The following is a 71,932-nucleotide window of genomic DNA, read 5'->3' as shown; positions in this document are numbered from 1 at the left end:
GGTCTAAGAGGAAATATTAATTTATGATACCAATTTCGAGTGCCACCGTCATATGTCTATACAAATACTTTTACCTATTTGCTTAATAAAATGATCAAACCTACACATCAAGAAATATGCTAATTAATATAAGATTATTAAAAGCATCTTATCTCTAAGCATTTCATCTCCCATACAAATAAAGAAATAATCCATATATATATATATATATATATATATATATATATACCTTTACTTTTGATACTGGCCTCTGGTTTGAAATGAGAATTCTCTACTTTCACATGGTGTGATAGAGATTTTATATATATTATTTTCGAATTTAATATCTCGTATTTGAAAAATCACTTGCTCATTAACTAATTCGTGTTAGTTTCCTATATTTTTTTTGCCTTTCATTCTCTTTTTCACAAATTTATTATCCTATCTTATAAATTATTGTAGTGATTATCTTTAGTATCATAAGCAAAACATGTATATATATATATATATATCAGCTTAAACAAAGTTTTCTTTTTTGGTATCAATGTCCGTGAAAAAAACAACTTAAAAATTTATTTATATGTTATTATTTGTTTTTTTTTTTAGAATTTATTTTATTATAAAATCAAACTAATAAAAAGTATTGCTTTAAATATAAATAACTCGGAACCTGAAAAAAAGTAACCAATAAAAAAAAATATTGCTGATAAAAGTTATCAACACACTCAAAAAATTTGCGTATAATATATTGATACAAAATCATTGAAATTGACTATAGAAGCAGATTTGATTCTAAAGTGGGGACAATTATCTTTAGCATAGTTATAGAATTTTTCGAACCAACAATAAAATTATCTTTATACCATTAATACATTATAGATTTGAGCTACAATAAATATAGAAACAATTATTAATATTTATATTAAAATATATTATCTACAATAAGATGCAATGTTTCTTTGTAAGCTGCTAATATTTGATGCTTTATACATCGAATTGTTATAATTGTACAAATTTTATTTTATAATCATATAACAAGAAGTTTTCCGTCTTTTTTTCCTATTTAATGGGGCAATGTGAAAAGAATCCATAATATAGAGATTAATTAGCTCTAATACTCCCTCTGTCCACTTTTATTTGTCAAGTTGCGCTTTTCGAAAGTCAATTTGACTAATTTTTAAAGTTAAATTAGATTACGTTAATTCGATATTTTTTTTTAAAAAAATAGATATTCAAAAACTATACGAAAAGTACTATAAGTTGCAATTTTTTGCATATTAATATGATGAAAATATACATCGTAAAATATTGGTCAAAGTTCTTATTATTTGACTCTAAAAAAGGAAACCATGACAATTAATTATGGACGGAGGGAGTATTAAATATTAATAATACTTAGTACTTATAGTAGGTGCAGGAAACAAGGCATGCATCTTGCTTTTCGTTCAATTCTCCGCATATGTACCAAAAATATCTATAATGAAATAATTAAGATTTCTCGACTCTTCATCAAAAATTTCGAATTTGATTTCAGAAATAAAAAATCTTTTGGTAGAAAGTGTTTAGTATTTCCCTTAATTAATGAACGTATCTAGTGTAAGTTCAAGAGCAAACTAGTAATTTTGACTTTTTTACTTTTTATTTTAAGTATAAAGTTTAAGCTTTAACAATAAAAAAATTCTTCGATATGAAGCTAACACAAATTCAAAATAATCTGAAAGAAAGGTAGTTTGTTGTTTTATGGGTAGCAATTACTAGCAACATTATGTTGGAAGTCTAGTTTTGCTTTTGGACAGGGATTATTCTTTGGATATTCTAATCCATTTTGTAATGAAATTAGTGTCATTATTTGACTCTAAATTAATTCTCTCCATAATTCATGGAGAGGCGCAAGTGATTCATTCCAACTTTTTTAGCTGAAATATTATATTGTATGTATAAAGTATGGAAATGAAATTCATGTAGTCCACATACTTTTCATAATTTTCGTGTGTTTTCTTATGAAGAGAAGTGTGTCAAACTTTGAAAGTGGTGAAATAAACGTATTTTTCTATCTTTAATTCAGATGTCAGAGTTCACCATATGAATTAACTAATCAAACTGTAAACTAAATATCTTCGAAGTCAAACATACTTTCTTGTTCTAGGTAAAATCTTTGTATTTGGACAAGAACTCAAATGCCATCTTGAATTAAAATAGAGTGTTTGACCATTCCAATATAATTCAAAGTCTTATTTGCCTAGTCAAATGGTCTTCTCTATTTCCATTTATTTGTTTGCTTTAAAAGAAGAAAAATCATTTTCTAACTTTTGATTTGGATAAGTTTCAATTCAAGTCCTATAAATTTTAGTAAAAGTTTAGTTCTTGGTCCAAAGAACCCAATGTCCAGTTGATAAAATGGACCTGAGTTGTCATTTTACACCCCCAAACTTCCGTTAAATGCACTTTTATCCCTCTTAGTCAAATAAACCTTTTTCACATGTTTAAATATAGGATTTGGAAGATTAGAGAAGAATATTTATTGCCCAACTACCCAAATGTGTGTCTTGTAAGAGCAAATCTAATTATTTGTAATCTTATTTTCTTAGTATATACTTCATATTTTTCTTTAAGCGGTTATCAACTTATACGCATTTCAACTATTTTATCATAAACACGGGGGAGTGATTTATTAATTATTTATTGTGAGAAAGTGAGAGTGGAAAAATCTGAATCATTTCCGTTAACGAAAAGGATACATATGAACTAAATTATTAACGGAGGTCAAATTTGGACCATTTTAGACTATGAAAGTGAGTTTAATCAAGTGAATGTTGTTGAAAAAACTCAAAAACAATGGCAGAAACGAAAATGGATAGTTCAAACTTCAGGAAGACATATTTGAAGTCCGTCCTCGATAAATCAAACTTCAAACATGTATATCGGAAGTTTGGTCTTGATAAGCCAATCTTTTAATGCGTATGTTAGAAATTTACTTCGACAAGCAATATGTCAAACTTCAAATGTGAATTTTGCAACTTTTGTCTGAAGTCATAGCCCAGCAATTGGATCCAGTCAAAGCCCAATGAAATATTGATACACTAAGGCCCATTGGGTTATCACTAATCATACCCAGACAGGCCCAATAGGCTACTTGAAATAATATCACATTATTTTTCATCAATTTCTTCGTAATTATTCGTTTCATATTTCCTTACAATTAAAAAAAGAAGTGATCAACAACAACGAGTCCGCACCTTAGTCCCAAACATGTTGGGGGTAGGCTATATGAATCCTCACGGACGATGTTATTACTAGACATATTTTGACATATTGATCAAATTATTTGTCAATCAATTCAAAATAAATATAACACTATTCTATGTGCCAAAGGTTATATTGTGCTAAATGAATTATTAGTTCCAGGATCTTGGTTATGTTCAAAAAGAAATATTTCAATTTTCCCGATAGAGAAATAGAAACATATACGTGTATCGCGTGTGAAATACGTCTACAACAAGTTCTGTATAAGTTCTTAGCTTTGACATTTAGTGTACCCTAGGCGAATTCAGAAATTTTGACCTTAAGGGTGTTCAAAATTACTTTTAAAGGTCATGGTATATATCTATGAAAAATAGCATTTGACCTACATACATGGTGTGTTCAACTGACCACTCTTCGACATACATATAGCTTCCTCCTGCTACATGACACGAATTCAAATTAGTCAACCAATTGATTTCCGAAAAAAATATATAATGTCTTCTATGCAACATAGAGAAGCAAAAAGAAGTTAAAAAAAGATATGAATGTATTGGAACTAAGAAATGTAGTAAACTTACATTAATCAACATCAAGAGCAAGTGTGTCAGATACTTCAAAAGCTATGCATTTTTGGAAGATCCTATACAGATGTGACAATATTTTGGAGAGTCCGAGCAATATACAGTTGTGCATGAAATTAATCTCAGAGAAAAGTGAACTGCTTAAAGTAAACAACAATGTACAATGACAGTGAAAAAAGTGTTGAGGCTTCACTTACTGCATTGCCTCTCAAGCTAGCAATGGCTCCCAACAACTGCACTTGGCGTTGTATACTGCAACAACAGCACGAACGTATACATATGATCACCCTCGAGAAGAAAATTCATCCAATCAGCCAACGTAACGACTCCAATCCCCAACAGAGGAAGCACGAAAAGCCTAGCTATCGAGTGTTCTGTTTCTTTGTCCTTAAAGCCTAGCCACTCTGCTTCAACTAAAAGAGGCATACTAACCTCCTCCTCCTCGTCCTCCTTTTCATCGACAACCTTATAGTATCTCCATCATATGATTAACGAGTATATAAACAAGAATCACCGCGATGCATTAGGCAAAAGAAACATAAGCAACTCTATTCCTTTTACAATTAGGTTGATCCATACTATGAGCAAACTATAGCTAAGGGAAGATTGCTCGTGTTATCAAACGCGGTCATGATGATAATCAATCGAGTAAATTCTTGAGGGGACGACATATAATCACTACTAAAACACCTAAAACAAAGCCTATAATCGTACTTAACAACACGTTAACAAGTATAAACCACCAATGCACGAAATTATCAAGTGTAATCGATTGTCCCAAGTGAGTGAAGATCAAACATGGCAAGAAAAGTGCAAAGACAAGTTTGCTAAGAAGTTTGAAAGTTTCTTTTGGGACAATTTGTGCTTTTTTTGTGAGCAAGAACTAATCAAAAAATTGCTAGTGAAAGAAATTTAAGCAATGGGAGTAGAGTATTGTTATTAACTACCTCACTCAATAATCTAAACATCTTTTTCTTCTCGGTAGAGAGTGCTTTCCTAATTAGAGGGCCCTACACGACACAAATTCAGATTAGTTAGAAAGTGAATTTCCCAATATTATTATATTGAGCTTGTTGGAATTAAAAAAAAAGCTATAAATTTTGATTTCTTCTTTGGAAGAGAGTGCTTTTCTCTTTAGTGAACCCTACACGACACAAATTCAGATTAGTCAGAAAGTGAATTTTCCAATATTATTGAGGTTGTTGGAATCAAGAAAAACTATAAACTTTGATAAACTTAAAGCAACTTGTTTTCACCAGGTTGTTCGGACTCTTTAAAAAATATTGACGCATTCGATGCACACGTCAACAAAGTGTCGTAAGCAACATAGTTTACAAGACTATATTACCAATATCAAATTCAACAATTTGGTATTAGTAAAACATAATACAATATCAAGACTAATAAATATTTGGAAGTGTCATGTTTATAGCATAATTTATGGATTATTAATGAAAATAAATCACCAAGAAACAGGGTAAACTATAATCATTATCATAAGATCAATTAAAATAGTAATATGGAATCTGAGAAATCACATAAAAAAGATTATTTATATTAGTTTATGCATACGTAAAAAGTTGCCAGATATTGTTATCCCTTATCAGTTATCACATAGGACTCGGAAGTGTGAGAAAAAAAATTATTATTCTTATTAAAATAAGTGTAATTTTTCTATGATCTAATAAAAAGCCACTAGACGCTCTATCTAGTGATAAATTTGCACCAAAAAGGTGTAATTTTTCTATGCATCTACTAAACACAAAAAAAAATATATGAAAAATCACTTATTTTCTCCCAAATAATATTTTTAGTTGTATTATATGTCGATACATCTCATCCAAAGTTGCATTCAACTCCACTTTTCATGTGAAAATTTCATGGAGTATCTTATATAGTTATCGCTATTTGATATGTATTCATTTCCTTAATATAGTTTTGCAAATCTCTATCCATTTCGGAGTAACTTCAGACATGAGATGTTTGAACGTTATTTTGACAAGGTCTAATTTCAGAGAAAAATGTCTGAGATTTAGAAAAAAATAACTTAATTCAATCACATGGATGCAATCATATAAAAATGGTTGAACTTCAACCATTTAGGTTTGAATTTCGGCCGTATAAAATCTAATTTCAAACAACAACTCATATCTAAAGTTATTCTTAAATTGGTAGACTGACATTTTTTTATGCACTACGAATATGACTTAAATATTAGTGTCCCAAAATCGAGTATCTGTGCACTTTGGACCCATAGTTTGCCATATCTAACCCGTCAAATTTGCGGCCCATTTTTAACTCAAGCCCAATAGTTTTATTACCCCCAATTTGTTTGCTTAATGGCCCAATTGATTTAAGAAGAACAGATGCCAATAAGCCCAGCTTGAACCTTGTGGGTTATATCAAGTAAGCCCAACTTTAAACATATTACCAACTGCGCGAATGAACCTAAGATGTCTTGTAACCTGTCTTATTTTTACGATTATAAATTTAGATCTTTATGAAGGGTTATTTATAAAAAAATTCTGTGGCTTGATAATGTAAGAACTTTTTTCAAATTCGTCGATATATTTAAGTTAAATTCAAATGTTAGTAAAGTCTTCATCAATCCTCAAACGGATATAATTAATATACACTATTTATATTTAGCATGTTACTTGGCTTATTTATCGAATTACTAACGGCACATTCAATGGACAATACATGTAGTTATCATTTAGACGACTTGATTCTGGAAAAAAATTATTTTATAAAGTCATTGTATATCACTCAATTCATTCTAATTTATGTGATACTATTTGATTAGACGTAGAATTTTGTTTTTGAAAAAAGACTTTCGAATATTTGATCTTAAAGGATGATATTCTTTTTGGAATGAATGGAAGGAGTAGTTTGAACTAGTTAGGAACTAACTAGATAGTTGAGGACCATATAATTCTTCTCTGACCATGCATCTATCTCAAACTCCAAAAGCAACTAAAATTTGTCCTTTTTTTTATCAGGAAAACTACATTATAGTATCCCAAGATATTTATATTTTTTATGTTAGATATTGTAAGGCTTTTTTTTTTTTCAAAAGTAATTTTGATGTTTAGATGACTCAAAGGTTGTTGTATTTTTCTTAGGATTCCCCTGATGTGTAGGACAAGAAAGTACCCCTTTCAAACACAATAGGCAGTATGACTTGTCATTTCAATCTGTCAACTCATCCATTTTGCACCATAACTTCACATAATTTCCATCTCCTTATTTTCTTCTTTGATCCCTTTTTTAAGGTGAAATATGCATTCTTATATTACTCATCATAAACTTACTATATAGTTGATGGATCATATGTTGTTTTTTTCCCCATTGATACTTGTGTCTTCATTTGATCTTTTCTTTTGGAATTTCCTCTATTAACCTTAGTAGGGTAGTTTCAACATGATTTTGGAAATAGATTCTTTATATATGTTTACAAGATAGAGTAAGATTGCATACCCACACTTTCCTTTTTATATTTAACTTGTGAAATTATACTGAATGTATTGTGTAACAATCCAATTTATTAGTGATATTGTCCACTCTGAGTATAGGTCAGCACGACTTTAAAACACGTCATTGTAGTGTGTAAGGTTGCTTATTTATATATCCAACATCTCAATCATGTTTTGTCGATGTAGAACTTCTTATCTTAAGCTAGGGTGTCATATACACCCTCTCTTATGGACTTAGTGTTCTCGATGAGGTTTGCCCCACCGCATGACCCACATCAACAAAACTGACACAAGAGTGACTCTGATATCATTTGTAATATCTAAGACTGCTAGTGATATTGTCCGCTTTCTGTCTAGACCCACACGACTTCAAAACATATCATTAGTATGTAAGACCTACTTAATTATACTCCCAACATCTCTCCTGTGTTTTACTGATGTGAGACTTCTAATCTTAAGCTAAGATGTCACGTATTGTTACTGTACTATACTATACAATAACATGGTCCCAGTTGTTCATTTTTTTTTACATAGTTCCCTACTTTAAATCAGGTATGAGCCACTGGAAATGAAAAAAAACTCTTATTGAGAGTATCACTTTCAAAAATGGTTCCTACAATGCGTGAATCAAAATATACTCGAATTTCATTACTAATATCGAATATCAAATAGAAAAAAGAAATTTCCTCTGAAGGAAGAAAAGAAAATCAACTTTCACTTTATGACTTGTGACCAAGACATTAATTACTGTACTATACTATAAATTGTGACTAATTTGATTTTATATTATATGTCCTCGTCTCTAAGTTTATGATATGAAATTATGAATATTGTGATATTTGAGGGCTGGCTCATAAAGGTGGGTCTAGCAAAAAGTTGACAAACTTCTTGATTGATAATTTTTTTAAAAAGGGTTTATGTAACACTTTAAATTAATCTCATATCGAAAAAAATATATTACTATATAAAAGGCATAACACAAATTTATATGCTACATACATTTTTGAGTTTGATCATGGCATAGCCCAAGGATTGAAGTCATGAAGAGATACGAGTTACAAATTTCAAGTCCGATCATTACGTGTGAAATTTTTTTTTATAGGAAGAACTCACTCTTTTAATTAATCTTATATAACATGAATTTAAATTAGATATATCCCCAATATAATACAAAAACATCGAGTAATTAGAAATAGAAGGAGTCATCACAACCACTTATACCTATAATTTGACAACAAATTTCAGCAAATTTGTACTTCTTTTTAATTTCTTGAAGTTTACGTTAAAATAAAGTTATTTTTAGATGGATTGAATATCTCCGTTCATAATCAAGAATTTGAATTTTAACTCCGAAAATTGAGAATTTATCAAGAGCATCATTTTAATGGAGTATGTCCGACATAAATTCAAATTAATCGGATCAGAAAACTCCAAATACTAAATGATTATTTAAAAAAAAACAGAGAAAAAATATGTACTTATTTTGAATTGCATCATGTGGTTGGGGAGAAAAGCTAAATAGGATATTTTTACCATTTGCTTTTTTATTCCTATGGAACTACAGTCTACACACAAAGATCTGTCCTATTTTCTCTCAATTATTTTTGGTAAATCAATTTTATATTTTACCCTTTAATTTATATATTTAAAGTAATTTCACAAGTGGTACACATATTTTATCCCTAGTGATGACTTCTTTTGTTTCTTAGTCACTATTTTCGACAGATCTTCTACTAAAAAAAACTATATCAAAGTAGTTTGGATTTTTTTATAGAAAAGTCATGAAAAAAATACTAAAGGAACATGACAAATATTTTTTTTAAAAAAAAACAATAACTACAACAATATAAATATTATTATAATGAAAGTACAATCAATAACATATAGTAATAAAAATTGACGATTAAGATAAGAGTATTGTTATAAGTACTAGTATGAAAGTATAAGTGAGACAATACTCATCTATTCGAATATGTAACCTTCATATATAGTCTCTTATCTAATGGCATACCCTCGATAAGCTGAAACTATACCATGTCCTGCCTAATCATATCTCTCTGATACTTCTTTAGTTATCCTAAAATCATCCATAACCAACCTCTTACAACTGTACATTGAAGCATTTGTACATTTCTTTTTACATGTTTAAATCATCTTAATTTTTATTTTTATTTTATTTTATTTTTTTGTATCTTGTCATTCATCAAAATCACTCCCACCTCATCCCAAATATATATTGTTGTGCCCAAAATTACTTTTTTTACCACACACCTGTTTGATTTGATGTATAACGAGTGTACGAGATCTTTTGTTTTTTTGACTATTCTCACATACATAAATTGTCAACTTGTACAATATTGATAAATGTAATGTCGTATCAGACATAGTTAAGTATACCAATTGTATTTTGTGAGTAAAAAAAAAAAACTTTAATTATGCTTTTTTAGAAATATTTTGAATTATCAGTTATTATGACTATTATACTTTTATATAATTTTTTACTGTGTAATTAGTTTTTTGGAAGAAATTTTTTTTAAGAACATAGGTTTGAATTTTTACATTGACCTTGGTACTCCCCATTTTGCCACATAAAATGGAACGATGAGAATACTATGATATTATATATAGAGAAGATTATGCTATCATTAGTCAGTACAAGTTAACCTATACTTTTTATGATTATTTATAAAAAAATCACCTCTAATTATTTTATACATAACTTATAATTTATTTGTATGGCTTCGTACACTGCTCTAAATCTACACTTAGATTTTTCATGTTCCCAATTTCCCTCTTTATATATTTCTCTCTTTCTTTTAACTTGCCATTCTCACACACACACTTCACTCATAAATTAAAAGTATATATAATATAGCAAAATTTAAAATTTAATTTTTCTAGTGTTATTTTATGTCCCATGCATGTTTTCTTCTTCTTTTTGTAGTTTCAAGTATGACTTCATGTTATTATTATTTTTGCATTTAATTAAAAATTTCTTCTTCTATTTAGGGCATATGGAGAAAATAAGGAGCTCTCTCCGGTCCAGTCCGAGGCAGTCGAAGGTTAAAAACACAGCTGACGACTCGTTGATTCTCAAGCACGTCAACAAACATTTTTAGAAATTGACGTGTTTGAGATTCAACGATGCGTGAGCTATGTTTAGCTAGCGTTGTCACGTCTTGGACTGAAGGGAGCTCCCTATTATATATCCACTACGCCTTAATTTTTCATGCATTAGCAAAATAATGTGCCAATATATAGTTTGAATGTATGTAAGCTATCTATATAATTTAACATGTTATAATAAATTATGTGTGTTATAATTAAACACTTAGGTATTACTATATTAAAGATTACTTAATTAGTTAATTTGATGATGTAAGAATATTATACACTGTCAGTATATAGAACTTCCATTCGATTTCTTCTTTCAATTTTTATTTCCTTATAGATTGAAAGATGCAACCTTAAACTTACCTTGTAGTAGTTTTTTTTTTCTCTATGTGATATTTTCATATATTTCTGAGCCAATTTCTTGATTTTATTTACTTTGTGTTTAATTCATTAATTGGTTTCACAAATCAATTATACTGAATTCATTTATTTGCAGCAGGTTGTGTATAGTGACGGAAAAATTTCATAGCTAAACAACAAATCTCATCCTAATTTCATTTAGTTACATATTAGCGATGGATTATAAAAAAAATTTCATGTAGCTGGGAGCTATTTAGCTATGAATTATCAAGAATGACGCATAGCAAGAGACTGCCTCAGAAGCAAAGAGAGGCAAAATAATAGAATTGATACATTGACATTTTCTTCCAATTTCGTATCCTAACTCAGGACAAATTATCTCTAGATGGCAAAGTAAAAAGTCGAATTGATCTGCACGAAGTGGCATGATATGAATTCAAATTAGTCGATTGGCCCCAAATTGAATATTGAACATCGTGTGAGAACTTAAAAAATTGTTGAATTTGGTATATGGCACAAGTAGGGTTTTTGGAGAAAGGTGGATGAATTCTCTACATGATTAATTGTTCTTGAAATGTGTAAGATGGATAGTTATGATCTTATTAATTATTCTTGTAATTATGTGGTTAATTAATGTTACTAATGCTCTGCTTTATGGAATGGAATATCTTATTATCTTATTTCTTGAAACCTAAGTTTTTAATCGTAGAAAAAAGCTATTCTAAATTAATTAATTAAATTTTATTTAGTGGTTATCCCCTACCCCATTTATTTTATCATTTCAGAATCCCCAATTTAATAAATATAGAGATGGATATATACTCGATCTATATGTCTCTCTTTCCCCGAGCTCCCCTTCTCTCTTTTGAATTAAATATTCGTAAGTTTAAATTTTTAAATGAGACAGTTACACGTTTTTTACTTGTAACAAAAGGTAGATATATGTTACTCCTATAATATCTACCCTTATTTATCAATGATTGACAGTAAAAAAGAAGGCTAAGTTCAAAATTTAAAAGAATAAAAAGAAATAAAACTAAAAATCATAAAATAATTTTTTTTTAAAAAGTACAAATCCTGAATCCATGGCTGGGAACTCTTGATTTATGCAAGTTTTACTTTATTGGATATCAATGGCTAGGGCAATATTTGAAAAACATGTAACTCTGAAAATTTTCTATTTTTATGATTGCAAATAAGTACTATATTGTCTTTTCCTTGGGAAAGAGAATTAGGTGAGGCACGGAATAGTGGAACCAAGTTCAAAATATAAAGAAGTAAACACACGAAAAATAATTTAAAAAAAAACAAAAGAATTCAATATCTTCTATACATACATATAAAATAATTTTAATCTTATATATACATACAATACAATAAAAAAATTTTACCGAAAAGGATTCGAATGGACTCCCTGCTCCCCACTTGTCTACTCCGATAGGTATTAAGCTTTAATTTATTTGGACTTTTCTAAACGAATCTAACTTCATCACATTCCAATATAAATATCAAACATTGAACAATTTTTTTTTAGAAAAAACAACAAAGAACCAATATGCATAAATCCAGACACTCTATTGAACAAAGAATGAAAAGAATAAAAACCTTTTATTTATTCTTGTGTTATAAATATATAATATTGTACATACCAAAAGAAAATCTTTAAAATATTATTCTACGAATGACTAAAACATATGCAACAAGAAAAGTTAGGGTCAATCCCATATATAAGTGGGATCGATAGAAATGTTTTTGAGAATAAAATCGCAAAGCTAGTCCTAGCTATTGAATCAAATCAAAGCAGACAATACTTTAGCCGTTACAAAAAATATAGTATCAAGCTAAAATTCCCTTGGTTAACTCAATCAAATGAAACAAGATCACAATAGTTGAAATGGGTACACTTAATCCAATAAGTGCAGCCATGCCCAAAACCAAACTAGGTCTTGTATCCATTAATTGAGATTGCAACAATCCCAATGCTTGACAAATATTTGCATCGTAATTAGCGTATATACTCTTTTCCCAATCCATCCAATCAGATGGAGGCTCGTAATTTCTTTCGATCATTTTCATCTCATGTATTCTCTTACGTAAAATAATTAAGTTCTCATCTACATTACGACCATTGTAATAGTTTCGATCTTGAGCTTCTCTCCCCATTGCCAACGTCGTTGTCCTCGAATTTCGTGATGATGATGATGATTTTCGTCTTGATGAAAATGGAGAAGATGAAAGAAAAGAAGTTGTTGTTGCCATTATTTAGAGTGATTAATTTTGAGAATTGTATAAATATTGAAAAATGAGATTTGGGTTATAATAGGCTTTGGGTGTTTGTATTTATAGATGTTGGAGACATAGGGTAATGTTAATTAATGTATTAATTTAAAAGTATTAAGCCAAAAAATGATTTAAGGAAAACCGTGTTATATTAACTGTCATCACCGATAATAAATAGAAAAATAGTTTAGATTATATCATTTGTCAAGTAGACATGGTCAATATATGATTTAGTCTTGCAACTTGCAACTTGCAACTTGCAAATATAATGAATATTAATTGGCAGCGGGCCGAGTATTTTCACTAAAAGAATTCAAAATATATTTAAAAAATATACTTACTACTTCTATCTATTTATTTGCTTCATAAAAAGTGTCTCCTTTTATATATGAGAACGAATCAATTTTAAATTTTCAATTCTAGGAGGTTACTCTTACATGGTATTTTTAACATTTCTTATTCTAATGTATATGATATCTTTTGCTTTTTTTAAAATTGTTAATTCGTGTTATTTATTGTACTTTTGATGTAGTTTCTGAATATGTAAATTATTTTTCAAAATTCTTAAGATTATATGTCTAAATTTACGGTGGAAAAAGTACTATAAATTTCAATGTTAAACAAATTTTAGTGCATAAATTCAACTAGTCATTCAGGTAATATGGTTTGACTTTTGTGCAGGTCGGTTCTTTTTTTAATATTTAGTTCTCTGTATCTTCCCATTTTATTTTCCAGGTAGGGTTGGACGTTTTAATGTAAAACATCTATTAAACAATAAATTGAAAAACTATTCATTTGTTTATTTTTGAAAATGAAATCAGAAAGTAGTTGGAAAGACCAGATCACCAGGGTTTTTAATTTCTATACTATATAGTATTATTATTTTATTGGCTGACGCAAAACTGAGATGGAAATAACTTTAAAAGAATATTAATCCAAAGAAAGCGACTATAGATCAAACCTATCCAATTTTTATAGTACGATGATTGGCTATTCACGACTTAGCTATACCTCTTCAAGGAACAAAATGTTGAATTGAATTATACCAATCGCTACTTGAACTGAACAATTTACGTCTCATGAGCTAATTTTTTAAATGAAATTAAGTTCAAAATTTATTTTCTTATCGACCTATCGTAATGGATGTTGAACTCCATGTTATAGTTGACTATTGAAATCCTGCAATAATTATTTCAGTTTTAAGACGTGCTTACCCAAACCTAGAAGACGTTGACTAACTTTTGTCAATGAATTAATTAATAGAATTCATTTTAAAGTACAAATTCGATATGATTCTGGTCAACTATTCAGTTTTGATATCTGCAATTTATCATTCTTGTTTCTGTTTTTCTTTATTATTATTATTATTATTATTTCTGATGTTATTATAACAAAGTGATTATAATAATGTAACCAAACACAAACTACTACCACTCTAAAATTCTCTTTATTGACAACTAGATCATAGTTTTGGGTGCAACGACAATCCTAAATAACCTTTTCTGAATCAACAAAGAGGATATGGAAAGACATTATACCAACCATACCTGGTGTAATCCCACGGGTGGAGTCTAATAACGATTAAAACCATACATTTCAAGGATGAAAATGCCATTTGACACGACCTACTAAACTCGTCATGGAAATTATTTGATTCCAATGATCCAATCAACAGTGAGTTTTTTTTTTGGTTATGAAAATAGGCCAAAAAGTTCAAACTTTACATTAGAGTTCAGATCATAGTTACCACACTTCACGATTATTCGGAAGTCGAGACGATCTTCATGGAGTTTCTAATGCTTTTGACCCCTAAAGATAACAGGAAGGAGATGAAATTTACTGCATATTAGTAGAATTAGCTCAATAGCTCACATAAGAAAGACCTCCCTTTACTGCACAAGCATCTCCTTTTGATTAGCACCTGTAGGAGATAAATCAATAAAAAAGTCGCATATCTTTGTTATCAACATCATCCATTTTTCCCAAGCAATTTACAAGCCGTCAAGGGTAAACAGATCAAGTGGATCAGCAGGAGAAGATTCCTGCTGCTTGTCGGGTTTACCTTCATCTGAGGGCGGAGATTCAAGTTGTTGAATTGGTTCAGGCAAATCATCATCCTTTACGGGCTGAAGCTTTGCTTCTTCCTCTGGCTCTTCTTCGATATCTTTGAGACGTGGTGGAGGTTCAAGCCGTTGATACTTGGGCTTATTTTTCTCCAGGAGAAGATACGTTGTGTAATACCAAAACATGAGAATTCTACTTTGAGCAGTAATGGTATCACCTATTCGGCTGCCTCCAAATGATAGCCGCTCGAGTACCTGTAGAAGCGAAATTCAAGATGTTGCCATACAAGGATGAAAACAATTTGATTCACTGCCAATGCTTGGATTTTGATCAGCAAGCATAAAATGAAGGGAGAGAGGATATGGTGAATCCAATCTTGAAGTTCGGACAGTGAGAAAAAAATATTCTTGCAATGGAATCACCTCCCGAAGATCCAAAGAGGGGGCAGTATTCCACTTTTTGAAATGTGAAGCTCTTTTAGTGTTGTCTACTACAGATTTTAGGTATGTATTGACTTCAACTCTCCAGGTTGCCAGTTATCTATGTTTACTATCACCTTGGTTTAGCACTAATCTAAATTAATAACACTCTAAATTGAACATAGAAGCTAGTTTAGGTTAGAAGTTGGCCAGGTGTCAAACTGATGCATGACGCTGAAGAACAACAAAAGGAAGAAAACAACCAAAACAATACGTTTCTGAGTAAAGAAAAAAAATGGAAAAAACAAAACCATGGCTGCAGTATTGCCATTTATAAACAATGTGTTCATCATGTTAACCTTAGTATTTGTGCCTATCAGTCATACACTAGTCCTTAAATGGTCATGCTAATACTCAGACGTGAAAGGTTCACGAGCCATCTAGAGCTAACCTGAGTTCTCTCTGCACCAAAGCCTCCTAAGGTTTCAATACACCGACATGATTTTCTGGGTAAATTAGAGAAGCTTTTGCCATCTAATTGGAAGTTTTAGTTCAATGATCTAACAATTGATGTCCATACATAAAAATTTCTACAAAAGATAGTAGAGCAATTCAAAGGAGAATCTTATGAAGTAAAAAGGAGTCCTCTGTCTTCACTCACCTGTTCACCAGACTGTACGTCAAATGTTTTTTGATGCTCAAATTGAAGGCCACTAAATTCATTGATGCTAAGCCCCTGAAACGCCCTGAAAGTAACAAGAAATTCACCAACTATTGAAGCCCTTGGATAGAAAGACTAGTAGACTCAAGGAATGGCCCAGTACTCTGGCATATGAAGGGACATTTAGTACCATCTTATAAGCGAAACTCGAGGAATCCACCGAAAAATAATTGGTGTGTTGTCTGAATTGACATAGGAGCCTCCAAAGACAATAAAAACTGTCATAAGAGAGGGACCTAATGCTAATGCAGCTTCAGTCGTTGGAACCATAGCTCCCACAGTCAAGCCCATAGCAGATGCAGCAAAAGACTCCACTGTCACAATTCCGCAGAACTTCCCAAATCTACAAACCAAAGCAGAACGGTTTCAGCACTCAATGTGGAGTGTATTCTAATTTCCAACCTTGTGTCTCATTTTATTGAAATACCAGTTACCAAAAGCTACAGATAGCATCTGTCACTGGAGGGGGGAAAAGTCACGGGACCACTAAAATTCGGAAAGTGAATGCAAGAAACAACGAATGAATGCCATAGTGCAAAAAATTGACTGCGAAGACCCTTTTCTCAATAAAGGCACAGTAAGACTTCAGAGTAAATACCTTCGTTGAACCTGGCAAATATGAGCGCAGCAAGGTGATTGGTGAAGAAGCTTATATGACATCTTTACTGATGGTTATGAAGTCATTAATTTGATGCACAGAAAGTTAATGAAAGAAGGAATATATGCATACATGTGTTCCCATTTCAATTGCTTTGTTCAAGAAAGATTTTGACAATCCATAAAACATTAACCACAGCCCTTTTTTCGTAAAAAAAATAGATGAACTGATTATGACTGAGATGATTATATCCTTTGCTGCTATTCAACCTAGAAAAATTACTTGAATGTGGATATTTCTAATAAAGATATTAAAAGTTGTCTTTCTGAATGCCAAGTTTTTTCTGAGCTTGATTTGATGTATTTATTGAGGTATTGTAGCTTAAGACCTTCTCTGTCTTCTCCTAAGTATTAGTCACAGGAAAATGCATTGACATGCAGTTTCCCCATACTTTACTCAAAGCAGCCTCAGAGATCAGCTAGTAACTTAGATCTTTTCATCTTAGGATCTTTTTTGTAATTACTTAAAAGCACCCATGATCCACCGAGTTCTAAATCTTGCATCACTGGCCCTGAGAATTTCTCGGTCATCAAAAAAAGAATTTCTTAAAGCAGGGAGACCTCTGTCCTTGAGAAAAACATGCTTGAAATCGGGGAGATCACATGAAATAGCCTTAATATCTTCACTCTAATCAGCAACGCATATATGTGTACAACTCATAAACAGTGGTAAACTCACCTAGAAATGGTAGGATGAAGTCGAGCCATTGGGTATAGGATGCCACCAAAGAGTAGAGGAAATGCTGCTCCAACAGGAATCTCAGCAATCAACTTGGAAAGCAAATATGGTCCCAGAGCATAAGACCCTTTTGCACGCTCTCTATCAACAATTGCTCGTTCCTTGGGAAAGACACCAACTGTTTTTGTGAGAGCAGCCATAGCAGTGTTTATTGCAGCAACCTACGCATGAACACATGCAAATTGGAAGGTTATTGATTAGGAACCCCATTGCCTCATCAATTTGGCACTTGTACTTTCATGTTTGATGTTTTTTAATCGCTGGAAGTATGGCATCTTCTCCCAATTTTGGTTACTTGCCCACAGATTATTAGCTGAGCAATTGGTTAAACTTTAAAGAATAAGAAAATTCTGCTTTTGAGCACAGAAAACTCGAGGAAAAGAACAGTTACTCTTCCTATTCATGCACAATCAAGAGTACATGTTGACGCTACATTAATCTTATTGACAGGACCTGATAGAATATACTGGCATTTCAAACCTGAAGTAATCCCATCCTGTCTTGTATTGACGTTTGTGATCTGCCCATCCTCCAGAATATAGAACCAAATATCAAAGCTGAAGCAATTGACATCCTTGCCCGAACTTTGTTTGTTGGTCCATCACGAGAAGCCTATTCATCAATTTAATTGATCTCAATTATAATAGATCCAAAATCAAAAAAATGCAAAATTGCTCAAGTATCACTTTCTTTTTCTTTTTTGCATAAGAAACGGATTGAAGGAAGTCCTCAATCTGGAGAAAATAAATAAATCATATCTATTGGAGATAGGGTAAGCTCTAACTAGCTACATAGCATGAAAATGCAGTTAGACTCGAACAAATGACCTATAGCACACAACAGGCTAAAATTCTCCAATTTACATCTGTTAAATTTTCCAGACAAATGAACGAATTTCTCCTTTTCAGTGATCATTGCTATTTATATGAATTTATAGTTCCAGCACTATTTATAATCAGTATGGTAACTACTTCCAAATTCCTGTTAAAACAGGTTAGTGACATCGGATGAGAATTATATAGATGGGACTCACTTGCATCCATGCACGCTTGAGAAGTAACCTAAACTGCCTCCACCAGCCACCTTTGTGTGAAATAGATTTCTTTTGGAAGTTCACATGGGTCTTCGAGCTATCCCTTACAAGTGAAGTTGCATATAAAACCTCTGGTATCTTTTCTGAGAATGACTCAACTAGACCATTTATTCTCTTTTGAGAAGAATATACACTCTCTCGAGAACTATAGTCTATAGATATTAGATCAGCCAAAAATTCAGCAGGATTTACATTATCTGGACAAATGTACCTGTCATTTAGTAACCATCATCAATACTTGATTAACAAATTGCAGTTTTCACTTCACGTGAATCATAGGAAATTAAGCTGGCTCCATATCCATGGCAATGGCCTCACTTAAATGCATAAATTTACACAAGCACACATGTGTGCACGCACATATATATGTACACATCCCTCACCCCACACCCTCCCCCACAAAAATAACCAGAAAGAAAAACCAAGAGTATACGTTTACATCATGAAGTGTTGCAACTCACACCCTAAATTCATAAACGGTATTTCCTTATCATGCTACTTCATGCTCGTTCCAAGATCAAAGTACCTATTCTACTTATAAGAATCCCATTCTTTACAAGATTTCTTCTCCTTATAGATAGATATAGCATCTATGATTTTCGCCTTACCACATTCTAACTTGATATTATGTGTTTAAGAATAAAATGTGAAACTAAAATCACCATCAAGTTTATCAAAGGGACATTTAGCTCTACTTGAAAGAATACATGTTCCAATTAACAGGCACCATGTAGACATATATGTTGTCAGACCACAAACTGCACAAATAAGCTACAGTTCCAGGAATACAATGCCTAATTGAGTACCAAAGCACAATACTATAAGGTTATATAAATTATATAAGTAATTTTAGGAATCGATCATATAACAAACCCGAATTTCGAGAAGTATGCTAGTACTTCATCACATGCAGGACCTGCATAAATGAGCGAGCCCCCTGCCAACAGAACAATGTCGTCGAATTTTGCATACACAGACCCTCTAGGCTGGTGTATAGAACATATAACAGTATGTCCATCTTGTGCAAGTTGTCTTAAGGTTTCCATCACTCGCTCTGCTTGAAAAGCATCAAGTCCTGAAAGCAGGGTTTTGTGGGGAAGGAGTAAAAAGGTGAACAAGAAACCATTGAAGTAAAACCTTGTCTTTGCATCAGTATTATGACTTCAATAATATATTCAATTGTTTCTACTCAAAATCAAAATTTTCCTAAATTATAAACGTCCTTCATTTTAGATTTAAAGAGCTAGTAATATCTCGCAACTGCCACCGAGGGAAGTTGACAGTTCATATTTTTTAGAAGTTAAGGGTGGAAAACTTTCTATTATTACTATGTGAATGATTCAAAGTAAGTTAAACATAATACAACTAGCTTTCAAGCTGAACCTCCATTGTAGGAGGCTAAAACGGAATCCAGACACCGAAACCATTAACAAAAAAGGCATGACATTAACATAGAAGATCCTTACAAAAAAGAACACCACTAATATACAAGAGAATAAGCTAGACAAAACTAGGATGCATAAATGCATTCTATATGAAAGAGGGAGAAATACTCATCAAGTCATTAACTAATGAATGTATGATATTGGTTTAGCTCCAGTCTGAACGTTTTTCCACCAGAAGCTCATCTTGTTAGCTTTCATTTTATATGTTTATTCCTTCCCCCTCTACACGTAGAAGCTTCTAAAACCAAATGCACTGCTTTACATACAAAAGTACTTCGAAATTGGTACCATATATCTAAATAAAACCCCACAAGATTTCCTTGACATAAAGAGAATCAAGCATACACATTTCCAGACAGTACAATAGCACAAGGAATACAGAATCCGAGATACTGGTTTTGAAGTCCTTAATAGCACCATAAGCAAACATTTGTTTTTGGACATTATTGAGTTCAGCATATTGTCTGCGCAAGTAGAAGAACTAATTAAGCCTCTACAAGGATAGAAAAAATATTCAGATTCATTTTTTAGACTTCTATAGAACCATATAATCACAGGATTTGGATGCCTACACAAGCTCAACAATCTTTTTATGCATCTCATCCGATAATTACTCTGACTTCCTTTACATGAAAATTTGACAGAGTCATGTAACTAAGAAGTCAGCACAACTGAATAACGGTTGTGGCCAGGAGGTAAGCACCATTATAAGTGAAAGATAGAAGAGATAAAAGTGAATATTGGGAGTCCCTGCTATTTTAACTTCATAGAGAAGACTACACTCTACAGGGAAGCATAGTGACCAGAAATCTATAGTTATCNCCAATAATTATTCTGACTTCCTTTACATGAAAATTTGACAGAGTCATGTAACTAAGGAGTCAGCACAACTGAATAATGGTTGTGGCCAGGAGGTAAGCACCATTATAAGTGAAAGATAGAAGAGATAAAAGTGAATATTGGGAGTCCCTGCTATTTTAACTTCATAGAGAAGACTACACTCTACAGGGAAGCATAGTGGCCAGAAATCTATAGTTATCCTACTTTAAAACCTTTGATTTTATAAAGACTCTCCTTGGTTTATATGTGCTTCTAGAAATGTTGTAATGACTAGTCATTGTGAAAAGTTAAAGCATATAATGTCAACCAGACAAATATACTCACTGGTCAACTAAGTTGAATAAAGGCAGAAAAATTGGATGATAACATCATGATCAAAGCATAATGCCAGAAAACGTGGACTAGCAAAAGCAATAGCATAACTTACCAGTGGTAGGTTCATCAGCAAAAACTACAGATGGACTGGCAATAAGCTCACATGCAAGTGACAGGCGCTTCTTTTCACCTCCACTAATTCCACGAAATTTTGCATCACCAATGCGTGAATCAGCACAACTGACCTTTTAAAGTGACATGAAACCAACACTACTGAGGACAAAGTAGAGAGATTTCTCTACTAAATGCAGAAGTAATACCAACAGATTCCAGATTTTTCAAGAAGCAGAAACTGAAGATAGAGCAGCAAACACATTGAAGAATGAAAAGGGAATTAACATGGATAAGGGATTATTTGTTCATGGACAAATTATTCAGAGATTGTAGTGCAAAATTGTAATACAATGGATATTAATCAAAAAATTATTTTGTTCAGTATCGGATGTTTGGTTCATCATATTAAAAGTTGGATGTGAGATGTACTATATAAAACATTAAGTACCGCGGTAAGACAGAGGGAAACCTTACCAAACCTGTTTTAAACAATAGATTGTTCACATATTCATCTCTCTCTTCTATTGAAGATACGTCCTGTAGCTGCAGTTCAGCTGCAAGAGAGAGAGTTTCTCGAACAGTCAACTGGGAAAAGAAAAGATCTTCTTGTCTAACATAGGCAAACCTGTAGGAGCAAAAAATTCCATCATCTTGTTAAGAATTTCTCTCAAGAGAAAAGTAATCAGTCTAATTGACAGTGGACGTACTTGTATATTTTGTTTGAAAACGGCACCCCATTGATGTCCAAAAGACCAGACAAATTTAACTTAGGTGATGCTTTTGTTTGACCTGCCAGAACATTGAGAAGAGTAGTCTTTCCTGATCCTGATGGACCCATTATTGCTAGCAATCGACCAGGTTTGGCTTCTCCTGTCACATTTTTTAGCAAAAACCGCACCTAGAGTTCGGGGGAGATGAAAAGATACAGAAAGATTTTGAATGTCAACGTCAAATATCATTTGAGTCTGGCCCTCAGAATAACTACACAATTCCAATCATGGGAAACTTGCATGTTGCTTAAACCACTACAACAAGAAATTAGTTATCTCAAAAAGCAAAATGAGCAAAAGTTAAAGGGAGAATAAAAGAATATGTAGGTGAGAATTAAAATTAAGGGGAAGCCACAATTACTTATAAGGTCAATACACATAATTGTGTTACTTACCTTCTCAAAATGAAAAGGCCAAGCCACATAGTTTATCATAAATTTGAGGAAATAGACTAGATTATGAAGATACCATCAAAGGTTAAACACTTAAAACTGTGAAGTCACTTTGAAGTAACAATATCTGTTTGGCTACTAAGAAGGAAAGAGGTGAAAGTATGGGTGTTCTTTTCATGGTCATTGAGAATATTCATATTCATTGGTTATATTCTTATAGAGTTCCAGCAGTACATTCCTTCGTTCCTTCTTTTTTCTTCTGATAAGACGAGATAAGCAATATATGTATATCTGCTAACACACACGAAATTTCTCATTTGTTCCCTCTAACAAACCCCGGTATACACACGTGCGCGCGCACACACACATATATATATATATCCAACTATTAAGATAACTGCTCACTCCCTGTCACTTAACAGGACCGATATCTATTATAGTTTACTGGTAATATCTATATCTAATATACATAAATTAAAACATACAAGCCTCCTTGATAACGGCAAACTGATGAAATTAACTGAAGAGAAGTTCATCATCTGGCATAATGTCTGTGTTATTCTACATTTCTACTACACAGAATTTGGCAACAAGCTCTGAGTGCTATCATCAATTTCAGCTTAATTACACAATATTTTGAATTAAAAAAAGCTAAATAGAAGAACTGTTCATAAGTTCACCAAATAATCTACTATAACATTTATCAACATAAGCTCGCATGCTTTGTTTCCGACTTCACTTGACTTCTCCAAACGCTACTTCGAAATTCAATCTATATTCGAAAAAAAAAATGCAATGGACTCACTCACCGTATTTGCGGATTTATCAGAGAGCGAGCAAGTGATATTAGTCCATCTAATAGTAACCGGAAGTACTTTTCCAGCAACCGTAGCTTCGTCATTTTCACTTCCTCTCCCGCCGTCATCATCGGGAACGTCTTCATTATCCGGTAAAATCGCCTGACCAGGAGAGGAGAAAAGTCGGAGCAGTAGCGCCGCCGCTACAGCCGCCAGTAACTGGCCAACTCCGCTGCCTTTGCCGGTAATCGGCAACATTTTCTCCGTTCACGTTTTAGTTTGTCTTCTTCTTACACTCAGAACTACACTGGTTAAGTTTTAAGAAGAAAAAATATTATTAATCAAATAGAGAGAAAAAACGACGTCGGTTTGTGGATTTTGAGTAAGACAAAAGTTTGTTGTGAACGAACACGTGTCCTTAAGGAGGAGATAAGGTATGAAGGTTATGATAGTAATTTTGCTACTAACTTGTAAATTGCCAATTTAATTTTTAATTAATCTTAACTCCTAGTATTTTGATAATTTTTCCACAAAGTGTGTTTAAAATCGAAATCAAAATAACAATGGTTTTAAAATAGTGAATATTAAGATATGTGTTAAATTAAAAGATTTGAAAATAAAAGTATATATATTAAAATTTAAATATTAAATGATTAAAATTATTTATTTTTCTCAACATTTGAATATATAAAAGTATTTGTATTTATTTAAAACTAATAAATATAAAAAATATTTAAAATACTAGTTATTCTTTCTATTCAAAAATAAGAATATGATGTCAAAATTAGATAGTGTAATCTTTGACCCCTTTGTCATAATCTCTAATTTGTTCAATTATTCATGGCTACATTTAGGTATAAGAAGTTCTATTAGTGTAAAAGAGTGTAATGCTAACAGAAATAATTAATTTGCTCTCTTGGTCTTACTTTATAACTTGATTAATCATAAGAGAAGAAAGAATTTTTTTCGTAAAAATCATGCTTGTTATCTTCTCATCTAAGTTGTGACCTAAGAGCTAAGAAATGAACATATATCATAGTATTTAAATTCTATGTTTTACACATGTAAGTAGGTGTCGAGGTGATAGACTGATAGTATGTGAGATGGTGATTGGTGTTGATTTATAATGTTGGTTGATAGTACATGCATAATGCATTTGGTGGTTATGATTGATAATATGATGGATATAGTAATAACTAATGGTGGAGTGATGATCAATAATTGTGGTTAACAATATATACTGATTAAATATTTAAAGGGAAAAGACTCAAATATGTCATCGAACTTTGAGNTAAGATAATTATACATTATCATTTTTAAAGGGATTGTGTATCTGATTTTTTTTTTTTTAAATATGATATATTTTTTAAAAGGTGGTATTCTATGTAATTTTTTAAAGTAGAGATAAAATATGTATATGTGGTAGTTAAGTATGTCTAGATAGGTAGTTTTTCCATTATCTGCTCTCTTGATCTTACTTTATAACTTGATTAATCATAAGAGAAGAAAGACTTTTTTTCGTAAAAATCATGCTTGTTATCTTCTCATCTAAGTTGTGACCTAAGAGCTAAGAAATGAACATATATCATAGTATTTAAATTCTATGTTTTACACATGTAAGTAGGTGTCGAGGTGATAGACTGATAGTATGTGAGATGGTGATTGGTGTTGATTTATAATGTTGGTTGATAGTACATGCATAATGCATTTGGTGGTTATGATTGATAATATGATGGATATAGTAATAACTAATGGTGGAGTGATGATCAATAATTGTGGTTAACAATATATACTGATTAAATATTTAAAGGGAAAAGACTCAAATATGTCATCGAACTTTGAGAAAAGGCTCATCTGTGACATCTATTTAAAGTTTGATTCATTTATGTCATTTTCGTTTGAGAAAAGGCTCATCAATGTAATTATTTGTTAACTGAAAATAATTTTGGTTTTGCAAAAGCATTTTTACACCTGGTCAATTATGATTCGGCCACGTCTTTAATTTTATCATTTTTTAAAAGGAAAAAAGTTCAAATATACTATTGAACTTTGAGAAAAATGTTAAAATTTTGACTCATTTATGTCATTTCAGTTAACCAATAATGACATGGATGAGTCTTTTCTCAAACAAAAATAGCATAGATGAGCCAAACTTTTAACGGATGATATAGAATTTTTTTTTCTGAAAGTTCGATGAAATATTTGAGTCGTATCCCTTTAAACTATTAATCAAATGACCCCTAATGACCTCTTTATAATTATTCTTCATTCTTTTTCTTTCTTTTTTCTTTTTGACAATATGGTTCATGAATCGTGACAAATTCAATTATTTCTAAATTGTAATGTAATCAATGACGACCTTTTATTGGTCAAAGCCTTACATTTTTTGTGTAACTTTTTCAAAATATGGCAAAGGCGGATTGCCTAACTTTACTTCAGCCAAAAACTATTTATTTTGAAAATCTTAGATTATTTATTTATTTTTCACCAAAACAAACAAAATAAAAATTAGTTCATTGGGAACTCTATTTTCAAATAAAGAATTGCTGGATTAATTAACAAGGATTTCTCACCCTTACTCAAAAGTCTCAAATTCGAAGAAATTAAAATAGAAAAAATTCTAGTGGAAGCATTATCCCATAAATGAATTTTATAATGAGTGAATCTAAATTTAATTGAGTCCTATACAGATATCGAGGGAGTCTCCACATTTCTTAAACTTTATGAACTCTAAAATATATTCTTGCTTTGTTTAATATAAAATCATATAGAATATTGAAGATTTGTACAATTGCCACGAACATAAATACCATCGTTTTCATAAACCTAACTTAAAGTTTATAAAAAATAAAAATAAATAGGTTGGGTGGGGGGTATTTACCTAAGAAAGATTAATTGTTTAATTAGTTAATAATCATGTTAGGCTTTGTCTTAATTAGAAGTGTTGAGTTTGAATATTAGATATGAAATTACTTAAAGAATTAAAGGATTTTAAAGGCTTAATATGAATATATGTATATGTATATTTTTTTTGTCTCTTTAATATGAGTTTGGATAGACCATATGAATGTATGAATGACCTGATCCAATTTCTTTTACTAACTACACAACAACGAGTAGATGCATTCTCTCGATTTTATTTTATTTTTTGTGTTGGAAGTACCGTATTTGAAAATAGATTCTGCAATACTCAATTTAAATTTAATTTGACCTCAATATAAATATTAAACATCGAATAATAGAATATGAAATAAAAAACAAATTGATCACTTTTTTTTAGGATTTTGATAAAAGGGATGATGAAAGAGAGTGAACAATAACAAATGGCATACTGACATGCACATCATATACATTAGTTTAGATAATTCATGTTAATTAGGTGATCCCATTTAGGTTAAAACTTTAGCATCAAAGCAATTAATCAAAGTTTCAAACTCATAAACTATACTGATTAAGACAAATTCAAATTCAAAGTTGTAATTAGCAAAATTCTGAATGAATCTTAATTACAAGCAGGAACAAAGAGAATGAAACAAAATTAAAGCAAACAACATTCAACAAAAGGGTGCATACATTATTCTCTAAAATTGTTAAGATATCTAATCTCTTATTTTTTTCTAAAAAGAAATTTCAAATTTCTCATAATTTTCTTTTTAATAATTGGCATACACCAAAAGGGGACAAAAAGGGGGTGGGGGATTTTAAAAAATGACATATTTTATTATATTTATAAGAATTTAATTTTAAACAACTTAATAACATGTTTTTAGTCACATAAATATTATGACATGTTTAAATCTGCGAGTTACAAACTCTCAATTTCTTGGAGAGTGGTAGTCAATTCTATTTTCGATGGGCGAGCAACGTATAATTAAATCAAACTTTGGGCATTATTTCCGTAATTTATAATAGCGAGAAAAGAATGTTAGTTTTCAAGGTGTTCAAGAATAATGACATTGAGCTACTTTTTCAATTTTTTGACTTAGGATTAGTTAATTACATCTTTTATTCAGATAGAAAAGAGATACAACTCAACGTTAAAGTGTCATCATAAGAGATATAACTCAACAATAGAGAGTCACCATTTCAAGTTGAGTTTGACTATCCATAAATTCAATATGAGTCTTTTTTTAGTTAGTTTTGCTCTTCCTTATCGTCGTTCAATGAGAATGGGTAAAAGACATGAAGAACTAACATGAGGGGACAAGAATCACTATATTTGACTAAAAAAAAGGCTGAAATTGTTATGAACTCCGCCACTAAATTATTGTAGCTACAATTTCTTTTAATAATCTATCGCTAAATAGAATTAATTATGATTTATTCAGTTGCTATTTTTTTTTTATAGTAAGAAACTCAGAGGACATATATGAATACACGTTATATCTTAAAAGAAGTTCAATTTTTTTATAAATTTTGTATCTAATCAAATATGAATATCACTGAAAAGTACATTTCTTAAATTCCAAATTAGTTAACAATAATATGGTAAAATCTTTAATCATAGCTCTCGTATTCGAAGATATCAAACATTGAACGAGAAAAAAAGTTTTAATTTTTAGCTCTCCCAACTCCCAAAGTTCCAACAAAAGTAGATTTGAGTAAATTCACCTGTGATTTATCAGTCCCACTCTCAATATAAGCACGTAATAAACACATCTCTTGTCAATAGCCCTTATCGTGTTCCCACGCTCTCTATCCACGAGTAATACAACAAATCTCCCTTTTAAATAGTACTGTACTATTTTTATTTTTTTGCTTAGCTAATAGATCAAAAATAGTGATTTCCATATCAATTTCATCAAAAAAATAAAAACAAATTATTTTTTTAAAAAAAAACTTTGCTTCCATTTCTGAATCTTCTTTGCTTAATTTTTCATCTTCTTTTTAACTTACTATATACACACACCTCTTTCAAACCCTAGCCCTAAATTCAGATTTCCACAATTTTTTTTGTTATAATTAGAAATAAAAATATCAGAAAGTTAAATGATTTACTATTATGAAAAGGGTGTTTTCTTGATTTAGTATTTGTTGAGAAGGGTATTTTTTTTCACTGTTTGGAAGATCTCAAAAATCCTATTTTTGAGAAGAAAAAAAAAGGTTCTTGATTTTGATGAAGTTAATGAGAATTGTGTTTCAGTGAATTGAAAGATCTTGAAAGAACCCATTTTTAGTTAAATATTCTTAAACCCATTGTTACCAAAATCATTTTTTTCACAACCCCAGATCAGAATTTTGGAAAATTCTGAAAAAGATTGAATTTTTATTTTTTCTATGTTGAGAGTAGTTTAAAGATGGGAGCTGAAAAGAAATGGTTATATGCACTTTTTTGTGCAGCTTTTGTATCATTTTTGATATTCTTGTCTTGCATTTCTGGTTTTAGCTCATCATACTATGCATTTTCATTACAGAGAAGATTTGCCACGCCCGTGAATCACGGGCCGGGACATCCACCTGCATTTGCATACTACATTTCAGGTGGAGGGGGAGATAGTGATAGGATTTTTAGACTTTTGTTAGCTGTGTATCATCCTAGGAATAGGTATTTGTTGCACATTGGTACTGATGGGAGTGAAGAAGAAAGATGGAAGCTTGGGATGTTAGTGAAATCTGTGCCAGTAATTCAGGCTTTTGGGAATGTGGATGTGGTTGGAAAGCCTGATCCAGTTACTTATATGGGTTCAACTAATATAGCGGCAATGCTAAGGGCGGTATCGATTTTGTTGAAGGTGGATGGTGGATGGGATTGGTTTGTTAATCTAAGTGCCTCTGATTATCCTTTAATTACACAAGATGGTAAGTTTTTGCTTTAGCTGAATTGGTTGTTGTTTTGTTGGTTTTGTTCATAATTGAGTTTATTTGTTTGGATAAGATAGCTTCCGATTGACGATTGAGTAATTGATAAGGTAGAAGCTTATAATTGGTAAAAAGATTCATGAGTTTTGAATTTTGGGAGTTAGTTTTGCTTAAAGTTTCCATTTTTTCTCCTCTGGATGAGTTTTAAGTTTTGGATATGAGCTGTATGTGAGAATCAAAATTTTGATTTTTGGATCTCATTTCATTGTCTACGAGGTTGGGGTAAGGTCTGTGTATGCTCTACCTTCCCCGGATCCCACTTGTAGGATTACACTGGGTATGTTGTTGTTGTTGGATCTCATGTCATTGTACTATTGACTAATACTGTATTGCCTACTGGATTAGTATCTCAACTTAGAAATTTGTCTCCAAGTGTATTTTAGGTTTGTGATTCTAGATCAAGCTCATTTTACATGGAGCATTGTGTTTTTATTGCATATGATTGGTGAATAAAGTCGGAAAGACGACTATTATTTCTTGTCGGGGTAACTACGTGGCAGTTCTCATTCTTATGATATGTGATAGTTTGATGTTGTTTGTCGATATGTATCTGCTTGTAGTTCTGCTTCTCTAAAGAGATGTTGACATTTCGTGTTCACTCAAAATAAGATGACACACTAATTGATTGACCGTTAATTTGAATAGCTTTTCAGAAACCAGTTCATTTGCGGCAAGAGTTTAATGTACCGTTTTGACCTTATATGACACCATCTTTCCCCTTTGAGAACAATGATTCTACTTGAGTTTATTTGATCCAACTATGCGTACATCTAGCCTCCCAATCTGCAGATGGTTGGCCAACTAATTTGCCGACTATTATCTTTATGTTAGAGCTATCTAAACTATGCTAGAGGGTGATTCGTTTTCTTTCACTACCACTTGGGGGGCACGAAGGATGTAAATGTTTCATGTCCTGCTTATTTGCTAAAATATGGCAAGTCTATTCCATGTGATAGAGATTCTTTTTTTAGTTATATCAATTTAAATATGTGGAATGCACTCAATTATAGAAGCCATGTGCAGAAAAGGAATTTTCCAAGTAATTATTAGATATGTTCTTGAAGTAGCTTTAGTTTTATTATCATAATTCTCGGTCAAAAGACCTGCCAAGTACATAAGACTAGTTGGGTTGGTTCAGGCTATTGTTCTTTGTAGATATGAAAAAAACCCAGAACTTCTATAACCATGAAATGATCCCAACAACTTTTCTCGAAGAAATATGAGTTTTAACTTTATCAGTTATTGCTTAATGAACTGTAGAAGCAAGAAAGGAAAGTTCGACTTGCAATTAACATCGTGATGAATGTAGGGTTCAAATCTGAATCATGTAGTGGGAAATCTATTGAATGTTTGATATTTATTTACACGTAATTGTCTTGCCAGTAACAACCTAATGACTATAGGAGTAAGAGATGGAGAATAATTTCCGTCGATATTTTAGTGGAGTTATTCTAAACAATAAGATGAAAAGCACCAACTATGTTCAGGATTTTGTTTTAGTTGATTGACGGATTGGTTGAAAGAGCAGGGAAGCAAATGAGTATTCCTCTATTTTTCTAAACTATTTAGATGAGAGGGGGATAAAATGATAGTTTCTCCTCATTTTTGATGGGAGGGGAAGGGTGCGGAGGATAATAGGGTCTATGATAACAACCATAACATACCCAATATAATCCCACTAGTGAGGTCTGAGGGAGGGTAGTGTGTACACAATCCTTACTCCTTCAAGGTAGAGATATTGTTTTCGATAGATCCTCTGCTCAAGTAAAAGCTTTACAAAGAAGTTCGGAAAAAGAAACAACAGGAGTGAAGAAGCCAAGACAAAATGTTAAACAAAGCATACTAAAACCAAAATAGTCACTACCACAAAAATAATACAATAATCGAAGTGCCAGAAACAATAGGGTGTATGATAAGTTAGAAATCATCTGTTAAAACAGGTTTTAGGACAGGGTTCTTTTTTTTGAAGAATGGACAGGCGCCTTCTCTTAATTTATATGACGATTATAGTCTGCTGATATGCCGAATGATAAGGATAGGCCTTGCATATTGAATCATCCAGGAGTTTCCTTGATGAATGTTGAACCATCATGTGCATGAGACATCCAGTTGCGTGTTTACTCGGAGATTTGCCTTGTTATGTTGATACTAGGTCCTGCTGCCTTTATAATAATTACTACCACATAGTATTTGTGGATTGACTCTGTTGCTCATTTTTCTGACTCTGACATGGTTTCTACTCTGCTTTCAGACTTATCTCATGTCCTCTTATCTGTTAGTAGAGACATGAATTTCATTGACCACACCAGCGATCTTGGATGGAAAGAGTAGGCAAAATCTTGTTTCCAATTTTTCTTTTTGTTATCAACACAAACATTTGTATGTACAAAATCTTGAATAGTTGTTTTGTCTAATGGAATTGTAGGGGTCAACGAGTAAAGCCCATTGTAGTTGATCCAGGGCTTTACCTAGCACGAAAGACACAAATTTTTTATGCCACTGAAAAGCGGCCAATGCCTGAGGCGTTCAAAATTTTTACTGGTAGAGTTCTTATTCATACTGCATTGTGATTGAGTTAACTGATTACACTTTTTTTTCCGAAAATTGATGACTGACCGAGGTACTTAAAATTTCAAATGCAGGTTCTCCTTGGGTTGTCTTGAGCCGACCATTTCTTGAGTTCTGTGTTTTTGGATGGGACAACCTTCCTAGAACCCTTTTAATGTATTTTACTAATGCAGTTTTGTCACAAGAAGTCTATTTCCATTCTGTTGTTTGCAATTCACCAGAGTTTAAGAATACGACAGTTAATAGTGACATGAGATATATGGTTTGGGATAACCCCCCTAAGATGGAGCCCCTCTTCCTTAACACTTCTGATTACGATCTGATGGCGCAAAGTGGAGCTGCTTTTGCTAGACAGTTTAATAAAGATGAGGCAGTACTTGACATGATCGATCAGAATATCCTTAAGCGCAGCCAGAACAGAGTGACGCCAGGTGCATGGTGCATCGGTGGCAAGAACTGGTGGATGGATCCTTGTTCCCGATGGGGTGATGTCAATATGTTGAAACCTGGACCTCAAGTGAAAATTTTAGGGGATTCTGTACAAAGACTGCTTCAAGATTTGAGTTCAGAATCAAATCAATGCAGATGACGAGCAAAGTACGATTTGAATGTCTGGTATTTCTACTGGCCCTGCCCTGAGTTGACGACCAGGTTTGTGTACTTTCAGCTTAGATGCATTTTTGGTCCACAATTCTTTATTGGGAGATATGTTCTTCGTTATCCGCTTCTTCAGTGTTCATTTTGAGATTGCAAGTTGGAAGAAGCATCGGCAGGCTCTTTCCAAGTTTTGGATTGGGCTATGGCCTTCGTACAACATAGTCGTAGAGCCACCATATATACTGTCTCCCAACAATAAGAGGAATCTCTCCATTGTACCACATCTATATTTTTTTGATTGTAAGTTATTAATGAGTCTTCACATCTCGTACATGTATGCCTTTTTAAGTTTTATCATCACTGGACATTGTGTTACACAGTTTAAATAGATCGATTATTGAGTTCTCTGTGAACAAAATCATTAGACATTTTCTTTGTTTCTATGCTATACTTTAGAAGTCTGGTACAAATGCTATCCAAGTTACTACTTTTGGATCTTCGAGCGTTTATGTTGGTTGTAAATGTAGCTACTATTGTTGTATCTCCTTTTATACCCGTTTTAATAGTGACTAGACATATCAGCAAGAGTATCAACAATAGATTGAACTACAAGTTGATACCCTTTCTCTGCCTGCCTCTCGAATGTAGTAGAGTTGCAACAGAACGTTAGTTGGTGAGAGGTAGCAGGTATCTCGTGAACATAGTTGAGGTACATGCATGTTGGTCTAGACACGACGATTTTCAATTTGAATTGAATTGAGTGTTTCATTCATGATCAAGAACGTAGTGTTGATATCTTGCTGGAAAAGTAGCTAGGATCTTTTAACAACTGTAACAATTATGCATTTGATAGTATGACAAGCCAAAAAAGTCTAAATATGGTTTAATAAAACCATGCACTTGTATGTTTTCCCTCATCACAAGTCTAACTTTGGCCTTCGGACTTTGGTCTAATGGTAAGAGCACAATATTGTGTAGACTCGATGCATATCACGATTTGCTGCAGACAAAAAACAAGATATTTTAGCGGAGCGAGTTATGATTAATCAATTATATGCACGCAAGAGCATGAAAAAGACACGAAGTAATATAAAAACGGTGATAATTAATTATCCTTCTAAAAAAAATCGAGGTGTACACTAACTAGTCAAAATATTTTACGAGAAGACTAATATTCCTTGTTCATCACGAGGACTTTATGGATTAATTAAAATGTACAAAAGCTCAATTTGTTTCTATCATTTTATGAATCTCTTTCTTTTTGTGACACACAATAGTTATACTAAATTAATGAATAGATCGACAATTCAGTATACAAAGTATTTCGTGTAAGTATGATTCGAAGAAAGGCCATACTTTAAAAGGTGTGACACAAACATGAATGGTTGCTTTTACCGCTTAAACTCGTAACCTATGAGTCATACAAGATAATTAATTGTATCATTACTCCAAAACTTCCCTTTTCACCAAATTAATCAATATATGATAAAAAAAAATCATTTTTTTTCTTAAAATAATAAAAAGAAACAATTGTTTTTCTTCTCTCATTTGCTTCATCTTCCCTAATTCTCTACTCCGTCCGCCATTTTCTCAGTTTTCAAAAACCCAAACAGTAAATCAGAGAAATGGGTTTCCGTGGATTCCTCAGCCGCATTCCTAAAACCCTAATCCCTTCACTTCACAGCTCCAAAAAACGCATAAAAAATGGACCCCAAATCCACAAATTAATCTCCTTTTTTCGAATTTCTACTGGTAATAGCAGTACTACTACTTCTTTACCCTTAAACAGATCAATTCATTACGATTCAGTGAAGAACACCCATCTCAATTCCAATCCCAATCCCCAAAACCCAGAAATTATCCAGGAAGCTGAAAGAATCTGCAAAATCTTACTGAAAAACACCGATGTTGCTGATGCTTTGAGTTCCGCTTCAGTAAATGTGAGTCCTTTATTAGTTAACGAAGTTATAAAGAAGCTCAGCAATTCTGGGATTTTAGCTTTATCTTTCTTCCGTTGGGCTGAGAAGCAGAACGGGTTTGTTCATACTCCTGAGAGTTATCATGGTTTGATTGAAGCTCTAGGAAAGATTAAGCAATTTAAGATGGTTTGGATTTTGGTCAATGAATTGAAAAACAAAGGGTTATTGTGTAAAGAAGCATTTGCACTCGTTTCACGGAGATTTGCTCGTGCAAGGAAGGTAAAAGAAGCTATTGAGGCGTTTGAGAAGATGGAGAAGTATGGATTGATACATGAATTGCAAGATTTTAATAGATTGTTTGATACATTGAGTAAGTCTAGGCATGTTGGGAATGCACAAGAGGTGTTTGATAAATGGAAGAATAGGAAGTTTACGCCTAATATTAAGTCGTATACGATATTGTTAGAAGGATGGGGTCAAGAAAAGAATTTGTTGAGGTTAAATGAAGTTTATCGCGAGATGATGGCTGATGGTATTGAGCCTGATGTTGTTAGCTATGGGATCATGATCCATGCTCATTGCAAGGTTAAGAAGTATGATGAGGCGATTGAGTTGTTACACGAAATGGAAAGGAAGAAGATTAAGGTGACGCCTCATGTTTATTGCACGTTGATAAATGGTTTGGGGTCGGAGAAAAGGTTGGTTCTAGCTCTTAAGTATTTCGAGTTGTATAAGGGTAGTGGTTTTGATCTTGAGGTGTTCACGTTTAACGCGATGGTGGGAGCTTATTGCTGGTCTTTGTGTATGGATGATGCCTATAAGTTAGTTGATGAGATGAGGAGATGTAAGATTGGACCAAATACCCGAACATATGACATCATTCTTCACCATCTTATAAAGGCAAGAAGAATGAGTGAAGCTTATACGATGTTTCAGAAAATGAGCAATGATCCTGGCTGTGAACCGACTGTGAGCACATACGAGATAATGGTAAGGATGTTCTGCAACGAGGACCGGACAGATATGGCTCTAAAGGTCTGGGATAAGATGAAAGCAAACGGAGTTCTTCCTGGAATGCATTCGTTTTCCACGTTGATTAACAGCTTTTGTCGTGAGAATAAATTGGATGATGCCTGCAGATACTTTCAAGAAATGCTTGATATGGGCATGAGACCTCCAATTCCATTGTTCGATAACCTAAAACGTGCACTTCTTGACGAGGGAAAAGAGGATACTGTTAAAGCTTTGTGGAGGAAACTTGAGAAACTAAGGAAAAGTTCTTTAGTTGGATAAAGACAAGCTTAAAGTAGGAGTAGTATTATGGATTTCTATGTTCCTTCCTAAGATGAACTTAAATGAAGAAACATGGTCATTAGGGATTCGTATAGCCGACCTCAACTTGTTTGGGATTGAAGAAACATGGTCATTAGGGATTCGTATAGCCGACCTCAACTTGTTTGGGACTGAAGAAACATGGTCATTAGGGATTCGTATAGCCGACCTCAACTTGTTTGGGTCTGAAGAAACATGGTCATTAGGGATTCATATAGTCGACCTCAACTTGTTTGAGACTTAGACGTAGTTGTTGTTTTCTATGTTTCTTTGTTAATATTGTTAGCTTAAGATGAAATCATGTTGACAATTGAATTTTGTTATAACATTCATATGCTTTATTATGTCCACTTTCTTTCTTGTCCCCGCCATTCAAAATTCATATAGTCGATCCTAACTTGTTTGAGACTGAGACATAGTTATTGCTTTTTATGTTTCTTCGTTCATATTGTTATTCTACACTTCCCTAAGCACGTTACATCGTCTGTAGTTGGTACAAAACTCATATCAAGCAAATTCTTGATCCTCGAAAGCTAAAACTCGAGCATGATCAAGATCAACATGGTTACGTTGCAGAAAATCAACATTCTCAAGATCAAAGACAGTTATATTGGATTCTATTCAAGCAATTTCATCGTATTCAAAAACACGAAAATGTACAGAAGTGTAATTTCAACTCGAAAACTATGAAGTAAACTTTTCCCAGAAACAGCAATTTCCAGTATCACACACACACAGACACAATCAATCAAACACGATGCTCGAAATGAACTTAGAGGTACCTCAGAATTCACTACGATCAGGGGCGATAGAAACATCAACCTCGGGTTTAACAGGATCTTCATGCATTTCACCATCAATCTCATCAGGCAATGGAATCAAGCTCTGTAATCCATGAACAACAACCCAATCATTGTAATACAAATCCGGGTAAGTGATTTCGACTCCATTAACAAAGCTCACATCATTCACCTTCGTTATCGTCAAACTCAACCCATTAACATAGTTCTTAAACTCAGTTCCATTTACCATTTCATTCAAATCAGTCCAGTACAGTACACAAGGAACCAAATGCCTCAAAAACAGCTGCTGATACACAGGGAAATCCCCGGAAAACCCAACAACTGCGTCATCCATCGGAGCAAACACTGTCAATTTCAGCTCCGTATTCTTCAAAAACCCAATCAATTGTAACTCCAAAAACGAAGACATAATCAAATACCCCTTCGATTTCAACATCAACGACACCTCGTAAAACCGAGAAAATGGATCCAACCTGATACATTGAGGGCTCGATTTGAAATTCGGGTTCCGATTTGTTTCCGGCTGAGTGAAATTCTGGGTGAAGAAATCTTCAATTCCGAAAACGATTACATACCCATCATCATAAATCGGCGAACCAACGATTTCAACATTGTTGATAGAAACTCGCGAATCAGAACCAACACTGGTAACATAAAGTGAACTGGAAGGTGACAACGAAGGGATTTTGGAAGAGAACGGAAGGGATTGAAGTGAAGAGAGTGAAATAGAAACAGGGGAGAAATGTAGAAGGATATGAGAAAGTGAAGGCTGACCGAAATCGGAGAAAGACGAATCGGGTGGAGAGAAAATGGTGAGAGCAGAACCAGTAAGTGATTTTTTAGCAGCCCGTGAGATAACTGTATCAGCAATGAGCTCAAGTGTGAGTGACATTGAAATATAGCCGGAGTTCGACAGAGTCTCCGCGGCGTTAATTAGAGATTGGGGAGGTGGTGGTGGAGGCGGAGATTGGGCAGTGGAAAAATAGAGAAGAGAACTGAAGAAGAAGAAGAAGAAGAATGGTTTGAAGGACGCCATTGTTGTTGAGCTTTTCGCCATTGTTATGGAGTTTGTGAGGTTTGTGTAGGGGTTTTAGCTATTGGCGGTTATTTTATGGAATCAAAATTAGTTATAAGTTTGTAGAATTGTACAAGTTTTACCCTTTAGTTTTGAGAATTACAAAGTGGTAGAAGTACATTTTCTCGAAAATAATATCTCTACCTCTCGAAATAGTGATAAGATTTGTGTACAACTCTACTTTCCTCGTATTCCACTTTTGTAGAATTACATTGAAATGCTATTGATAGACAATATAAAGTGGAAATTCAGATTTATCGAAGAAACTTTTATAGAGTATGGCATAATTCTTTCAAACACCAATTGTTTTATTTATTTGATTTTTCTCCCTGTGTTTAAAATTTGATATTTTAGTCTGATAAATTCAAATTTACGTTGGAAAGTTCCATAACAACAAAATACGTAGTGAAATCCGACAAGTATAATTTGGGGAGGGTAGAGTTTATGCAGATCTTACCACTACCTCGAGGAAGTAAAAAAGTTATTTCTTGGAAGATTCTAAGTTCGAGTTTAACAAATCAAAATAAGTATGAACAAAATAATGACAGTGAAGAAAAATATATAAACTAATACTCGAGTATTGATGAAGGTGCTTTGATTAGTGAATTTTGGCTCTTATGATTCTTACAACAACTATACTTATTTCTACTTTGTTCGGTTCGGTGTACTAAGGCTTCCGCTAGTGCAAAGTACAGGAAATGACTGAATTGTGTAAGAGGTTATTTCCACGACTTGAACATGTGACCTCTTGGTCATGTTTCCGCTACACTTTATCATTTATCTGGCTATAGTTATAGCAGATCAATCATCATCTATGATTTTATTTGCTCAAATGTATCATAATCTTTCTAAATCATAGTTATTCACCTAAAAAATATACAATGTAGTATGAAGTTTATTAATCCAATTATTAACTTCTACTAATATATTAAATAGAAATAAAAACTACTCTCAAGTTTGAACCACATTTCAGTTGCAATGCATTGAGGCTAACAAAAAGGAGAAAAATGGTTTGCTAACAACAAGAAGTGAGTTCAATTAACGCATTTCAGGTCGATTTAAGATTTAAACTTCAATTTATTGTTCTCGATTTAGTTTAATGACCTTAAGTGCTAGTAACTAAGTTTTGAATTTAGTTTTTGTATATATTTAGTGCATTTTAAAGCACATATACATGGTTTCTGCCAAAACTATTCAATTCAGATAAACTTGTATATTCAAGCTTATACGTAGATCCGTATATGCAAAATATAGGCAAGTAAAAACATAGAAATCTCATTTGAAGGAATGATGGAAAAATATGTCATTTATAACTACACATATTTCTAAGACTTTTTTTTCCTACAAAATTTAAAAATATTTTCTTTATTTTATAGATTTTGTGTCAATCAAAAAGTACTAACATTACTAATGTTCTAGGCCCATTACAGATAAATACAACTAATTGGGCCTTTAGAATGCACCTTAAACACTAAAAATTGTCCAAAATTAGGGCTGGGCCTGGTGGCCTCGTTTAAGCACCTTCAACGATTTTCCCTTCAAATTATCGTCGAAAAAAATAAAATAATGACTAAAAAGTTCAAGTCTTTGAAAAATTAAATTCCAGCGGTTAAATTACATTTGATATGTTGTTGTTTATTCACAAATAATATCTCTTCACAGCTTAAATTTGATCATCATAAATCTGATTTTTTTTTTTGAAACACCTTGGAATTTTATATAACTTTCTAGATATGTATAGAAAGTATATATATATTTTTAATAATAAAAAGATAAGTGCTTATTTGATTTACTAGAAAGTAGTGACAACTAATAACCAAATTGTGACATGTCAATTTTGGAGGCATGCATTATTTTAACGGTGGATTTCTCAATTTTCTTGATATGGAGCATGTTTTTGGTTTTTGGAAACAAACATTTGACATTAAGGGCGTGTTTGGTAGGGAGAAAAATATATTTTTTGATGGAGTTTTCATTATATCTTTTGTCTAATACGTAAGTAAAAAAATATTGTTTAAAGTATTGTATATAATCTACACAAATACTAAAGGTTTTGGTTGAATATAAGATGTAGGGTGTTGACGATATGATCAATGTAGAATGTCATTTGTGAAACTTATTTTCTCTGCTCTCACTGAAAAGGATATTTTTCAAAATTTTAACTAATCAAATATGAAATTTCTTTAGAGTTAGATCACATCTTACGACACTAGGGGGAAGCAAATATATATTTGGGTGTCAATATAAAACTATATAGTAGTAGATAATTAAGGATTATTCAGGGTTTCTAGAAATAACTCTGCTTTTTTTTTGTTCTATATAGAATAAATTTTCTTTAACCAAGCATAGAGTCAAGAAAGAGAAATTAAATAAAGACACTCATCGTCTTGATACATATGTATATATTGTTTTTGGTGAAAGTTAGAATATGATATTATGCTAGTCAAATTGGTGGTTTCTTACGTAGATGGTGTAACATTTTGTGGTTGAAGATTGTTCTTTTTGTTTGATGTTCAGTATCTGCTTCGAAATCAATTAATTTAAATACATATTCCATAATGTTTGTTAAAAGTAGGAGATTTGCTTTTTGAATTTACGTAGAGGAGAGTATTAAAAACATTCTTAGACTTGACCTGAATTATTTGTTTTGTCCCTGAACTATTGACAGCCTTAAAAATATCTCTATACTTGACGAACTGAACTTAAATACAACTTTAATATTGCACATGAGTAAAATACACTCCTACATTCTTGTCAAGTTTATGAGGTGTTTTCAACACTTATCTCGACTTCTTATTAAGAGTCTCGTGTTCCTACCAGAGTTTGAGTCCACTTGCTATGTCATGTGGCAGATTATGAGTGTATTTATTATTTAAGTTCAGTTAGTTAAGTAGAAGGGTATATTTAAAGCTATCAATAATTTGAAAACGAAATTAATTATAATTCATATTAAATTTAAAGATATTTTCAATACCCGTTCGATGAATATAAACAGTTATATTCATTTGGAATTTTCAACCGCGGGTAGAATACGCCGTTTGAAACAGAAATAATTTGCATTGACTATAGTGTCTCTAAATTGACCGCTGAAGTAACAAATGAGAAAAAAATAAAAGTTAAACTCATGCCTTTCGTAAAATATTTTTGATTTTCTATCAATATTTAATATTTGTATTGGAGCCTGATAAATTTGAATTTGCTTGACGTATATGATTTATTCGGGAGAAACACTCCTTACCTATCCAAGACTTGAAATTAAATGATCCGATTAAAAGAAGAGCAATCCCAACAATTGCACCACTTTTTTTTTAGGTGAAGTCCAGATTTCAGAATATAAAGAATTTAAACATTTTAATATATTATACATACAAATTTTAAATGTTAAAAAGATAGTAATAATAATAAACCCAAAAGACAATAGTCATTTGACTCTTCAACAAATTTTATTTTTTTAGTAAAAGTAAAATAGTGCCTTTCCCTTTCATAATTTTATAAAAATCTTTTAACACAAAAAGAAAAGAAAAAAGTATTTTCTAAGAAACCTCCTGTTTTTAATGGCTTGATAATTAAGCTAATCAGTAGACTAATTAATCACAAATAGACTAATCAGTAGATATCAATTTCCAAGTGAAAATGACATGAGTTAGAAAATCCATGAGTAAAAAAATGAAATATTTATTTTTTCCTTTATTCATTTAATTTCCAAGAGAACTTATAATAACTTTCTTTATTATTATTAATAATAATAATATTGACTTGAGATGAATTTAAATATGTTATTTGAAGATTATATAATTGATTTCAACTTATTTAGTACTGTTTATTTCATTTCATAACTCTTTTATCGATTGACGATTAAAAAAATTCGATGAATATTTTATTATCATGATATCAAAAATATGAAATTTCTGATAGAAAGTTCATCGAAAAAATAGTAAGTTACGTATTGTGAGGGAGAAAATTAGTTTGGTCCAATAAGGTAAACATAACGTCCAATTTTTGACTTGGTGGAACCTTCTATAGAAAATTTAATATAGTAACATATGGACTTGACTTTGATTCTCATTTAATTTTAGTCAGAATTTATTAGGTAGGCAACTTTAATTTGTTCTTTGAATACTTCTAATATATCGTTTTAGAAGTTAAAAGATTAAATTGATTAATTATTTTTTTATTTTACTTTTAGAGGTAAGGTTTTTTTTTTAAGCCTACAAACATCTTAATAGAGTAAAATATTTATTTTCTCTTTAATAAAATGATTTTAAACTAAAGTTGACATTTGTTTTCAATCGTACCCCTAACATAATTCTCAAAAAAAAATCTACTTCTAAATAAGAATAATTTAATAAATTACACTTATATTTTTATTTTAATGAACGTGAAAAGAACTATAGAGACGGTTAAAATGAGACGGAAAATATATATATTACTCGCTATGTCTCACTGTATATGAATCACTTTCTCTTTTAGTCGGTCCTAAAAGTATTCACAAATTTCTATATATTTAGTAACAATTTTACTTTAACATATCTATTTTCTCCTTAATTAAATGATTTATAGTCATTCAAATATATAAAGACTTATTTCAGATCCCAATATTTTTTTAAAATTCTTACATTCTTAAAATATGTGTCAAGTCAAATTATAATAGGACGGAGGGACTAACCATTAATGCACACATCTAGAGCAGGTAGATTTTTAAGTCAACATTCTTTGTCATCATATCCCTTCATAAAATCATTTCTAATCCACAAAAAATCAAAATTACAAAAAATGTCTCCTCTCTTTGTTTTTCTCTTTGTACTCTCTTTTTTCTCTCTAAAAAATTTAGCAAAAGCTAACAATTTCACAAGCCAAAATAGTTCAATAATTGGTAACACAATTGGTGGAAACAAATGGATTTCAATTGCCTCAACAATAGTTTCTTCAAGTGGTAATTTTGAATTGGGATTCTTCACACCAGGTAACAATTCCAATTATTACATAGGTATATGGTACAAAAAAATAAGTAAACAAACTATAATTTGGGTTGCAAATAGAGAGACACCAATTTCCATATATGAAATGGATTTTGCACAATTCAAGATTGATAATGGTAATTTAGTACTCATAAATGGTACTAGACACATAATTTGGTCCACAAATATCAATTTTACAACAAATTTCAACAATTCACAAGTTGTAGCAACACTATTTGATGATGGCAATCTAGTATTAAGTAATCAGGATATTACCAATTCGACGAATTATCTATGGACAAGCTTTGATCATCCCTCTCATACGTTCATGCCTGGTTCAAAATTCGGTTACAACAAACATACAAGATTTAAACAGGTACTTACTTCATGGAAAAACGCAAACGATCCATCACCAGGACCCTTTACACATGAAGTTTACATGGAAAATAAGTATATTGGACAAGGTGTTAATATGTGGAACCATAGTGTTGTTTATTGGAATAGTGGACCTTGGACAGGTAACAATTTTACAGGGGTACCATATCAACCAAATCCTATGTTTAATTATACATATGTTAATAATGATGATGAGGTTTATTATATGTATAATTTCTTTAACCCTTCATTAATATCAAATTTTATTATGGATGTTAATGGACAAACAAAACAAGTATTATGGATGGATAGTACTAATGATTGGAATGTATTTTACACTGATCCAAAACAAGTTTGTGATGTTTATTCTTATTGTGGAGGTTTTGGTATTTGTAATGAGGTAAACTCTACTTCAACATGTGATTGTTTGAATGGTTTTAAGCCTAAGTTTGAGAAAGATTGGAAATTGAGTAGTTTTTCAAGTGGATGTATGAGGAAAACAAGTTTGAATTGTGGTGATTTTGGTGAAAAGGATAGGTTCTGGATGTATGAGAATATGAGATTACCTACAAATAATGAGAGTTTGGGAGTTGGAAATGAAGTAGAGTGTGAAAGTGGTTGTTTGGAGGATTGTGATTGTGTTGGTTATGCTTATGGTAGTGGAAATATTGGGTGTTTGATATGGAAAAGGGAGATGTTGAATTTGCAACAACTTTCTCAAGATAATGTTAATGGAAGCACCATTTATGTTAGGCTTGCAGCTTCTGAGTTTTCAAGTAACCAAGGTAATGACTTGCAATTTCTCCTATTTTGTTGAATTTTAGATGCATGATGTACTTTATTTTGTTTTTTTGGTTCTCGTTCGGTGTCTGATATCTATTTTGGGATCTGACTAAGATGTATTCGCACAACTTTTAGGGATGGGGTGGGGGAAGGGGAAGCTTTTCCTACCGAAAACGACTTCAATCTCAAAACTTGAACTAGAGACTAGAGACATCTAGTTGAGGATAGATGAGTACTTAACAATTACCACTCCACCACAACCTTTAGTAATACATATCTACAGTTACCATTCCACCACAACCTTTATATATATATATATATATACTTCAAATTGTTACCTTTGTAGGTAGAGTGGATTTACCTAGTTCATAAAGTTTCTTTGGAGTCCAAATTTGAATTTCATTAATTACTTCTCCTTTTTTTTCTCTATTATCAAGAAAATGAAAACCAAAAACACATATTTTCTTTGTTTAACTATTCAGTATCTGAAATTTACTGGCTTGATTAATTTAGATTTACATCGGGTAAGCCTAATTAAGGTGTTAAATCTCTTTCTATTAATTCATTATTGAATTCGAGATGTCTGATTAAAGATGGAGGCCATCCCCTCACAATTAGTGACACATTAAAACATAACATTTTTTTTCTCTCTCTCTTTTGTTATTTGTCTATTTATGAACTTGTCATTAATCTTTTCATTTTACTTGGTAATAATGTGTTCTTTGTTCTCTTCATAAACAGATCAAAAGCAAACTTCAACAAAGCTGAAAATTGCAATTCCTATTGGTGTAATTGCTGCACTTCTTATTCTATCATGCTTTACCTACATATACTATAGAAAAAGAAGAAACTCAAAAGTCAAAGGTAACAACAAATGTCTCTTTTTTTTAATGGCATTTTTCTCCTTTTTATTAATAAAAATATACAAAATTTAGTCTTATCAAGACTCTAAACTCATTCATTTTTATTTTTATTTTTAAATATAGAGAGTACTACAAAATTTCACAGGCAGAATACAGAAGGGGAAGGACTAGATTTGATAGATATTCAAGATGATGAGATTGAGGTTCCATTTTTTAGCTTTGAAAGTATATTAGTGGCAACAGATGACTTCTCTGAACAAAATAAGCTTGGTCAAGGAGGATTTGGTCCTGTTTACAAGGTATTTATGCAATATCATTTTGCAATTTATTTTTATAAGTGGCGCACGGTTCGAAACTCGATTTGTACATGTTTGGCAGAATCCAATAGTTTTGATTCAGACGTTATATTTGTGTTTAAAAAATTGATTAATAAGTATAAAAATTTTATCCACATCCCAATAAGCTCTCTTTTCAAGAATCTGAAATCTATACACTCAAAATTCTAGTTTGCAGCATGTACTACTTTTCTTATTAGTTGTCATATCTTTTTTATTGCCACTTTCCTTTTTTTTCAAACTACTTTGAAATGCTTTTCTTGAGTCTGAGTGTCTATCATAAATAACTTTTCTATTTCCATGAGGTAGGAGTAAAGTCTATGTACCGTCTACCCTCTCTATACTCCACTTATGAAATTACATTACTGAATATGTTAGTAATATTATATTGTTTTTGATGTGGTGGCCGAACCTGTGACGTGCGCCTAACCAACACAATCACTTTTTTAAATAAATAAATTGATCACAGTATTTATTTTTAAAAATAAATATTTTTTTTGTAGGGAATATTTTCTGGAGGAAGAGAAATTGCATTAAAAAGGTTATCAAGTCATTCTGGACAAGGTATAAATGAATTCAAGAATGAAGTGATGTTGATTGCAAGGCTTCAACATAGAAATCTTGTTAGACTTTTGGGCTATTGCATTCAATCAAGTGAAAAGATTTTACTCTATGAGTATATGGTAAACAAAAGTCTAGACACCTTCATATTTGGTTAGTATTTTTATTTTTTAACTAATATATTTATACTGTCGATATATACAAGTTAAATTTATTTGATTGTTTTTCTTGCATAAGATCGAAAACGAAGCGTGTTGTTGGATTGGAGAAAAAGATTTGTGATTATAGAGGGAATTGCTAAAGGACTTCTTTATCTACACCATGATTCAAGATTAAGGATTATTCATAGAGATCTCAAAACAAGTAACATATTATTAGATGAAGAATTGAATCCAAAAATATCAGATTTTGGATTAGCAAGAGTTGTTGAAGGGAAAATTACACAAGCAAATACAAATAAAGTGGTTGGAACCTAGTAAGTACTCATAACTCCCTATTGTGATGTGACCCTTCTCCAGAATCAGCTAACGTAGGATGTTTTGTGCATCAGACTGTCCTTTTTGAAATAATTTGCCAATTGTGTTGATTTTCTTGTTCATTAATATGTTTTGTTGATACTATTAATGCAGTGGTTATATGGCTCCGGAGTATGCAATAGACGGATTATTCTCAATTAAATCAGATGTATTTAGTTTTGGAATAGTTATACTCGAGATCATCAGTGGAAGAAGAAATACTGGATTTTTTAATCAAGAAGAAGCGTCGAATCTCTTAGGCCTTGTGAGTGAATCATTACTTAAATTCTTGCTTCTTTTTTTTTCAACACTGTCACAGAGTTTCAAACTTCATAGGTTAAACTCCAGTACGTTGTCACTGAATTTCACCTATGAAATTTGAATCGGTCTCTATGACATTTATTTCTCAATTACATGACTGAAAAGTGACTAGTCCGCGCTATTTATTACAAAACTTTATGTTAACATAAATATGTGTACTATATTTTAGGCATGGAGATTGTGGACAGAAGATAAGTCATTGGACTTAGTGGATCAATCACTACATGAATCATGCAACAAAGAGGAAGCAATTAAGTTGATAAATATTGGGCTTTTATGTGTACAAGAAGATCCAAAAGATAGGCCCAATACATCAAATATAATAATGATGCTTGGTAGTGAAAATTCCAATATTATTTCACTTCCAAGACCAAATCAACCAGCTTTTATGACAAGAAAATGTGGTAATAATAACACATCTTCTTCTTCTAATGCTAAGTCTGATGGTGTCTCCAACAATCAGCTTACAGTCACCATTGAAATGGGTCGATAACGCACTACTAGAAATCAGTCAATTTTTCATCATGAGCATGTTCATTGAAAATTCCATCGAAAATATTTTTGATAGAACGTCTGTTGAAAATTGACTGATTTAAGAGTGAGATGCCAACAATTTTGACATAGCAATATTGTAGTTTTATCTTTACTTATTCAATGTATATATTCAACTTAAGTATGTACTTTAGAAACATCTTTAGTAATTAAATTATGTATTTTTACATGGCCATTTGCTCTATTTTATTTTATTTTTGGCTTTTCATTCGGTGTCTAGAGCTCATATTGGAGCTCTGACGAAATTTGAATCACGCATTGCAGAGTCCATTCAGGGGTGACACTTCTAACAGAATTCCTACCATACCCTGGACTCGAACCTAAAACTAGGGATGGCAATGAGGCGGGGGCAAGGGCGGTGTGGATTGAGCTTAACCTGCAAAATTTTTTATCTGCCCCGCATAACAATTCTTTACATTTTCAACCCGCCCCACCCCACCCCACATAATTTTTTTAATATTTTCTTTTTCTAGTTAGGTTTGATACTAAAAATAAAATTTATAAAAATAAATTCATTTTTTCATTAAGTTGTATTAATTTAATAGGATAGTGAGTTAAATTTATTTTTTAGAAGTCAATTGGGAAACATGTAAGAAATTGTATTATTTTTTATTGAACTATTTTCATTTATTATCTTGAATATTTTAGTAGCTTTAATGAAATTATCTTAATAAATGATGCTCTATCACTCTTATAACATGTAAAAATTTAAAATTAAGTTTGAACCCATATAAAATCACATATACCTGCCCCACCCCACATCCAATCCACCCCACACAACCTTAAACCCGCCCCGCACCATATAGACTTAAACCCACCTCACCCCGCCCCATTGCCATCCCTACCTAAAACCTTTAATTAAGAGTGAAACGGTCTCATTACTGCACTACAATCTATGTTGGTGCCATTTGCTCTATTTGTTTGTTCCTCTTGTAATTTACTATTGCAAAATAGGACAATTGAATGTCAAAAAAAACATTGCTCTCCATTAGAGGGACATTATGTAACAACTATAACTGTGTCTCTTGTATGTAGGGTATATATACTAAAGTCTCCATACATGAGGACTTTAGTACTCAGGCAAAAAAACAAAAAATTGAGTTGTCTATCAACAACTAGAGGACCTACTTATTTATATATCCTCACTCTTTCGGAGGGTCGGATCTAAAATTTTAAATTTATAGGTTCTGAATTATTTAAAAAGATAATTTACTTAATTTTAGATAAATTATGTACGTATATTCAATAGATTTCTTAACACATACAAAATTTTAACTAAAGTTACTGAATTTCGATACATAACTAGAACTCTAGCCTCTAGCTTCGCTTCTCCTTATGCTGCATTTGAAAGAAAAGAAAAAGATTTGTAATAGAAGTTGTGCATAATATGATATTAAAGTTGTTTGATATCCCAAGTAGAGCTATAGTATGGTTAGTTGAACATGTTCGACGAAAAAATATACTAATATATATTATAAATTTAAAGTACGCTTAACAAAATTCCTGATTTCACTACCGGATTTGGTTACTCTAAAGTAGATATCTAGATATCTATAAGATTACAACATTTTACTTCTCATGTAACAATTTGGTTAATCATTGAAGCACGATAAATTCTAAAGTTGATATATCTAAGATCACAACTTTCTACTTTTCATGTAACAATTTGGTTAATCATTGAAACGCGATAAATTTCACTAAGTTTAAAACTTAACTTTTAAAATTTAAATATTCAAAAAATATGTGAACATACCCTTGTGATAAATTATCAATCAATTTTGGACTGAAAATATGATTTGGATTATTCTTTTTGTTTTGGTGCACAAAGAATATTTTTAATTGACTTATTGACTTAATTTCCTCCATTCAAATATGAAGTTATTTGTTGAAGTACTGACAATTGATTAGTCATTTCCTTAACCTTCCCCCACCTTTATAGTACTAATGTTTTAACAATCTCCAAAGCAAATCAAATTTGGGCCACTTGGGCCTGTAAAATTACGTACCCAATATGTTTTTGTCCCTTTACTAAACTTCTCACTTCATATTTTGAATTTTTTGATTAATACAATATATATATTATGTATTTGTTGATTTTGCTTTTCTTTGTCTTTGAAATGATGATGAAGTTGACCAAAGGTCTGCTTCGAGTCTTGAATATTAAAAAAGCTTTGGTATGGAGTGCTTTTTTCAAATTAATCTTAAACAATGTAAATTTAAATTAGTTGGACTTTAATGTCAACAGACATCTGATAGGTACCCAGTATAAAAAGATGATGATGAAGTAGAAGATGTAAAAAAATATCTGCTAATTGTTCCACATTTTTTTGAGAATGAGATGTCATGTTAGTTTCACAAATGTTGGATAATTTTCACCTAATGAAGTAGTTTTTCAGTTGAGTTAAACGCAAAATTCGTATGACATAAGAGTCTGACCTAATATATCGATTCTTAATTTATAATTTATATGATAGTCTTTAGCATGCAAACAATATTGATAAATGTCTTACATTGATGAGTAAATGTATTGTTGCACACTTATTCCTTTTGTTCTATTTTTATGCAGGTATCGAACATCCGATAGAAATCTAAGAAAAGATGATGATAAAGTTGAAAATGTAAAAAAATATCTACTAATTGTTTCACATTTGTTGAGAATGAGATGTTAATTTCTCGAATCTTAGACAATTTTCACCTAATGAGGTCACTATTGAATTGAGTTATACTCAAAATTCATAAAGTCATAAGATATTAAAATTTGACCTAATATATCGATTCTTAATTTATAGGATGTTGAGCTTTTATGTTAAGTTGTACATGTCATAAATGTCTAGTCTTGAGTATGCAAACAATATCAGTAAATGCCTTACATTGATAAGTAAATGTTGTTTGTACGCTTATTCCTTTCGTCCTATTTTATGTGGTGAGATTCATACTATCAAGATAGGGGCCAAATAGTAATGATAGATCATTATCGACAAAATTATAATAACGTTATCACGATTTTTTTATTTTTAATTAGAGATTTTAAATTCAATCACTGATCACAATTATATCAAAGATGTAATTTTAAATTAATTGAGATTTTAATACGAATATAAAAAATCAGTACATTATGCACTCTTATTTTTTTTAATTATTATTGTGAATTTCGTGCAGGCTATGTGTTATGTCTTAGACTGGTTGCTGCCTCCAAAATGTCTTGTTTTAAAGTCTATTTGACAGACACAAAAACAAACTCTTTGGATAGAGAGCCAATGTAGCTTTATTCACAAGTCAGTCATATTTCTCATCTTCCTAAGCACACTACCTCTAAAAAAAAAAAAAAAAAAAANAAAAAAAACTAAAATAAAAAAAAAAATATATATATATATTTTAAAAATAATAAAAATTATACATCATGATATAAATAACTTTTGTATAATTATATGATCTAAAAATATTTATAATTTATATNAAAATATATATATATATATATATATTTTTAAAATAATAAAAATTATACATCATGATATAAATAACTTTTGTATAATTATATGATCTAAAAATATTTATAATTTATATCTTTCTGTTATTTACTTTTGATTTTTTGGGTTCTTTATTTATTATTCGCTATCTACTATGAAATTCAAAAAACTAAAATTTTGCATTACATAGAACCTACTTGGATGAAGAACTTTATATTCAGAACTTGAAACTCAATCATGTAATTAAAAAAGAAGCTAGTTATGATAATATATAATTATATGTTTTGTATTTGATTTCAGCTGACATTTATATTCTTTAATTTTGGGTGTGCACAATTATGTATTTCAACTTACATAAAATTAAATAAATAGATAGATATGTGTTATGTGACATAATATACGTAGAATGCAAATTATTATGTATTATGTTTTTAATTTTTATTTTTAAATTATAATAAAAGTGTGTTTAGGACTATGAACCCAAAAAGGTTAAAATATGAACTTTGCTTTTTAGAGTTTCTTTATTTTTACTACTATTTTGAGTCAATTATCAATAGAAGATTATTTCTTCTTTGGGACTCTCTTCTTTCAGTCAACTTTAAGTACTTGAATTATTTTTTCTTATATTTAGAAGGTATAAATGCATTTAAATAAAGGAACACATGTAGAGTACAGTACTAGGTATGGGTATAAATAAATAAGTAATAAATTTATATAAAAGTCATTTCTGTTAGTATTTCTTTTGACCATACTGTTATTAAAATAAATAAATTACTATATAGTTAGTTGTTAATATTGTATTGAAGATTCTTTTTTTTTCTCAACCCCCAACAAAAAAGGGTCAACAAAAGAGAATAATATTTCCTACTTTTTGTCTTAAAAGTTGGTTTCAAAAAGTAAAAAAAAATCATGCTTGTTCAGTCATTGTTTAACATCCAATGTAATTGGAATATAAAATACTTTTGATGGGATATTATATGGATTATGATATTGTTTGTTTTGAAATAATTGGTACGATTTTCTTTAATAAGATTTATTTATAGTATACACAATCTTTTTTTTCTTTTCAGTTATTAATGTGAAAATTTTACTGAAATATCAAATAATATCTCGCCCTTAAACTAAATTGGACATGAATCGATCATTACATTATGAAATCAAATGTGATTAGCAATGCGTCATGCATATCAATTGAGAATTTATGATTATCAATTGAGATAAATTAGCAAAGACACTAAATTAACCCCACGCGGTATAACATTATCTTAATATCGTTTTGTTGAATCATTGACTCACATATTAATTATTCCGTTAAAATAATTTAAAATTACTCTTTAATATGGTATGATACTTTTTAATCTTTATCTTCTATATGTATTTAAATATAATAAATACAAATAACCAGTAATATGTTGGTACTAATTAATTCACGGAAAAATATTTTTGCCCAGAAAATTTGATCAGAATGATCTTTTTTCTATGTTATTTTACCTTTTTAAATATTTTTACCTTTTTAACTTTAATACATTTTAATTAAAAGTGGAAAAAAGATTAGTTTATTTTAAAATAAAAAAAATATTATAATTTTTTTTATTTTTCTGATCAAATTCTGGCAAACATTTCTGGCCATTTTAGCCCTTCTCTTAATTCACTCATGTTCTGATCAACTTTTAAATTTTCATTATTAAATACCTAAAGTTGAAAGATGAAAATTGAAAGTGAACTTTTTATTTGACACAACTTTTCAAGTATTTCCAACTTGTTTATTGAAATATTTGAAGGTGGAGGAGGTATTTAAACATGAATTTCAGTTGGAAAAAAAAGTGAAACAATTATAGTAAAACCAATTTTTTAAAATTTGAAATATTAAATACTGGACTAATTTATTTATTTATTTTTAGAAATATTATTGTAAAGTGACTGAACCAAGATATTTAATGTCAAGTCACTGTTTCTATTTACATATCGTCCTACTTAAATATAAATGTTCCTTAATATTTTGTCATTTTATAAAACTAATATAGAAACAACATTGCTCTTCTTATTTTACCTTTGAGAGTTATATTAACCTTGAAAATGCCGTATGTATTTGTTCAATATAGAAAAAATAAGTTATATTCATTGATCGAATTAACTAATTCTCATTTATTGAAAACTTAGTTTAAAGAGAATAATAAATAAATGTACAATAATAATTTTGCCTATTTTTTTAAGAAACGTGAAATCTAAAATTTTGACAATCAAATTGAAGCTGATGAGTATTTTCTCAATCAAAAGTCTAAATCTCAAATTATGATATTGAGAAATCTTTTGTAGGAAGTACCACAATCTTGAATAGGCTTTATCTAATATAATTTAGATTAGTCGAACTGTAGTGTGAATATCTTTAGTATGGATATTGAATATCGAATGAAAAAATAAAGATATTTATTAGAGATACTGTAGCACAATAAATTTCACGTGATGGACTGAACAAAAAACTGTTCTGACGAAAGAAAAGAACAAAATGGATTTAAAGTTACGAGAAGTAAATTAAAAAGTAAAGGTCAAAAAGGAATTCAACCTTTTTTTTTTAAAGCCAAGACAAATGTTTCACTGACAACCTCAATTTCTTACTTTATTATATTAAATATTAGTAATCAATAAAAAAAAACGCCACATATTATACCTCCCTTTTCAACAATTTAAAATTTAATAAACAACTACTCTCTTAATTTTAAATTATTTATCTTAATTTCTAAAAATATTTTTTTTTCCATTTTGCAAATTCAAAATAAAATTATGGGAATTATCTGTCGTGATTTCTAAAAAATAATAATTTTGAGTCGAGTATATAGTTTTTATCCCATAAGAGGTTGGTATAGAAGCAGTGTATATTCTACACTTTCAGATTTTATTTGTGAGATTATACAAGATATGTTATTGTTGTTGTTAAGAGAAAATTAATTATTTTTTCTTAGTTTATATTAGTAGTATAAATCAGGGCAAAAATAGAAGACAATATATCTTAATTAATATATTCTTTTTAATGAACATATAACAATAAAATACGACAGATAAATAAAGGAAAAAAATAGTAGATAATATCTCCTAATTAATATTTTCCTATTAATGAAGATATAATAAAAAAAATATGACAGATCATTTGAGAATTTAAAATAGTATAAATCAGGCCAAAAATAGTAGATAATATTTCTTAATTACTATTTTTCTATTAGTAGACTTATAATAAATAAAAAATATGACAAATAATTTGGAACGAGAGAGTATCTTTTAAGGAATAGAGAATGCATAGCTGCAATTGGTGGCTTCTTTAGGTAATTATTGTGGTGACAGTTGGATAATGAAATTGATTCATAATTTATAGTATATGCAATTATTGAAGAATAAAGATGCTCATGAACAAACATTCTTTCAAGGTTATATTTTGTTCACTACAAATTCATTTTGGTATTATGAAAAGTCAAGTGCTTATTGATTGGGATATATATATATATATATATATATATATATATATATATATATATAGTGAGAGAGTTTTTAAAACTTATCTGCAAATTTTACTTAAATATTCGAATGATGGTTTATTAAATCCTATTGAGGATCATTATTAAGTATTTGTATTATATATTTTCGATTTAAATTTTTGAAAAAGAAATTAAGTATTGTGAAGTTAAATATGTATACTAAAGGAGGTTTTTACTATTGGGTCAAAAATGAAGTTTAACGATTTATTGAAATAATGTGTATATAAATGGAGGCGACGTATTTAAATGGTTAACTAATTACGTAATTAATACTTGAGAACGTATACAACGAATTTATATGTTAGGCATTCAATAATATCTAAGTTACATGTACTGACAAGTTAAAAAAAACTCATATGAACTTCCTTTTTTTAAAAAATGAAAAAAAAAATTGAAAAGGATCATACTATAAAAAAGAAATTTTTTTCATAGAGTGAAAGAAGAATAAGTAAAAGGAATTTCTTTTATTTCCATTTGTGCAACAGAATAAAGTATTTTAAATTTTAGTAAAAGTTATAAAAAAGGAAAAGAATATTATAATTTAATATAATATACGTCTGAATTAACAAAAAAGAGAAAAGACGATCCATCATTTCAGTGTCCTTCCTCCTGCCTGCAGAATTTTGTGATGCAACATTTTTTCTGTAAAAGATTTTACTCTTTACTGACCGTATCTCTGATTAAACTATTTTATGGAGTACTTTTTAGTTTTTAAAAGCAATTTAGTGTACTTAATACAAGAATATGTTGTAACCTTTGCTAATTGGATCTTTGAAAATTAACCGAATCCATCGAACCAAATCAAATCGAATCTCGTGCTTTAAACTCCTATATCATGTGCAAATTCAAGAAAAAATTGGGTTATACATAGTCTTATTTTGAATTTTTGCTTAAGATTTTTTTCATGAGTCGGGGTATAATAAGAATTTAATTCTTATCTTGATATTATTTGAATTGGTCTCGAAGAAGTGATGCCTACAAAAGCCATAGCCCTTTATTCATCTTTCTAATTCCTCAGATAATCTTCATGCTAGTATGACTAAGGTAAGGGAGACATCTCGTTTCGTCATTCATATCTAGTCATCTTTGCATTAGTTAATCGGTCTAAATTTGAATTCATTGAATCCAATTAGCTTCTAATGTGTCATTTTTTATTTTCTCTAGAGTAAGTATTAAATATTTAAACTTCATCAAATATTGTGGGAAGTAATTAGTATTCTTCTATTTTTAATAAACGATTTTAAGATTTGAATTTCAAAAAAGAAATGCACCTTTAATAGTGAACGTACCATACAAATTCGGATTCATCGCACTCTATAATGATGCTTAGATACATAACCTTTTGGCCAGTAAATTTTATAGTCCCTCAGTCCCTAATTACTTGTCCACTTTTAAATTGACTCACCTATTAAGAAAATAATTAATGGCATAGTAAGTTTACCATTTTACCCCTATTAATTATGAAGTGGATGAAATGTTCTATATTTTTCAAAGTAATTAATTATTTTATTGAGGATATAATAGGTTAAAAAATTTGTCATTTCTTGATTTGTCAAAATGAATAAGTAATTAGAGACAATTATAAAAGAAAAAATGAATAAGTAATTAGGGACAGAGGGAATATAAATATCGAACGCAAGTGAAAAGAAGAATTGAAGGAACTTTTGTGAAATAGAAAGTGGAGGGGAAAGAGCCAAAAGAAGAACAAAAACAAATCCCTTTGAAATTTGGAGTTTTGCAAATTTTGCAGCATTCACACACTCAAATACAAAGAGCCGTTGTGCACAGAAAAATTCACAAAACTCACACAAATTCAAGAAAATATAGAGGTATTAGGAAAATGTGTATTATTTCCTTAGTTTTAATTAATTTATTTAATTTTAGCTAATAAATAGTATGATTTTTCAATTTTGAATGTAAATAAATAGACAGTTAAATTTGTATAAGGTTGAACAAGCAGATCCATTAATTCTATGTGACATGATACGCATAAGACGTTATATATGATTTCGTGTAGGATGTGAGTTGCCGTGTAGGATATGTGTGTATACTTAGTTATTACTCCCTTCGTTTCAAAAAGAGTGATCTGATTTGGCTTGATACGGTGTTGTAGAAAATAAAGAAGACTTTTGAATTTTAAGGTCCTAAATTAAAGTTGTGTCAAATGTACTAAATTGCCCTTCAATCTTGTGACTTTACATGCCACGTGGAAAGTTGAATTAAAATGTTACAAAAAAATGAAAGAAGTCATTCCTTTTTAAACAGACTAAAAAGGAAAGAAGGCCATTATTTTTTAAACGGAGGGAGTAATGTTGGGTTTTAAAAGGTGTGAATAAAAAATGAAGAGTTGCGACTATTGTGAAGAGTTGTGACTTTGATGAAGAGTTGCGACAATTATGAAGAGTTGTGACTTTTATCAAAAGTTGTCACTTTTATGAAAAATTGTGACTTTTATAAAAGGTGGTGACCTTTCCGAAAGATTATGACTTTTCAAAGGTTTGTGACCTTTCCGATAAGGCATAATAAGAACATTTTCACACTACCCTCTGTTTTCTAAAAATAGAGAGATTTCCTCATATTTTAAAAGAACCAATTTCTGGATTTCTTCTACTACTAAATCTAGTATTGTAAGTGTACTTTATTGTCGTTGAGTGGCTCGCTGACACCAACGTTTTGGGAATCAATACACTGGTGATTGAGATCATTCTATCTTGGGAGGACATATTTCAAATCAAATCTCGGATACTAGAGGGGAATAATTTCCTTAAGGGGACACTGTGCATTCAGTGGGCTTGATCTTCTTTCTGTTTTTCCAGATTCTGGTATGTCTTACAAATTTTAGATTTGTGAATTAATTTATGTTCTGTTGTTCTTCTTTGGTTCATTAAAGTTTGGTAACTTCGTGTTTCTGCAAACTTTGTTAGAATCAGTAAGATTTTTTAAACACAGATTGACAACAATTCTTCTTTAAGGAAAAATATTTCGTATATTTTTTCTAATCTGTTTCTGATTCTAGTTTCTCTATTAGTTTTAATTTTCTTATTGTGAAAATGTTTTTAAACTTTATTGTGTCTTACCAATTTCTTCAAAGTTTTGTTCTAAGTATTTTAGAAATACAAGATGAACAACAAGTAATATATACCGATTCGATCCGAGCTCTTTGAATGTATGTTCAAAATAAAAACCATAAATATCAGATAAAATCAAAGTTAAAATATACGTTTATGTATTATTTGTATTATATGTACCGATTAAATCTTAATTGTGCCAAAAAATTTATATTGAAGATAAATCGCTTACTAACAAAGGTAACTTTATAGCTAAAAGGACTCAAATCCAAAATCTCCAATTAAATAGAAAAAAGTACTTACCGCTCCACTACTATCCTCGTTTTAGTTATATCATAGAGTTGATAGATATAGCATGTGACAAAGAGGACAGGGATAGAAGTCAGCTTGTCAAGTCACTGTTTTTCATTTCAAAATTAAATAAAAATTATATTTTTTTATCTTTTGTTTTTTTCACAGTATTTAACATTAAATCACATCATCTCTCAATTCAGAGTTAAAGCTAATTCACTATACAGCTTTGCTTCATTTTACACTTCTCCCTTTTCTCTGTAAGTTAAAAAAGTTGAATGTCTTCAACTTTTTTCTATTTTTCAATCTTTTGTGTGTTTGCATTTGTTTTATTTGTTAAAATGTCTCTCTTCCCTTTTTTCAAGACACCACATTTGCTTTTCTTTGTCTTTTAATGAGTTAAAGTGAAGAAAAGAGGGAAAATTAGTGAAAAAAATGGTATCTTGAAACATCCCATTTGCTTTTCTTTGTTTTTAATGAGTTAAACTAAAGAAGAGAGGGAAAAAGAGTTGAAAAAGATAGAATCTTGAAACTAATTTTAGTTTTTTTAACCCTCCCACATTTGCCTATTTTAATATGTGTTTGTAGTTTTGTGTTTATATTGTACTGTTTCCTTTTGTAGAACTTTTGAAGATATGACTAAAGATGAAGACTTTAAGCTACTCAAGATTCAGGTATTTTTTCCCCTTTGTAAAAAGTTGTGTTTTTTTTCTGTTTTCTTGAAAAGTTATTTGCTTGTTTGTACCCACTTTTTGGTTTTGGCTAATAATTATTTAAGCATTTTTTCTTGGTTTTTTTAGACTTGTGAGCTCAGAGTGAACATACATTGTGATGGTTGCAAGCAGAAAGTGAAGAAGCTCCTTCAGAGAATTGAAGGTGCCTTACTTTTTTGAGATTATTATAATATTTGAGCTTTTTCTTAGCTTTATTCTTAAAAGTTCACTAACAACTTTTTCTTGCATTTTAGGATGAAATGGTTTTTTTTTTCTGAGATTGTTGTAAAGATTCTAGCTTTTTCTTAGTTTCATTCTTGAAAGTTCATTAACTAAATTTTCTTGCATTTTGGGATGAATTAGTTGTTAATTGAGTGATTAGTGTTTCATTAAGAATTTATGTCATGAAAAGACTAGAAATTGATATTGTTTGATGATTTTTTTCCTACTCTCCTTGGGGTTTAATTATTGTTAAACATGCTTGTCTTCTGTCATAACTTTTATCACTATTTGAAGATAGTTGTAAAGATTGTACCTTTTCTCAGATTTTTGTTTGTCAAGTGTTCACTAAACTTCTTATTTTTGCATTTTGAGATGATATAATAAATTAATTGAGTGAATCATGAAAAGACTAGATTTTGGTGTTTTTGATGATTTCTTACTTCACTTAGCCTTTTGGGGGTTGTAAAGATTGTAGCTTTTTCTCAACTCCATCCTTGAATGTTTGATCATGTGTTATGTTTTTTTATTGGTGTTTACTAACTGCTTTTCCTTGCCTTGTAGAGTGTAGGAGTAATTCATTAAGTGATTATTGCTTCATTAGTTCCTTTTGTTGTATGATTAATTTTGAAGGTTGTTGTTTAATTGTCATAGGTGTTTACCAAGTAAATATCGACTTTGAGCATCAAAAAGTGACTGTTTATGGTAGTGTTGATTCTGGTACTTTGATTAAAAGATTAGTTAAGGCTCGTAAACATGCGGAGCTCTGGTCTCTGAATAACACTAATCAAGCTCAGAAACAACAAAATCCCAACAGCATCAAAGATAACAACAAGAACAAGCAAAATCAAAAGCAACATGGTATAATCAAGAATCAGCACCAGCAAAAGTTCAATCTTGTGCCGGAGGAAATTGATTATCTTGATGAGGATGATGATGACGAGGACAACGATGGTTATCCTGAGGAAGAGATGAGGTTTGTGAGAGATGGAGCAAGACAAATGGCTATTCTTAGACAACAACAAGCAGAAGCAAATAACAAGAAAGCTATGGCAGCTGCTATTGCTAATGGGAAAGTAAACAACAACAATGTCGCTGCTCATGGCAAGAAAACTGGTCCTATTCAGAATATGCCAATGAAGGCAAATCCTGGATGTGGTGGCATTGACCAAAGGACAATAAATGCTATGAAAATGAACATGAGCAATGCTGCTTCTGCTGCTCAAGTAGGTCCAAATGTCAACCTCAGCGAGGCTGCGAAAATGGGAATGGTGGGAGGAAACGACTTAAACGCAATGATGAATCTTGCTGGTTTTCATGGGAATAACAATAATGGTACCACTACTACTACTAACAATAATTACAACAATGTTGCTGCATTCTTGAATGCTAGTGGATTTCAAGGTCATCAAAACAATGCTATACCGGGATCTTTATCAACCGGTGGTCATCATCATCCATCATCTGCCTCAATGCTAATGAACATGAACAACGGAGGCCAACAACAACAACAGTTCAATCCATCACAAATGCTAATGAATTTTCAAAACAGGCATGCTATGCAACATCAACAACAACAACCTCAGATGATGTACAATCGTTCACCTCTCGTTCCTCCGGCCACTGGTTATTACTATAACAATACCAACAATAATTATGGCCAAGTCCCTTACACTACTTATGCTGATCCTTACTATTACACTTCTGCTGCTGCTGCTAATGCTGATCAATCTGCCACTAATACTCATATGTTTAGTGATGAGAATCCTAGTAGTTGTAGTATTATGTGAGTTGGTTTTTAGTGTGTATTTTGTAATGTGGGAATTGAAGTAATGGTCTGAGGATGAGGAGTATTTTAGGTCCTCAAAATCTTTTTCAATTTAACATCAGAAGATGTATGATGTTTAATATGTATTTTCTAGCTACTTGCTACAATTCTATATATTGTTGTATAATCTCCTTATTTAAGTAGTTTGTATTATTATTATTATTAAGATAGTGGAAGATTATGCTTTATTAGCAATGTATGTTTTATGTGGTTTTGATGAATATATAGTCAACTAAGACTTGGATGTTTAAGATTTGAAGTATTAAAAAGGTATTTTTAAGTCGTACGTATTTCTTTATTCTAATTTGAAATTTTGGTCTTGATTTCCAGTCTTTGAGTATGGAAACGTCTTTACTAGAGAGGGTCTTATCTCTCACATGAGATTTTGGAATGTGAATCAGACCAAGGTGTGTTTTGTGGTTTTGAGGAAAGTTGAGTCAACTTAGACATGATGTTGAGTGTTTTGGTATTAAAAATGGGAGTTTGAATTGACAATGATTGTGGTGGAGTAGTATGTATTTCTTTAATATTAATTGAGATAGATGTCTTGATTTTGAGTCCTGAATATGTTTTACTTCTCATGGGATTTTGTAGCGTGAATTAGACCTGAATATGAATATCAAACATTAGTCGATAACCAACACAAAATGGGAGTTTGAAGAGACGAGGTGTGACATTGGGCAATGTAAAGGTTGTAAGAATTTTTGTTTGTGTTTGGACAGATGAGCAACTTTTGTGTGTACAGCAAAAATATAAATATGGGGAATAGTTTGTTAGGTGGATTGGCACGGGCAAATCACGTGGTTGCTGTGAAATTTATGTCACCTTAACATATATGGACCACCAAAAGTTAAAGAAATGCTAGGGAGTGGGTATATATTTGTGTCTTGTAATAAAGTTTATTTTACTAGTAGTTGAGAGTAGGACATACTTGTGTAGGTACACTTTCCAACAAGTGGATTGATCATTTGGTACCCCCTCCCCCCATTTACATAACTAGTTTCTTTTTTGGCTTTTATAGCTAATCTCGTGAAATATCACTATTCATGAGTGGTGGTGGTTTGGAAATGGTATGGTTGATAGTTGTGATTGTATAGTGAAAACTGATGTTAGAGGTTGACGATAATATGGTTGATTGTTATGATTGTGCGGTAAAAGCTAATGGTAGGGGTAAGGCCAGAGGTTGATGATAATGATGTTTAACAGTTGTGATTGTGTAGTTAAAGCTGATGATGGAGGTGATTGATAGTATTACTATGGTTGTGATTGCGTGATTAAAGCTGATGATGGATGTGATTGATAATAATACTAAGTTATAGAGATGGGGGTGTTTGACGATTGTAATAAATAACATAGAACTAATTGTTATATTTGCATTAGCTTTTTAAAGCAATGTTTCAATGATTTTAAGATTAAAATTTGAGTGATTAAGATTAATTAAGAGTTAATAAGTGGTTGTGAGTGGAACAAAAACACTTAATAAGTTGACGTATCAATTATTAAGATAAGAAAATTGTATATAATAGCAAACTATTAATTCAAATTAAATGCTATAAATTAGTTTGATTTAATTGCACCTCATAGTAAACTGTTGCTATTTCACCTCTCTCCTGGTGAATCTCGCTTGCCACTCTCGTTCTCTCCCTCGCCTCTCTCGTTTTTTATACAAACGCAAGTGTATAAAGTGCGTTTGTGTTTGTATAAAGCGAGAGAAAATTGTATATATACATATAATTTCGTTCCACTCTCTACCCTCTCCCAGATCTCGCTCTCACTCGCCTCTCTCACTTTATACAAAAAACGCAAATTGTATAAAATTCGTTTGTGTTTGTATAAAGCTAGAGAAAATTATATATATACATATATTTTCGTTACCCTCTCTCCCCTCTCCCAGATCTCGCTCGCCACTCTCCCAGATCTCGCTCTCTCACTTTATACAAAAACGCAAATGTATAAAATGCGTGAAAATTGTATATATACATATATTTTCGTTCCCCTCTCCCAGATCTCGCTCGCCACTCTCCCAGATCTCGCTCGGTCACTCGCCTCCTCACTTTATACAATTGATCTTTTTGTATATGTATACAAAGTAGATTATACAACTGCTTTCTTTTGTATATGTATAACGAAATATTCATATTTATTTTTGCTATGAAGTGCAATAATACAAATTTTGCTATAGCATACAAATATGAATTTTGTGTTTGATATATGTGAAAGTTGCTCTATTAAGATTCATACTTCAGTTAAATGGAAACAAATCGGGCCTTACTCCCTAATGTACGCTCTCAACAAAGGGTCATTTGCACTTTCACCTCTACTTTATGATGATCTCCAATTTTTTCAGAAAGCATAAGTTTGTATTTTGTCCTCGTAATATTTCACAAGTTATGGTCCGTATCTTTGAAGAACTTATATTTCACCAGACATAAGTTCGGTTTAAAGGGCAAAAATTAAAGATTGACTTATTTGAAAGACAAAATTAAAGTTCATTTGTAGGGCCCAATTAAATTCTTTAGTCCAAGCCCACTCAAAGGTATAAAAGAACTTGCACCTCATTATCTGAGTTTGGGCCCAATTCTTGGTCTACAACATCTTCTTTGGGCCCAGAACTTTGATCCATGTTGAAATCTGAGAGCCCAATGCTAACCCACTTAATTAATGAGAATTTCCCCATCTGAATTTTGAGTTATATATATTGATATTTTAAATTCTTTTATATTATTATTTGATTGTGCAAATATTTTTAATACAATCAGTGTATTGAATATAAACATAAAGTATGTATACCTAACAAAAAATAGGTAGCTCGTGCACAAAGTATTTTACGTTCAAACATGGCCCGAAAAAGAGACGTAACTCAAGGGGTGTGATGTAGACAGCCTATTCTAATGTAAACATTAGTGATTGTTTTCATGACTCAAACGCATGACCTATAGGTCATACGAAAATAACTTTACCGTTACTACAAAATTCACAACCCTTTGTGATCAACCTAACAACAAAATGGAGTAATAATTTTTGTATTATAAGAAATGATTTTTTTGGTTTGTAAGTGCATAAATGAGTATAAGACACAGGAAGTTGGTGAAGAATTTATATAGGCTAAACTCTAAAGTGCTTAACACATTGGAAATCCACAATGTATTAATGTATATGTAATTTAATTTTTCTTCCACTTTAGCTATCTAGTTAAAGAAGTTGGACAATTCAATAACAAAAAATTCAAGGATCATGGGGTGTGGTGGGATGACTGGAATAGGAGATTTCGCCCCCTGTATTCAAAGGTGTCGAGTTCAAATTTTGAGTATGCATTTTTTTTGGATTGAAAATATCGCTCTGAGAAATGAGCGAATTTGATTAGTTGAGCTTCGATATAAATATTGAATATCAAGTGATCAAAAACTATAGAAAAAGTTCAGGTTGATCACTCGATGTTCAGTATTCATATTGCAGAAAAATGAGTCATGATTTCTGATTGAATATATGGAAAGCAGTGGGCTTACTATACATTCATGAATTATTGTCAATGAAATGCAATGATGATCAATAATATTAGGTTTTAAAAAAAGGGTATTATTTTATTGAAGAAAGGTGTTTTTTGTGGTGGAATTTTGAATTCAACAGTTAAATTGAGGTTGTTTGAGTCAACGATGTTGTTAAGTTGTATCGTAAAGGGATCAAGTCAAGAGTTATATTACTGAATCGGTAAGATTATCACAATGAACTTATATCTCCTTAAAGAGAGCAATTTATTCATATCTCAATTTGAAGATTTTTTTTTCATGTTTATTTTTAATTTGCAACTATAATAATTGAATTTTAACCACCATTTTCGACATACCTCAAGTATATATCAAGCTATATAAACTCTGTGTTATGTAAACAAACATTTTTTTAATTGAAAAAAATAGTTTTAATGATGCTAATTTTTTTTAAAAAAAAATCAAATAGGTTAGATTCGATATAAGTAGCATCATATCACAGTTTCAATAAGTCTTCAATTCTGATGATCTTAGAAAAATACTTTGTTAATAAAATAACTTTTTTTTATTATAAGATGATTTATGATGTTCATATCGATCTGATTAAAAATATCTAATGGCTTACTTAATAGCCCAATAATTTGACTCATCCATGTAAATACATAATCCAAGTCTTTAAGTCAAGATAGGAGGTCCCACCTCATGAAAATATTCATCTATAAAGTAAACGCAAAGTAGTTACCAGATAGTTCTTCGAGTTTCGCCTAGTGAGCAATGAGGTGGATAAATAAAATCATGAGGGATTGCTTTAAAATTTTCAAATGAAATGCATCTAAATATAACTTTCATTTTCAAATATTATTTTTCAATTTTACTTTATATATAACTTTTTAAAAAAATATCACTGAATTTATGTTGAAACACGTACTTAGTAATGCTGCTATTGTGGTTCATCTTTTTCTTATACCCTTTCTTTTAAGAGCTTTTAAATGATTCCACTATAGTGTTCACATTGAACTTTCATTTATGAAAATTAAAATATAAAAAAGTTAAAGGAGGTTAATTTTACTTGGCAACACCATGTTCCACTGTTACATCTTGAATATACAATATAATTTTACTTGGCTACGACATCTTTATACAATGGTTTTATCTTGAATATACAATATAATTTTTTGTCAGATATAAACCCTTTACTATTACTTGGCTATGCATGTCATGTCCCATACTGTTACATCTTGAATAAACAATATAATTTTACTTTTCTACGATATTTTTATACAATAGTCCTATCTTAAATATACAATATAATTTTCGGTTGGATATGAACCCCATACTTTTACTTGACTATCCCATGTTCCACTATGACATCTTGAATACGCAATATAATTTTTCTTAGCTACGACATCTTCATACAATAGTCCTATCCTAAATATACAATATAATTTTTTATCGGATATGAACCGCTTACTTTTACTTGACTACGCCATGTTCCACTATTACATCTTTTACTTACAAGGACTAGATTTTTCAACAATGGTCCAAAAAGAGAGGGCTTTTTTATTCCTTGAATGATTTGATTTTTGTCCTTTAGGTTTTGGTTTAGAGTGGAAAAAAGGATATATATATATATATAAAGAAACTCAAAAGTAAGCAAGAAAAGGCATGAAGAAATTCCCAATGAAAAGATTAATGGTCTTGTTCAATTGGCTAAAACTATGTGTATGTGGAACTAAAAGAGTCCACATGGCTCATCTAATTATCAAAAAAGGTAAAATCACATCTCATCACAAATATGATTGTACAATACTTTTTGATTATCAATTTGGGCTGTAGTGTAGTGGTGGAACTGTTCCATCATCAATCAGGAGTTTTGGATTCGAGTCCTGGATATGAAGAAAATCATGTTGAGAACATCACTCTAATAGGCTCTGCAATGCGTGATTCAGATTTAACTGAGACTCCAATACAGACTCTGAACATCGAATACAAATCCAAAAAAAAATTAATACTTTTTGATTTGATCTTTATTTTGACTTTTATTTATAAGAAATGTTTGTACATATACGCATTATGTCAAAACTGTTAGATTTGATTGAATTCAAGGGGCGGAACCACCTTAGGGTAAAGCTAACACCCCTTCATCGGTACATTTTATTCTATACATATGCAAACAACGTGTGCATAAATTGGTTAGAACATTACCGCTATTATTTTTTTTAAAAAGTTTCATACACTTGATATGGCTCCAATTGTACCTCTTGTTTATGGCCAGCACACAAGAGAATAAACTTTGAAAGTTGAAACCTAATAACTAAGAATAAATTAATTGGATCGAATTAGGTCCTAACTAATTAATTAAATCTATTTTTATATACGCAACTTTTTTTCCACATCGTACACTATTTAGTATTATGACTTTGATTGCACTTTTTAAATATTTGTCGGTAATTGATCACTTTTAAGAATGTAATACTATTCTATTTTAGATGGTGGAGAATTGAATTTGCATAGAAGAAAAAGGGAATATACATACTTTTTCCGTCTTAAATTATCTATCATGAATTTCAAAAATATTTGTCTCGAATTTTTTATCACAAGCATATCAATAGAGTAAATATTTAACGAAGAAATATTATATGTTCAAACATACATGAGAGCAATATAATTAAAAACTCCTCCATTTTAATTAATATTTTTTTATGAAGTATGAAAAAAATACGACTGATAATTTGAAACGGATGATATAGTTGTTGAGTCAACTAAAATGTTATAATTCATGGAATAAATTATGTTCTCATTATCATGTTCATATACTAGTTGCAAGAAATTCGAGTATAACTTTCCAATGCCATTAATATAACGTAACTTCGATCCAATAATAACCATACATTTCAGATTCTATATAGTTAATTTAATCAATTTTTTTTTTAAATTCAAATATAATTATCTTAAATATATTATATAAAAGTTAAAAGAAAGATTTTTTTTTTTAAATTTAAAAATTTAACAAACAATAAAGAAAAGTACGATAAACAAATTAATTTCTCGAGGTACGAATTCACTTTTGTCAGGAAGCATTTTACCTTTCAACGTGAGACTTTTCGATGCAAATTCAAATTAAGTCGAACTCCTATATAGATATCGATGATAATTGAGTGAAAAACTTAAAAAAAAAAATGAGTCACATCAACTTATATTGAATTAACTTGGATTATACAAATTTAGGATACTAGTTGGTTAAATTAAAAAATGAAAAAAAGAACAGTTTTTGTTGAATATTTCATAAGATAGTTTCAAGAAATCAACAAAGATTTGACATAATTTTATTGTATTGTATGATAAAATCATTTTAAGCAACTAGATTGTTTTGTTAACTACATTAATTGGCTAGTAAGAAATAATTCGTGTTGCGCATGGCCACAATAATACTATACTAAATATTATTATAACTTTTTTGTTATTAAAGAACTCTTTTTTATAGTTCATTTCCAATGAATTTTGAAGTTAATCTTAAATCACTCAAAGTAATTGAAACGAATTTTAAATTTTTTTTAATGATCTTTGATTTGAACAATTACTTAAAAATCAATTTTAAATTCAACTTGCTAATAGAACAAGTATATATTTTTGTTCAAACATTTGTTGAATGATATAAAAAATCATTTCTATCAATTACATAACTAAAATATTGACTTTGTAAACACGAAATTCTTTAAAAGTGATTGTGATATTTTGTCAAAATAATATTTTACTTATCTACTACAGCATAAAACATTTGGTGACACCTTTAGTAAGAAATTTATTTTGAGACTTTTTCAAAAATGAACTTTTCTTTTAGTTTATGAAGTTCACATGGAATTGACGCGTGAATTATCATATTTGTAAGTTGTAACACGAAAAAATTAATCTTAATCTTAACTCAATCAAAAAGTAACGGCTAACACATGAAAATAATTTGCTTAAGTCCATATAATAAGAAGTTTAAATTCTCTTCATAGTTCATCCCATCGATATGCGATTAAACAATAGTATGTGATGAAACCATAAAAATTAATTATAAAAAAAAAGCTTAATATCAAGTATCATTCCAAAATAAATTGCAAAGAAAATTTTTAAAAGCCTATAATGCTTCAAAGTACATGCCAAAAGAAGTTCTTATCTTTCTATTTTAATCATATTTTTTAGAGTTAAATTATATGAATATTGATCTAGTATTTTTTTAATTATATCAATATGAAAAGAATTGCAACTGATAGTATTTTCAAATAATTTTCAAGTACCTAAATTTAGATTTTTTAAATATTAATTTAATTTTAAAATTAATTAAATTAACTTCGTAAAAAATTAAAGCAGATGGAAAAATATTAACTAAAAAAGAAATTTCATGTGATAGGGTCATGGATCATCCAATGAATTTAATTATTTCACACTAATTTAAATCTAAGAGTTAATTGTAGTCAACAAAACATTTTTCTACACAAAAAATATTTAATGAAATAAAGTAAAACATTTTTTTCACTATTATCTTTTTCTTAAATTAGTCTTTCTAAAATATAAAATACTTAAGAAGTTTTAATAAATAAAAATGCAAAGTTAACTCGTTTCTAACAAAAGTCTTTCAAATAAAACCAAAAAATAAAAGTTATTTTTCAACAGATATTTTATTTTCATATATATATATATAGAACTAAAATATCAAAGTAAAAGACAAAAAAAATTCTGAAACTTTTTTATAACCTCAACTTTTTCAGAGACATCGAAGCCCACCTTATTTCCCTCAAGAAAGTGACAAAAATGACCCTTTATATTTTTTGAATAAATTTAAATTAGCCTTTAAGTATAATTTTAATCTTTAATATTTATTAGTAGCAGGCATTTTTAAAATAATTTTTGTCAAATATTTAAAAAAATTAACTCTGTTAGATTTAAGAAAAAATCAACAGTCAAATATAATTAGAAATACTAATAAAATACTGTCAAATTAAGAAATACAAAAGGAAAAAAATTTGCTAACGTACACACCAAAAATGGATAAAAACAATATAAATTGCACTAAAATCTAGAAATATACCAAATACACCTTTGTCCTTAATTACTTCTCCAATTTTATTTTTTTTACTGTTCCTTTTCACTTGTTCATTTTAACAAATTATGAAAGGATAATTTTTTGTTTACCTATTATATCATCAATTAATTAATTTTGAAAAAGGTAGAATTTTTTGAAAATCTTAAATTTTTAGTTCATCTATTTCATAATTAATATGGGTAAAATGATACTCACTATATCAATTTTTTTTTAATAAAATACGTCAATTCAAAAGTGTACAAGTAATTAAGAACGGAGAGAGTATAACACAAACTACAAAAATTGCACCTTCAAGTTCCCAATATATTTATTTTTTTTCACAATTTTGTTAAATCTAACCAAAAGAGTTTATTAAATACTCAATCTGTCCAATAATAAATGTCTACTATTGACTTGACGCACACTTTAAGAAATAATAAATAATAGGTGTAATATGATTATTATCTTTGGAATATATTAAATTTAATGCTTTAAAATATATATATTAGATAGTATTAAATAGTATTTAAAGTCAAAGGTAAAATATACACAAAAAGGAAACTTATATTTTTTTTAATATAATGTGAATAAGTAAAGATGGACGGAGGGAGTATTTGATTAAACTAAAAGTACTCAATATTAACAAAGCTTAAAGGACTAAAAGTTCCATATTTAAACACACATAAAATATAATGGATCTTTTTTGTTCTCATCACATTAAACAAACAAAAAAAAAACAAAGGTTCCCAATTTTCAATACTATAAATTAAGTGCTTTTCATGGTTCTTCTTTTCTTCTTGTGAACTCAAAAACCAAATTTTTGTCCTTTATATATTCTACACAAATCCTCCAATTTTTTCTTATCTATCAATCCCACCTCCACCCCAACCCCCACCCCACCCCTCTCCTTCTTCTAAAACTTCAAGAAGAATAAAAAAGGGGTGTTTTTGGTGACTTTGGTCCTCAAATATATTTAAAAAAATGAACAAAATGTTGTTTTTGGTGTATTTAATTAATTTCTTGGGAATTTTCATGGCTTCAACAATGGCAAAAGATTCTAATGATCAATTAATGACCCTTTCAAAATTAAAAATGTTTGTTGATGAACTCCAAGACATGCCAAGAATCAAAGGTTATGATGTTATCAATGGTGTTCATGTCCCTAAATCTCTCAAGATTGGCATGTACAACAAAAAATGGGTAAGTAATTCGTTACGAATTTTTATCGTTAAATTGTTCGTAGCTAATAATTTTTTTGATGATTTATTGGTAATAAATAGAATTAGAGATCGAAATTTGTTGTTCAGTTGTAAAATTTGTCCGTCATTAATTTCTATTTTTTTGAGAATTATAACTTGTGAGAGGATTTTATTATGAGTCAATTTTTTTTAAAAAAAATTAATGTCGCGTTTGATTTAACACTACTTCCTCTAGTCCATCTTAAATGAAGTACTGAGACTTTTTTAATAATTCAAATTAAGTAATTTTTTGTGAAGTTCTAGAGAATTCTTTGTAGTTTTTTCTTTCTTTCATATTTTGTAAGAGAATAGTTTAGAAGTAATAAAAAATATAATAATAAAAAGTAATCTTTAATTTTTTTTTTCTTATATGTTTTTCTTAAGAAATGTATAAATATCTAACAACTCACTCAATATGGTTTAGAGAAAGTATCGTATAAAATAAATTAACTAGAGTCATTTTCATTCCGTCGACTTCTTTTTAATTTGATGTTCGATATTTATTTCGAAGTTTAGTAATTCGAATATCGTGTTGGAAAGTGTCGATACACTCCAGAGAATTATTAGCATAAACCACTCTAATAAGGACGTCTATTTCTAAATTTGAACTCTAAATTATTTAGTTAAAATGATAGAATACTTACCGCTCCAAATATTTTGCGTGGTTGCGTGTGTGTCATGAGTGTGTATTTTTAAATTATTTTTTTAATCCCCACTGTTTTTTTTCAGTTTTTCAGTGTGCCACGTTTTAACTTTTTTTACTCACAAAGACACAAAACATGTAGTGGTTCACGAGGTTCATAGTTTTTGATTTTAGCAATTTGAATTATCAGTAACCAATAATTGAGAAAAAGCGGTAATTCCTATAAACATGAAAATGATTGGGGAAATATTTAAAATTTTATTTTTATTAATATTAAATTGATATTTTTTTGAGGTAAAGGTATATCAGAAACAGTTTCTCTACCATAAAAATAAGATAAAATTTATGACATTCTACCCCATTTCAAACCCCCCTTACGAGATTAATATTATTGTTGCTGTTATTAAGTTGATAGAAGGGGGTGGGGGTGGGCGTGGGTGTGGGGGTGGGGTGAATTTGACAATCCACAATAATATTTGGTTCATCTTAAATGTGTTCGAACTCTGAAAATGAATTCATTTTTGATATAATCTATTTTACTTCATATTTTATAGTGAAATTTTTCTACATGAATTTAAATTATTTGATTTCAAAATGAATATCGAAGTCCAATGTTGTAGTGATTAAAAAAAATATGTATCCAAGTTTCAAGACTAAAAATAACTTTGAATTGTAATTAAGTGGCCTCCAACTAGACATCTACCATTAGAAATTTTGCTAATATTAAATTTGTACCAATGTTTTTATCCACCAAGTGTGGAAAAAGTTACCCTCAACCTTAATAAGCACTTTTAAATAAATATTACAATAATTAATTTCTTTGTTATTTTGGATGTCCAAACTCCAAAGTCCAGATCATATGTCCACTTACATCACTTATCTTAATCATTACTTTGGAATAAAATGTTATGTACTTGAGAAAGGAGAAAAATATTATTTTCATAAAGTACTCCTATTAGTAACTAGTATAAAATTAGAAAATTTCATTCTTTCTTTGTTGTTTAATCTAACTTTATGCTATACTTTAATTTCTTATACTAATTCAATCATCATCTATATATCCCCTTCTATCTTTAACTCGAAGTTTTTATATTTGAGTCGTGAAAATAGAATCATGTTAATAAGTAAACGCTTCACTTCGAAATTTCAGACCTTAGTAGGTTTAATCAGAAAATATCAAACATTATAATGACCTGCTACCTATCGAGCAGTAATTTTTATATTGTTAGTATATAGAAATTAATATTTTTTTAATTTTTTGCTTTTGTAGAAATTCCATAGGGACCTACCAGCAAGTCAAGTGTTTGCATATGGTACGTCGCGGCACACAGCAACAGTCCCTGGTCCTACAATCGAGGCCGTTCATGGAGTTGATTCTTATATTACGTGGCAAAATCACCTCCCTTCAAAGCACATACTTCCATGGGACCCAACAATTCCAACTGCTACAACTTCTTTTAAAACAGGAATTCCAACTGTGGTGCACCTACATGGTGGAATTGATGAACCACAAAGTGATGGTCACTCTGAGGCATGGTTCACTAAAAATTTCAAACATCATGGACCAAAA

At 30.6% G+C, this 71,932-nt stretch overlaps 8 protein-coding genes and 1 pseudogene across 11 annotated transcripts in view; 5 read left to right on the top strand and 4 right to left on the bottom strand.

The window, feature by feature from the left end:
* Positions 1–4,016: 4,016 nt before the first annotated feature.
* LOC125868867 (protein PIN-LIKES 2-like) lies at positions 4,017–6,095 on the bottom strand (annotated as a pseudogene).
* Positions 6,096–12,572: 6,477 nt separating this feature from the next.
* On the bottom strand, positions 12,573–13,062 carry LOC125869429 (uncharacterized). Its single transcript, XM_049550014.1, has one exon. The coding sequence runs from the start codon at positions 13,010–13,012 to the stop codon at positions 12,590–12,592; it is 423 nt and encodes a 140-aa protein (XP_049405971.1). The 5' UTR covers positions 13,013–13,062; the 3' UTR covers positions 12,573–12,589.
* A 1,608-nt stretch (positions 13,063–14,670) lies between these two features.
* Positions 14,671–23,702, bottom strand: LOC125869404 (ABC transporter G family member 7). 2 transcript variants are annotated; one of them, XM_049549988.1, is made up of 12 exons: positions 23,412–23,702; positions 22,148–22,338; positions 21,915–22,065; positions 21,439–21,571; positions 19,600–19,801; positions 18,667–18,937; positions 18,114–18,245; positions 17,574–17,794; positions 16,368–16,580; positions 16,178–16,262; positions 15,096–15,351; positions 14,671–14,954 (listed from the first exon to the last, which is right to left on the bottom strand). In XM_049549988.1, the coding sequence occupies exons 1-12, from the start codon at positions 23,655–23,657 to the stop codon at positions 14,923–14,925; spliced, it is 2,133 nt and encodes a 710-aa protein (XP_049405945.1). In that variant the 5' UTR covers positions 23,658–23,702; the 3' UTR covers positions 14,671–14,922. The 2 variants fall into 2 exon arrangements, with proteins under 2 accessions (XP_049405945.1, XP_049405944.1); XM_049549987.1 differs by having other exon boundaries at positions 14,671–15,351.
* A 4,536-nt stretch (positions 23,703–28,238) lies between these two features.
* LOC125869415 (beta-glucuronosyltransferase GlcAT14A) lies at positions 28,239–32,789 on the top strand. The gene is made up of 4 exons (XM_049550002.1): positions 28,239–29,198; positions 31,510–31,585; positions 31,684–31,799; positions 31,901–32,789. Exons 1-4 carry the CDS (start codon positions 28,697–28,699, stop codon positions 32,413–32,415), a joined length of 1,209 nt encoding a protein of 402 aa, XP_049405959.1. The 5' UTR covers positions 28,239–28,696; the 3' UTR covers positions 32,416–32,789.
* Positions 32,790–34,048: 1,259 nt separating this feature from the next.
* On the top strand, positions 34,049–36,023 carry LOC125869409 (pentatricopeptide repeat-containing protein At1g71060, mitochondrial). The gene is made up of 2 exons (XM_049549995.1): positions 34,049–35,692; positions 35,757–36,023. Exon 1 carries the CDS (start codon positions 34,049–34,051, stop codon positions 35,633–35,635), a length of 1,587 nt encoding a protein of 528 aa, XP_049405952.1. The 3' UTR covers positions 35,636–35,692; positions 35,757–36,023.
* Positions 36,024–36,451: 428 nt separating this feature from the next.
* Positions 36,452–37,534, bottom strand: LOC125869416 (putative fasciclin-like arabinogalactan protein 20). Its single transcript, XM_049550003.1, has one exon. It carries the CDS (start codon positions 37,532–37,534, stop codon positions 36,458–36,460), a length of 1,077 nt encoding a protein of 358 aa, XP_049405960.1. The 3' UTR covers positions 36,452–36,457.
* Positions 37,535–42,318: 4,784 nt separating this feature from the next.
* Positions 42,319–46,990, top strand: LOC125869403 (G-type lectin S-receptor-like serine/threonine-protein kinase At4g27290). Its single transcript, XM_049549986.1, has 7 exons — positions 42,319–43,670; positions 44,410–44,532; positions 44,655–44,830; positions 45,370–45,580; positions 45,665–45,902; positions 46,057–46,207; positions 46,433–46,990. The coding sequence occupies exons 1-7, from the start codon at positions 42,326–42,328 to the stop codon at positions 46,754–46,756; spliced, it is 2,568 nt and encodes an 855-aa protein (XP_049405943.1). The 5' UTR covers positions 42,319–42,325; the 3' UTR covers positions 46,757–46,990.
* A 10,343-nt stretch (positions 46,991–57,333) lies between these two features.
* On the top strand, positions 57,334–60,092 carry LOC125869413 (heavy metal-associated isoprenylated plant protein 37). 2 transcript variants are annotated; one of them, XM_049549999.1, is made up of 4 exons: positions 57,334–57,428; positions 57,791–57,842; positions 57,969–58,044; positions 58,755–60,092. In XM_049549999.1, the coding sequence occupies exons 2-4, from the start codon at positions 57,804–57,806 to the stop codon at positions 59,888–59,890; spliced, it is 1,251 nt and encodes a 416-aa protein (XP_049405956.1). In that variant the 5' UTR covers positions 57,334–57,428; positions 57,791–57,803; the 3' UTR covers positions 59,891–60,092. The 2 variants fall into 2 exon arrangements, with proteins under 2 accessions (XP_049405956.1, XP_049405955.1); XM_049549998.1 differs by having other exon boundaries at positions 57,372–57,432.
* A 9,195-nt stretch (positions 60,093–69,287) lies between these two features.
* The window catches only part of LOC125869407 (multicopper oxidase LPR1-like), a 6,583-nt gene continuing 3,938 nt past the window's right edge, over positions 69,288–71,932 (top strand). Inside the window, exons 1-2 of one of the 2 annotated variants that reach the window (XM_049549994.1) lie at positions 69,288–69,681; positions 71,633–71,932. The exon at positions 71,633–71,932 is cut by the window's right edge and continues 1,158 nt beyond it. In XM_049549994.1, the coding sequence (XP_049405951.1) occupies positions 69,463–69,681; positions 71,633–71,932 (519 nt within the window). In that variant the 5' untranslated portion in view covers positions 69,288–69,462. The remainder of the gene's footprint in view (positions 69,682–71,632) is intronic. The other variant, XM_049549993.1, reaches the window with a different exon arrangement.

The sequence above is a fragment of the Solanum stenotomum genome, chromosome 6 (genome assembly GCF_019186545.1).
Source record: "Solanum stenotomum isolate F172 chromosome 6, ASM1918654v1, whole genome shotgun sequence".
NCBI classification, from domain to species: domain Eukaryota; kingdom Viridiplantae; phylum Streptophyta; class Magnoliopsida; order Solanales; family Solanaceae; genus Solanum; species Solanum stenotomum.
Note: the sequence above shows the minus strand (reverse complement) of the source record. Positions and strands in the feature narration are given on the sequence as shown.

Excerpts from the sequence above, each read along its gene's own strand:
- LOC125869409 (XM_049549995.1), top strand. The coding sequence starts at position 34,049 with ATGGGTTTCCGTGGATTCCTCAGCCGCATTCCTAAAACCCTAATCCCT.
- LOC125869429 (XM_049550014.1), bottom strand. The coding sequence starts at position 13,012 with ATGGCAACAACAACTTCTTTTCTTTCATCTTCTCCATTTTCATCAAGA.
- LOC125869415 (XM_049550002.1), top strand. The coding sequence starts at position 28,697 with ATGGGAGCTGAAAAGAAATGGTTATATGCACTTTTTTGTGCAGCTTTT. Across the intron at positions 29,199-31,509 it reads TCCTTTAATTACACAAGATG|ACTTATCTCATGTCCTCTTA; the intron begins GTAAGTTTTTGC and ends CTCTGCTTTCAG. Across the intron at positions 31,800-31,900 it reads GGCGTTCAAAATTTTTACTG|GTTCTCCTTGGGTTGTCTTG; the intron begins GTAGAGTTCTTA and ends TTTCAAATGCAG.
- LOC125869416 (XM_049550003.1), bottom strand. The coding sequence starts at position 37,534 with ATGGCGAAAAGCTCAACAACAATGGCGTCCTTCAAACCATTCTTCTTC.
- LOC125869413 (XM_049549999.1), top strand. The coding sequence starts at position 57,804 with ATGACTAAAGATGAAGACTTTAAGCTACTCAAGATTCAG. Across the intron at positions 57,843-57,968 it reads TTAAGCTACTCAAGATTCAG|ACTTGTGAGCTCAGAGTGAA; the intron begins GTATTTTTTCCC and ends TGGTTTTTTTAG. Across the intron at positions 58,045-58,754 it reads GCTCCTTCAGAGAATTGAAG|GTGTTTACCAAGTAAATATC; the intron begins GTGCCTTACTTT and ends TAATTGTCATAG.
- LOC125869403 (XM_049549986.1), top strand. The coding sequence starts at position 42,326 with ATGTCTCCTCTCTTTGTTTTTCTCTTTGTACTCTCTTTTTTCTCTCTA. Across the intron at positions 44,533-44,654 it reads AAGAAACTCAAAAGTCAAAG|AGAGTACTACAAAATTTCAC; the intron begins GTAACAACAAAT and ends TTTTAAATATAG. Across the intron at positions 44,831-45,369 it reads GATTTGGTCCTGTTTACAAG|GGAATATTTTCTGGAGGAAG; the intron begins GTATTTATGCAA and ends TTTTTTTTGTAG.
- LOC125869404 (XM_049549987.1), bottom strand. The coding sequence starts at position 23,657 with ATGTTGCCGATTACCGGCAAAGGCAGCGGAGTTGGCCAGTTACTGGCG. Across the intron at positions 22,339-23,411 it reads CTGATAAATCCGCAAATACG|GTGCGGTTTTTGCTAAAAAA; the intron begins GTGAGTGAGTCC and ends CCCGAACTCTAG. Across the intron at positions 16,581-17,573 it reads CTTCATCCTACCATTTCTAG|ATTTGGGAAGTTCTGCGGAA; the intron begins GTGAGTTTACCA and ends TTTGGTTTGTAG.